We start from the raw sequence: 60,948 nt of genomic DNA on the forward strand, positions 1-60,948 counted from the left end.
GCCTAGCCTGGGAGAAGATCCCTTTTCCATGAAATCCTCCTGGAGGGAGACTTTCCCCCTGGGGTGGGGGATGAAGGGGGTAGTGGTACCCTTTCCCTTGAGTCTAGCAGCCTAGATGGAGCCCCACAGTTGCCCTGGGGTTCTGGACTCTTTTGGGGCTTGTCTGTTGCTTGGTCTTCCCACCTAGACTGGGCACTGCCTGGGGCAGGGAAGAACCTTTCCCTCCTGATTCCTGTGCCTCCCCCTCGGGATGAGTGGACACTGACCTGGGCTAGGGCCCTGCAGAGCTCCAGGCCGCCCTGAGCAGGGATCTGCCAGGGCCTAAGCCCCAAGGACTCAGCTCAGCCCTCACTTGCTTCTGCCCACCCCCCCCCCCCCCAGCCGCCTCCCACAGCCTCTGGGGAGCAGGTCTGGAGATGGGGAACTGCTCACGCAGCAGATTCCGCTCCTGTTCCCTTCCCGGCCTCGCTCGGATCTCTCCCAGGGGGAAATGCCGGGGGGGAAAAACCCGTTAACTTGTGCCTTCTATTTGGTTTTCCTCTGGTTATTGTTTAAAATGCAGAGATTATGAGGTCAAACTCTCCCAGCCAATATTTTTCTAATGAAAAATGTAGTAAGGCACGACTGAGTAATCTAATCTATAAGTTAAGCGTTCCACACAGCAGCGATTTTCACCGACAGAACTTCAATAAATCTTGTTTTGAGAAAAATGATATGAGGCTGATGTTCTATTTTTGTCAATTTGAATGGACTCCCCTGCCCCCCACCCCAGTCCCCAGAAACACTGCATTGCACCCAGCCAATCTCCTTCCCTCCCCCAGCACCGGCTGGATGAAAGGGGGGACAAGAATGATAGGATGGGAGGCTTGAGTTCCGGTCTAGCCCGGCATCGGAGGTCTGGGGCCAGAGACATCTATGTCTGCCCAGCTGGCCTCTGTGGCTCTCCTCCCGGGAAGGGGAGTCAGTGAAGGAGATAGGGGACCTGAAGGAAAAGGCAGCCAGCGGTCTAGGGGAATATGCCTTCCCCTAGCCAGAGGATCAGGGTTACCCAGGCAAGCCTGTCCCCCCGGTTGTCCCAAGGCTGAGCAAAGAATGAGCGGCAGGCCTCACACTTTCCCTTAACCCCCAGCAAGCCATTGATAGATCTGGCAGGAAAGACCTCACCTCAGGCAGAATTCTTTAGATTCATCCTTGAAGCTGCTGTTCTCCCTCAGTCTGACTTGTGCAGAGTGGACAAAGCAGAATGTGGTGAACAACCCCTGCCCCCACCCGAGAGCACGCACGCGCGCGTGTGTGTGTGTGTGTGTGTACCTGTGTGCACCTGTGTGGGGGGCTCTGGGAGGCTGAGCTCTCCTGACCGACATGTGGGTCACAAGCCTGTCATGGATGATGGCATCCAGGAAAAAAAATCAAGAAAGATATTTCGAGCCCAGGGAAGATGTGGGAGGCTGGGAGACAGGGTATGGAGAGGCTGTTGGAAGAAACTGGAGACTCAGGAAGGGCAGCCAGAAGGGATTATGGCACCTCATCAGAGAGAAGTCAATTAGGACAGGTTTCAAAATGAGGAGCTCCTCCCCACCCCTCCCAACACAATCCACGAAGGGGAATGAACCAAGACAAACAAATGCCTGGACAGAGAAGGGTTTTTCTCGATGGACACCGGGCAGCATTTAAGCTTGGACGAGCCAGGGGCTGCCTCCGTCTGAAATCTGCAGGCCAGAAAAGCCAAGACGGAGGGAACTTCATTTCTCAGCGTTCAGAGAAGCCGAGTGTAGAGGAAGGAGGGCTGCATTGGGGTGTGCAGATCAGGGGACTTAAATTCTGACATTACCAATGGCCACCTCGGGCCTCAGGTTTTTCACCTGTAAATGAGGAAAATAAGACCAGGTCTACTTGTCGGATAGCAATGTTAGCAGATCAAACGAGAAGACACAGGTGGACATACGCTGCTTAAAGTACTGCACAAAATGAGCTATTTTTTTTTAAAGTTTATTTCTTTTAGTAATCTCTACACCCAACGTGGGGCTTGAACTTACAACCCCAAAAATCAACAGTCACGTGCGCTTCTGACTGAGCCAGCCGGGTGCCTCCGAATGCACTATTTTTTTTTTTTAATATGAAATTTATTGTCAGATTGGTTTCCATACAACACCCAGTGCTCATCCCAACAGGTGCCCTCCTCAATTGATAGAATTGTTACCGCATGGGGCTTGGGGAGGAGCGCTGGGAGCAACCCTTGAAGTCTTGTTATTCTCTAGGTCAGTTTAAACTGAGTGATGATGCTTGGCACCTGTCCCTGGCCTGCCTCTAGAGTCTGGGCCCAGAGGTTTCCTCGTGGGGCAGGAGGGGAGTTTCCACGCTGCCCGAGTGCGCCGAGGGTCGCCAGTGTAGAGGTGGTCCTGCGCGAGGCATCTGACAGGTGGGCAGGCACCGTTAGGGCAGGGACCTGGGGGGCTGGGAAGAAGGCCTGGGACAAAGGATTTGCTGAGGCAGAGAGGAGGGGCAGCAGAGAGGAGGGGACAGTGCCCCTCTGTCCCCAGGGCCTCACCAATCCTTCCTCCCCCCGGGCGCCACTGCTCGGCCATTCTGAGGCTCCTGGAAGCTTTGCAGGTGAGGAGGGGGTGGAGATTTCTAACCCGGATGTCTGACCTTGGCTCCTGGTCTTCTTTTGCCTTCGGACTCCCCACCCACTATTCCCTCCCATTCATTCAGCTTCCGCACTGACTGTTCCCAAGAAAAGGCAACTCCGGCCCAGGGCTGCCTGAAGCAAGGAGAAGTGGGGAAGTGGTCCGGGATGGTTGAGGCTGGTCAGAGTGTTGAACAGCTGCCTAAGCAACCACAGAGATGCTGGAAACCCACTTCCTGGGGCAAACGCGGGTTGAGGAAAGACAGAGCACTGACGGCGTGGGTGACTAGGGTGGGGGATGAACAAAAAGCAAAGATTCCCCTTCACTCTCTCAGGGGCAGGGGGAGGCGTGCAGCAGCTTCCAGAACTGGAGTAATCTGCCTGCAGGATGAGTTTGAGAGTTCCTCTGGCTTTGCCTAGCCCTCCCCTCGCCCCCAGAGAGGACTTACAGCTCTGTAGACCTTGTACCGGGAACCCTTGGAAACTGGGTGTGGAAGGGAGAGCATTGTGGCTTGTGGGTTTTATGCTAACTCACGTCCCCTAAAATTCAGATATTCAAGGAATTTTAATCACACAAAGAACGGTTTGGGGACATCATCAGAAAAAAAAAAAATTGGATACAAGGCATTAAGTATAAAATGGTCCCATTATGAAACATAAATAAATCGATAGCTTAAACAAAAAGACTCGAATAAAGCCAGCAATATATAGACAGTGGTGACTTCTGAATGTAAGACTGCATGATTTAATTTTTTACACTTTTCTATAGTTCGCAGACTTCTCCTGTCGACATCTATAATTCAGAAATGATGACAAAGATTCAGAAGATAATCCTGGGGTCAGGCTGACACTCCGAAGGCAGACCTAGAACTTTTGCAGACCCCAGGCCCACCGTCTACTCCCCAGGTCTGTTTTGGTGATCCTGGGTGGGCCCCCCGCTTCTGGCAGCCTATGGGGGAGGGGCAGAGGTTCAGCAGCTGGGAGTCAGCTGTGCCTGAAGACAATCCCGTGTCCAATGGGAGGCAGGGGGCTCATTTCCGAGCTGGACGGGGGCCAGGTCTTCAGGACTGAGCTGGCCAAACAGCTACCTGAGTCACCAGTGTTCACAGAGCCTCCCCAAACCCAGTCCTCAAAAAGAGGATAGAGGGGACCTCAGCGTCAGCCTCTGACCGGGGGTCTCTACCCCCTCCCCCAGTAAGCGGTTCTGGCTTTCAGATCCACGCAAGGGGGTGAAGGCAGCTTCGTCCCTAGTTCTGAGATTCAAGGAGGACCTGGATTTGTGGAGATACCTTCAGGCCTATATTCCTCCCTTTCCCTCCTTCCGTCCATTCCTGCTCTGGAACTCCCAAGGCCATGGACTCTGTCAGGAGAAGAGAGTGGCTGGTCAGAGCTGGGAGGGGGCCCCACAGGGTCTGGTCAAGGAGTTTTGGACCAAGAAGTCTCAGTTAATCCCAGCCTGGGGATTAGTAAAAATATGGCTAAGAAATTCTAGCCCACTTGCAAGTATTCAGGTTGTGTTAAAGAAACACACATCCACAACACACATAAAAAAGGCTGTTTAGAACATTTATTTATGAGCATGTGTCAAAGTTTTATTTCAGTCTCACTGCAAGTGAAGAGACCTGTAAGAGACCCCGCTTAAAGGATTACCTCCTGGTTGATGCATTTAGAGGAAAGACCAGTGGTCAGAATACCTGTTAAATTGGACGTGCAAAAATGCCGTCTGGAGAAGATGCATCACATTCGCACTGACCATTGGCGAGGTAGATGGGAAACTGATGGCCGAGACGAAAAGGCCCCGACCCACACACGTTTGGGATCCTTTTGTCTGACAGAAACACCAGCTCGGCTCCTGCTTTGGGGCTGGAGGCTCACACATGAAGCGACTGGTGTGCAAATCCTGGGTTCCTGTGTGCCCAAGCCCGTGCCAGGCACCCAGGTGAGAGCAAGACAGTGGGCAGAAGTTGCGGGGAAGCCGAATGGTGTCCGTGCAAAGGAAAATTTCCTAACAAAAGGCTCCGTCCAAGTAAGTGCCTCTAGAAGTCCCGAGCTCCCTCACGTTGGAGGTAAACAAGACACGGGCGGAGGCAGGCAGCCTCATGGTGGAGATATTTTAGAGCTGTTTACCCGAGTGCGGAACCCACACCTCTGGCAGGATGCCAGATGATTTTCGATGGTGCATTGACAACACATTAAATCACACTGAATCCCATAGTGAGAAAGTTATTTTCTTGGCCATTTCTTTTTTTTTTTCTATTGAACCTTGGGTTCACAGAACTGGATTCATCATATTTCTCAGTTCATGACCTAGCGTCATCGTGGTCCTTGCATGACTACTTTATTATATAGTTAGTATTTTTATTAGTTGTTTGAAAAGAATATTATAAGCCCCCATGAATTTATCACCCAACACAAAATCTCGGAGCTTGACAATAACTAACAACTCAGCAAATGGTCCTCCGATCCCATTCCCTGCCTCTGACCCAAGGCAACTGACATCCTGAATCCCATTTTCATCATTCCTTTGCTTTCCTTTTAAAATACTTAATATCGTTTAATATAGTTGCAACGTTTTGTAATCTTTTTTTTTTTCGTTTTGTAATCTTAAGAAGTGTATTTTAGACTTTCACTGTTGTTTTTTTTAACTTTAACTGCTTTTAATTTTATTCAAAAGTGGTATCAGGCTGAATATAAATATTTTGGACTTACTATTTCACATAATATTATACTGCTGAGTCATCTATACCCTCGCGTGCCAGTTGGCTTCCTCTTTTTGACTACGGTTTCATAGTCCACCGTGGGAGGATACCGCAGGCTAGTGCAAAGGCATCGCTTTCCTTACCCCATGTCCTTAGCAGCATTCTTCTCAAGAACCAAAGCTGGAAGCAACCCAGGTGTCCACTGGCAGATGAATAAACACAATGTAGTACATGCATACAGCGGAATATTATTCAGCCTTCGTAGGGAATTCTGGGGCGCCTGGCTGGCTCAGTCAGAAGGGCACGCGGTTGGGTTGAGCTCAGGGTTGGGTTGTAGGTTCCAGCCCCATGTTGGGCGTAGAGATTACTTAAAAAGATCTTGAAAAAAAATTGAAGATTACAAGTAAAGAGTCTGACACATGCTATGACATGGATGAACCTTGAAGGCATTATGCAAAGTAAGATAAGCCAGGCATAAATGAGCGTGTGATTCCACTTATATGCGGTACCCTAGAGGAGTTCACTGCACAGCGATGACGGGAAGTAGAGTGGTAGTGGAATGGCTGGGGCGCGAGGGGAGTGGGGAGTTAGTGTTTAATAGAGACAGAGTTTCAGTTTGGGAAGATGAGGCGCGTGGTGGTGGGTGACTGTGATTGGTTCCAGAACGATGGGAATGTCATTAATGCCACCGAACCGTGCACTTAAAAATGGTTAAAGTGGCGACATTACATGTTCCGTATATTTTACCGATTAGAAACAATCTCCAGGGGCGCCTGGGTGGCTCAGTCGGTTGAGCGTCCGACTTCGGCTCAGGTCATGATCTCACATGGTTTGTGAGTTTGAGCCCCAAATTGGGGCTCTGTGCCTGAGCCTGGAGCCCGCTTCGGATTCTGTGTCTCCCTCTCTCTCTCTCTCTGTCCCTTCCTTGCTCACTCTCTGTCTCTCAAAAACAAATAAAAACATTTTTAAAAATTACATAAATAAAAAATATACACATTTTCCATTGATGGGCATTTTGGGTTGTTTGATTCTTCCAGTTGTATCAAAGAGAAAGTGTCCGTTTGGTGGTAGTGTAACACCTCTCTAACATATATTTCTCTTCCTTCCCTTTTTAACAAAGAAAGGAGCTCAGCATAAGCTCAGGAGCTCTCAGCAGACAGTGGTATCCAGCTGGAACTGAATATCCTAGCTTGTTTTAAATTTTACTTATTTTTATATTAACTTTCCTTTTTTGGCAAGTGATGGTTGGTTTTCCAGTTACTGTGGTGCTATAAAGTTTGTGTTTTTTAAATAATAAGTTTAAAAGAGGAAGTTCTTTGGGGGCACCTGGGTGGCTTAGTTAGGTGTCTGACTCTTGGTTTTGGCTCGGGTCATGATCTCAAGGTTCATTGGTTCAAGCCCCACCTTGGGTGCAGAGCCTGCTTGGGATTTTCTCTCTTCCTCTCTCTCTGCCCCTCCCCTGCTCATGCCCTCTCTCTCTCTCTCTCTCTCTCTCAAAATAAATAAATAAAACTTTAAAAAAAAAAAAAAGGAAGGGACACCTGGGTGGCTCAGTCAGTTAAGCATCCGACTTCAGCTCAGGTCATCATCTCACGGTTCATGAGCTGGAGCCCCACATCAGGGTCTATGCTGACAGCTCAGAGCCCGCTTCGAGTCCTCTCTCCCTCTCTCTCTCTCTCTGCCCCTCTCCCACTGGTTCTCTGTCTCCCTCTCCCTCTCTCTCTCAAATTAAATACATAAACTTTAAAATATTTTTAAAAAGGAATTTCTCTTAAACGTATTAAGTAAATAGCATTATCGGTGATATACAGCTACAGCATGAATCATGAAGCTGGTACATGGAGTCCCCATTTTTCACAAGTTCGCCTTCCCCCACTTCATTTGCAAAAGACCTACATTAGTACCTGTTTTCACTAACTGCAAGACATCCGAAGAGGATTTTCACCTTTCCAAAAAGGGGAGAAAAGCAAAAACCGCATTCAGAATTTGTTTCGCGGCCAAGAGCCACGGTGCACCCCGAGCAGCAAGGGCGGCCCCTCCACACCGCCTCCCCGGGATTACACTCAGCGTCTCAGCATCAAGCCTCCAATGCTTTGAATGGTGTCTGGGAACATCTGTGCTTTATCTCGATTTATTTTGTGCTTCCGTTAGCAAGATGTGTCCTGAGGTATCTGAAAAGCCTAAGAGAGGTTTTCTCAGGGAACACTCAAACATTTCCCGTATAAATTAATGGCAATTGCTTCTTTGCTTCATGCCATTTCAGCTTATGAAAGATTTCACAGGGACACTCTCCTTTGGGATAGCAGGGGAAACCTCTACTTGACTGCTGAAGCTTGGAAAACATGACTTTAGAGGTTGAACAGACGCCGCTTGAACCGGTGACCTCTGTGGCCCTTCCAAGGTTGATGGTCCCTGATATTCTGGATGTATAGAGAGTGCAGGCCATGGGAGGTCAGTGAGTGTTAGGATGGTCAGAGAAGGCTTTGTGTAAGAACTGGACATGATCTTGGCCTTAAAGAATGAGTAAGATTTAGATGAAAAAGAGGACATGAGTTCTCCCAGGCAGACAGAAAGGCATGAACAAAAACATGAAGGTGAGACGGATCAAGGTGTGTTTATGGGCTACTGAGTTTGCTTGGTGGAAGCAAAATATAGTGATAAAAAAATAAAAAATAAAGAAAATAGGGGCAACTGGGAGGTTCAGTCAGTTAAGCATCTGACTTCAGCTCAGGTCACGATCTCACGGTTCATGGGATCGGGCTCCGCATCAGGCTCTGTGCTGACCGTGCAGAGCCTGCTTGGGATTCTCTCTCTCTCTCTCTCTCTCTCTCTGCCCCTCCACTGCTCGCTCTCTCTCTCTCTCTTTCTCTCTCTCTCTCTCTCTCAAAATAAATAAGTAAACTTAAAAAAAAATAAAATAAATTTGGATGGGCAGATTTGGAGGCTAGATTGTCAAAGCCTGAAAGATCCAGGGAGAGGATTTCAGACTTAGTTTGTGAGATAATAGGGAACCACAGAAAATTCTTGAGCAGGTAAGTGACATGATGAAGGGAGTCCGATCTTGAGCAGGTACCATCTGGTTTTTGCTAAAAGTTTTCTCTTTTTGCTCAGCCTGAGACTGCTGATTAATTCATTCATTCCTCAAATATTTATCAAAGGCCTCTCATGTACAGACACTGCCCGGTAGATTCAGTGATGCACAAAAACGTATTCCTCATTGTCCAGAGCTCTAATGGATGAGCCAAACATGAATGAAATAATCACACTAGTGAGTGTGAAATTGTAAATGTAATAAGTCTAACTGAGCAGGTGTTCCTGATGCCACGAGTGCCTGTAGCAGGAGGGAGGCTCACCTGGCTTAGGAGTCGAGGCAAGGCTGTTCTCAGGAAGGCATGTCTGAGCTGATATTGGAAGGATTAGAAGGCGTTAAGTAGGTGAAGGGAAAAGTATTTCCCACAGAGAAAGCAACATGCGCCACCCCCGGCCCCCACCTGCCGAAGGACCACAAAGAAGTTCGCTGTGGCTGAGTCTCAGGGCACGAAGGGGAAGGTGGTGAGGAATGAGGCTCAGAGGTCAGCTGAGGCCCCCCTAAGCCAGAGCCCAACAGGCTTTACGGGAGTGTTGGGCCTTTATCCTTGAGGAATGGGGAGCCCTTGAAGAACGGGGAGCCGATTACACGATCACATCAGTGTCCTAAAAAACAAAGAAGCAAACAGAACCCCCTGCCCCCTAAACGGGCTGAGTGTGAGTGGCTCTCTCTGAGGCAGCCCCATAACCCTCCAGGTCCCAGGTGATTTCTGGGAAGCTTGTCTAAGGAGAGCTGAGGCAGGCCTCGGATGGTGGGGGACGTAGCAAGGGCAGGGGGGTGACTAAGGATCCAACAGAAGGTAAGTCCAGGAGGAGGGCCAAAGGGGATTTGCATGATTCGGGGACGGGGACATGGAGAGGACCCTGGAGCCGGTCCCGCAGGCAGCGGAGGAGGGAGGCGGGATTTTGGAGAGACTTGGGCTGAAGTCACCAGCAAAGCTGCAGCAGTGACTAAGTTTGCCCAGGAGAGGGCTCCACCCTGGGAAAATGGCTAAGTCTGCATGACTCCGATGCTCTCTGAGGTCCCCTGGAGAAAAGACTACCAAGAGCCGGGCTTTCGGGGAACCATGGCTTGGTTGGAGGAAAGGGGACAAAGCCAGGGGCAGTGGTTGGGGGCGGGCCAGATGGTGATGGTTGAGCAAAGATATCAGGTGAGAAGCAAGAAGGAGACCAGGAAGAACATGGAGCCACAGGGGCCAAGGTTTATGAGTGGGAACAGAGAGGGAGCCATAGGCAGTGAGGGTGACCAGCAAGCCTGGGAGGCTCTGGAGGCTCAGCCTTGTCAGTCCTGGGGGCTGGGGGGGCGACGCCACGTATTTTTGGTTTTACTTTCTCCTAGATGTGAAAAGGGGTTGGAAGTGTTAGTGGAGGGGGGAGGGAAGCAGAGGATGTTGATCAGCATGATGGGAATCGAACTCCTTACTTTCCTCCCATGTCTTCCCCCTTTTTCTTTCTAAATCTCCCTAGGCCACAGAAAAATAGGGAAACTGAGAAGAAAATTCTCTCCTAAAGGAGCCAGACAAGGGGTGGAGGAAGAAGAGGAAATCTGAATAAGAACCTATGATTCTTGTCAATATTTTAAAAAATATTTTTAGTGCTTATTTATTTTTGAGAGAGACACAGAGCATGAGCAGGGGGAGGAGCAGAGAGAGAGAGAGAGAGAGAGAGAGAGAGAGAGACAGAATCCGAAGCAGGCTCCAGGCTCTAAACTGTCAGCACAGAGCCTGACACGGGGCTCGAACTCACAAACCATGAGATCATAACCTGAGCTGAAATCGGATGCTTAACCGACTGAGCCACCCAGGTGCCCCTCTTGTCAATATTTTTTAGAATGTTTATTCATTTATTTTGTGAAGGGGGGGAAGGGTGGAGGGAGAGGGAAAGAGAATCCCTAGCTGGGATCCCCTTCCATGTTGTCAGCAGGAAGCCTGACATGGGGCTCAATCCCAAGCACCATGAGATCACGACCTGAGCCGAAATCAAGAGTCAGACACCCGACTCAGCGAGCCACCCAGGCGCCCCCTCTTGCCAACATTTTTAAGAAGATGGGGAGCAAGGTAAGTTTGGAGACCCCAAGATTTGTGTGCACATGCATGCACACACACATATACTCACTCAGGCACCCACCCACCCTCACCCGTGCACCCTTTCACATACACTCACACTCACACATACCCAGCCTACCCCCCTCCCCCCCCACACACACACGGGAGAACCTCAGACAACTGTTCCAAACAGTCTCTGATTCCTGGGTGGCGGGGGTGTGACGAGCACCCACTAGCAGAAGTGCGTGGCTCCATAGCTTGTGGGGTGTGTGTTGTATGTAAAAGATCTGATTCACAGGGCAGCTGTGTAGGTGGGCAGCTGTGTAGGTAGGGTAGTTGGGATATCCCAAGACGTCATCTGTGTTTCTGAGGGGGTGAATGTAGTGGTCTGTGCCATCATTCATTTCTTTATTCATTCAGGCATTCGCTCAACAAGGTTGGGGGGGGGGCATCACGTTCCCCAAGCACTGTGTGTGATTAACAGTGAACCACGCAGACGCTACTCCTGCTCACAATCTAATGGGCGCCAGAGAAGACAGGCCTTAGGGACACAGCTGGTAAATTCCAGCTGGTGGGGAGTGCCGTGTGCTATGGAAGCCGGGAAGAGGGGAGAATTTCCAGTGAATGGGGTGTGTACCTTCGTCGATGAGTATAGTCACCGGGTTGGGGGGGCATCTCCAGGATGTGAGCTGCACGTCGTCGGCAGATCCGAATGTGTTTGGGCGGGCATGTGGACTGGGAGGTGCCGGGTGTGATGCGTGCTCATGGAGGTGGCAGCCTGTGTGCATGGGAAGGTGTGAGGTGTGTATCACTGTCAGAGTTATCAGAGCAAACCAGCTCTTTGTTACATGTATAATTTCCCTGCGTCCCATCGGGTCCCTCTGTGCAGGGGGAGCTGGAGTGGAACTAAACCAAATAGGGGATTTATCTTAGCAACTTTGAGGAGCTGCAGCAGAGCTTCGGGTGCTGCTGATGGATGGTGCTGGCAGGCAGGGCAGGGGAGGGGAGGGTGTCCGCCAGCAACGAAGAGAGAACGGAGGAGGGAATGGAGGGGGTCATGGGAAGGGGAGTGGGGTGTCAGCCGTCCGGGAGGGCGGGGGACGGGGTTGGGGGGGAAGCAATACTGACTGGGCTGGGGGCAGGGACCCATGCCTGGTGCCCACCCTCAGGGATGGAGACTGGGGGACAAGTCCGGGCACTGGCAGTTCCCTGAAATAACCTGGGGGAAGAGAAGAAAGGGGAGTTGGGATGCCCAACCCAGCCCAGTCCTGTTTGGAGGAGGGGTTCAGGCGTGAGAGTCTGGCTGCACAGCTTCCCCTCGCTTGGAGGCATTTTCTGCATCTTATAGGTGGAAATTGACCTGGAGGTTTAGTGGAAACAAGTCATCTCAATGCTGAGTTCCAGTCTTAGCTTTGCAGTCGGACCTTGGGCAAGTGACTTCTCAGAGTGGTGTAATAATTGGGGCAATAATACTTACCTTGTAAGGTTGTGACGATGATCGCAGTAATGTATAAGCACTCTGACACCTACTAAGCACTCAATGAATGATGGCTTTTTATTAACGATGTCGGATCTGTCCATAGAGTGGCATCATCTACACGCGAATCCGTCTACACCTCGCCCACGGTTTAGATTCAAACCCTGCCCCCTTCCTATCCAGGCCTCTGAGCTGAGCCAGGCCCCTGGGGGCAACCCCTTCTCCCTGCTTGGGGCTGGAGAAATGTTTCTGAATAAGAGTATCTGTTCCCCTGGCCGCCCCTTCAAGCATGTTTCTATCACCAGTTTCTTTTTTCTTCCCTGTTTGACTTAATTTTTCCCTGCTTAGCCAGGTAATCCACGCTCATTGCAGAAAGTAAGTGTAAAGAAGCAGGAAAAAAGAAACCTTAAATCCTACCATGAGAAGCAATTATACAAACCGCTTACGTTTCTCAAATGCTGCTACATATCAGGCATTATTCCAGTTGCTTTGGATGCTTTCTTTCATGTCATCCTCCAGATAACTCTGGGAAACCGGTCCCACCATTGTCCCCACTTAACCAGAAGGAGCCAAGGCACTGAAAGGTAACTCGCCCCGGATCGTACAGCTAGTAAGTGGTATAGGAAGGATGCAAACTCGGGCAAACTACACGTGCCTCCCAGTCTTCTCCCTCTCCTGCTTTCTGAGGACTTTTCACTGGCTTCTGGTAGCCACTGCTGTCTTAGTTAAGCTAGCCCTCTAGCTTCCCCTTTACAAATATTTATTACTCATCTTCCCCATCCTTAGCAGAGTGCTGGGCTCTCCTGGAAGGCAGGAGGCAAGTACAGGCGAGCATGTCCAGGCCCAGCTTCCAGCAGCCCTGCAGAACTGGGACCAGAGCATAGCGCTCTGGGCCCAGTGATGAAGGAATGCAGAGGAGGCGGCAACAGATGCTTCCAGCGGGGCTCGGGCAGGAACCTGTCTCCTCGAGGACTCGACGCTCAGCTGAGCCACCTCCTAATGCCCACTTCTCATCATGATACTCTGGCTCTCTCTGGGACTTGGCCCGACCACCCAAAGGGCCTGAGGCCCAGGATCCCACAGCCCTGGGGGCTACAGAAAACAGCCTCTTTCCCCTCCATCCAGCCAATCCACTTGCCATCGGATGAAACATCACAGGACACTCCATCATGTCCCCAACCCGCTTCAGACCCACAAAGCCCTTGGCTGGCATTCAGGGTCGGTCTCATTGATCTAATCTCCAGCTGCCTTTATGGGCTCCTTTCTCCTGTGTACCCATCACACACGAACACCCCAACTGGAAAAGGCCTCCTTCTCAACAGCTCTCTCCTCTACTATCAGGGCCCCAGCTTTTTCTCAAGTCTTGGAATAAATGGCTCTTCTTACAAAACCTTTCCTGATCACCCTCCCTAAGCACAATGACTAGCAAATGTACCTCTACCTTTGCATTCTGTAGTTCTCCTTACTCTCAAGACATTCATCTGAGGCTGCCTGACAGTGTAATTAAAAAAATATATATATCTTTAATGTTTATTCTTTGAGAGAGAGAGACAGACAGACAGAGTGTGAGCGGGGGAGGGCAGAGAGAGAGGGAGACACAGAATCCGAAGCAGGCTCCAGGCTCTGAGCTGTCAGCACAGAGCCCGACGCGGGGCTCGAACTCACAGACTGGGAGATCATGACCTGAGCTGAAGTCGGACACTTAACCGACTGAAGCCCCCAGGCGCCCCAATTTTTTAATTGAAGTATAACATACTCGAGTGTGGTGATCTTTTTTTGAAGCTTATTTATTTATTTTGAGAGAGAGGGAGAGGGAGGGAGACCGTGTGCCTGCCCAGGTGAGCAAGGGGAGGGGCAGAGAAAGAGGAGAGAGAGAATCCTAAGCAGGCTGGGCACGGTCAGCGCGAAGCCTGATGCGGGGCTCCATCCTACAAACCGTGAGATCATGACCTGAGCCGAAACTGAGAGTCGGATGCTTAACTGCCTGAGCCACCCAGGCACCCTGTATCGTACATACTCTTTTTTGTCCAACTTACTTCCTGCAACATGATACCTGTGAGCCTTACTTATGTTCTTGCGTAGTTCAGTATCGCGCTCTTTTTCCTGGCTCTGTGGTATTCCTTTGTGCGGCTGTACCAAAATGTGTTTGCCTGTTCTATTGTGGGTGGACCTGCGTGGTGTCCCAGTTTTGGACCATCACAAAATCGGCTGCTGAACTCTTTTGTACATGACTTTTGCTGAGCATAATTGTTCATTTTTCATGGGCAGAGACCCAGGAGGAGATTTGCTGAGTTACAGGATACACATAGTTTTAGCAGCTACTTCTAAACATTAGCCTAAAGTGATCCTACCAACGTAAACTCCCAGAAATCCATGTGAGATCTAGTTACTCCAGAATTTCCAGTCCTTTCAATGCGAGCCATTCTGACTGGTGTGAGTTATTTCTCTATAATTCAAAATGAGAATAATAGTTATTACTGTCCCATACTGATCAGCTGTGGCTCTAGGAACAATTCTACACGAGGTAGGTATTATTATCTCCATTTTACAGGTAAGGCTCTCAGCAGCTTATAAGTTGAATAAGTGACGTGGAAAAGAAGGAGTAGGACCAGAATACAAATGTAGAGCAGTGACACGAGGCCCTGTTTGTCCAGATCCATCGTGTTGCCTCTCTTATCTTATTCCTCTCGAGATGTTATGCAGTACCAAAGTAAGAGCTTAATAAAGGGTTATTGAATGAAAGGAATTGGTGTCCACAAAGCAGACATCACAAAGGAGGGAGCTTCTGCATCAGAGAAAACCCATCTAGATGTTCTAAATTATAATAACTGACTAGATTTAGTTGGAATTTGAGAGGCTGATCCTAGAATCAGGGAAATTGGTTCCTTGAGAGAGGAAAGAAGGACGGGAGGGAGGGAGGGAGGGGGAAAGGAAAAGAACAGAAAGTAGGTTAACCTATTACTTTTAATCAGCCTGGGCCTCAGTTTCCTCATCTGTAAAATGGAGATAATAATACTGCCTTGGCCAATGAGAGATGAGAGGGAGTTCTTTGTTATTTGTAAATTGTAATTTTTTTTTTAACTATAGCATTTTTTAACCATAGCCTTCATCTATGGAGCTCTATCAAATCTATGGATTGCAGGGGCCCAACCCTGAAGATACAGATTTGCGTGATTCAGGGTAGGGCACAGGCATGTACATTTTTCTTTCTTTTTTAATTTTTTTTAACGTTTATTTATTTTTGAGACAGAGAGAGACAGAGCATGAACGGGGGAGGGTCAGAGAGAGAGGGAGACACAGAATCTGAAACAGGCTCCAGGCTCTGAGCCGTCAGCACAGAGCCCGACGCGGGGCTCGAACTCACGGACCACGAGATCATGACCTGAGCCGAAGTCGGATGCTTAACCGACTGAGCCACCCAGGCGCCCCTACATTTTTCTTTTTAAGGTTTTATTTTTATTTTTTTTAATGTTTATTTATTTTTGAGAGAAAGAGAGCACATTGGGGGAGGGGCAGAGAGAGAGAGGGAGACAGAGAATCCCAAGCAGGTTCCGCACTGTCAGTGCAAAACCCAACCTGCGGTTCGAACCCACCAACCATGAGGTCACAACCTGGGCCAAAATTGGATATTCAACCACTGAGCCACCCAGGCACCCCTGTGTGTATTCTTTAAAGAGCATTTTTTTAAAGTTTATTTATTTTTGAGAGAGACAGAGACAGAGTGAATGAGGGAGGGGCAGAGAGAGAGGGAGAGAGAGAGAAAATCCCAAACAGGCTCTGTGCATCCAAGCCGACGCGGGGCTTGAGCCCACCAAGCTGTGAGATCACGACCTGAGCTGAAACCAAGAGTCAGACGCTTAACCCGTTAACTGACTGAGCCACCCAGGCGCCCCTAAAGAGTACTTTAAGGTGACTTCAAAGCTCAGCTAAGGATGAGAACTGTCAGAGTAGAGATATGTATGGATATCATTATTGTTAAAGTATTATCATCACTGTTGTTATCTTTTGGGGTGGGATAGAATGGGGAGACACTGCTCGGAGAAGTCTTCTGTAAAGCGTGGAAATCCACCATAAACACTTAGAGAAGGACCGCCACCAACATCTTCATACCCTGGCCATCTTTGGCCTAGAGTCTCAGAGGCAGGTTAGTGAGTGGGTGAGTGCACGTGTTGTGTGTATATATGTGTGTGCGAATTTGTGCCCGGAAAGGGCAGGGAGTTAAAATTAAATCGTGCAGTTTCCATATTGAGAGGAGGGGACCAGGGCAAGAACAAGCAGTCTAATTCCTGGGCTTAAGCCTATGGATGTTTATCCTCAAGAAACAAGCAAAAGTGACCCCAGGCTTGGCTCCTAGAGGAGCATAGCTGTTTCTGTCACCCTGATTTGGCCACAGCTGGGGTCTGAGTGCACAGCATCAGGCTGCTGATCTGGGGAGACCCTATGAGCTAGCCTGAGAATCCAGCAGCCAACCCTCTTCTTCCTGTTAGCCCCCCTAATATATGGGGCACCCCAGGATATTATCCATCCCTGAGTGGTCAGAGAGGGACAGAGCAGAGCAAAGACCACCTCACTTCCCTCCAGCCCCACTGGGCTGCTCTGCCCACAGCCTGGAGGCCAAGGTCTGGGTCTCTTCCACTGTTTATACTCAAGAGGAGGACCCTGGGGACCCTTTGGGCTAAGCTAGTGCCCCTGCATGTCCCGGGGTGGGAGGGAGGAGAGGTCCTGCTGGGGCTCAGGAAAGGATGTAGGAGGGAAAAGAGGAAATAAAATAGAGGGCAGGATTAATGGAGTGGCTTCAGGAGCTAATAGTGCATTTACCAACATCTCCTCCTCTGACTCCCATCCAGGGGGAACGTGGCCACAGCTCGGAGGCGGACTGTCCCAGCTCCCAGGCCACCTCTTTGGGATCCCAGGGCTTTAAAGAGGCAGGAAGTCTCCCAGGGGAGGGAGAAAACCCCTCTTCTCTTACACCCCAACCTCTGGAGATGAAACCTCAGATCTTGGCCCCTCCTGTGAAGCCCAGAACCTTCCCCAGAGCTACCCAGCTTCCATGTAGCCAGCAGGAAGTGCATTACTAGATGGTGTTTGGGGGGATTCCTTTCTACCCCGGCCCCGGGCCACGCAGGCCACAGCCCTGGCCACCTCCGACAGTTTCTTTCAGGCTGTCCCCATCCCTTGCCCTCCTTTCTCCCAGGCCTGCTTCCTCGAAGCTGACCTGGAGCTGGATTTCCAAATAAACAGTAACTAATTGGATTAGAAGCTGATAATATTGTTGACCTTTCTTAATGTCTGCTGGCTGTCTTTCCACCACACTGAGGCTTAATTGTATGGGGTGGGGGGGGGAGGGTGGGGGACTTCCAGGAGTGAAGTGTGACCCCTGTTAACCTCAGATAAAATGGGCTCAGCGTCTTCCCAACTGCCTGTCATCCCCCACGGAGCAGGAACACACACGTGCTCCCACTGTCATCAAATAATTACACAGATGATACACACATGCATAGGCACGCAGAGAGGCAAATACACCCAGAGGCCCATATGGCGCACGCATGACTCTGAACACAGATCATGTATGTACACCAGTCACACTGGATGTTACGCATGCAGTACTTCCTAGATGACAGGCAAGTGTATGCACACACCCAGAGATGCACGCTTGCAAAATGCAAGCGTCAAAATACATACAGACAAATGTAATTACATACAGGATGCTAATGCATCGTAGGTAGGCTCGTGAAAGCCTGCAGATACATGCACGTAAAGATACCCTGATGCGCACATATGTGCTCACACCCACGGTGCTTAAGTAAATGAGCACGCACAGTCCATGGCACCTCCATGCACGCATGTGCACAGCGCGCACATACCTCTCCACACCAGTGGACAGGGGAGCCCCCGCCCCCTCCTCACACAGGCAGTCTGGCCCCATCTTTTCACAATCTCTGATGCTTCCACTTTCTATTTGTTCCCAGGTTCCCCGGCCATACTTCTGCGATCCTGAGTTTTGGGGTGTCCTGGAACTCTGGCTTGGCCTCTCTGAGTGTCTCCATCTCTCAGTGCCTCTGAGGCCCTGTCTCTACGTGGATGTCTCTCATCCCGGGATGCTGAAGTTTGAAAAGGTTTGGCAGGCAGTGTGGTGCGGAGGGCATGAACAGATATGAAGGGGAGAGAAGGTGGGGGGGGGGGGCAGAGAGGATGAAGAGGAGGGTCGGGGGAGAGGACAGGGAAAGAGGGGGCGGCGAGGGAAGGGGAGCGAGGGGCGGGGGAGGGGCGCCTGCCTGCGCACAGCAGATGTTGCCGCGCCTCGGATGGAGCTGTTAATGTAAGTGGAGTTTCTGCAATGGTAATTAGGAGGGCCCTCATTACCCCGGCGGAGCCGGCTGAGAGCCGATAAAGCCGAGGGGGAGAAGGGCCGACATCAGGGTAATGGGGGAGCAGGGCCATTGAGGAGCTGGAGCCGAGCCGGGACCGCTCCGCGCGCAGCTGGAGCCCGGCGAGAGGGCCGGGGAAGGGGGGCGCGGCCCGGGCCTGCAGCCCCGGGAGGAGCCGCGGTGAGAGCGGCGAGCGGGGCGGAGCCGCCCGGGCTTCGTAGGCCCACGAGGGAGAGGCCGTCCCGAAGGACGCGGCGCGACGGCTGCCTCCGGCTCTCTGCAAGAGGACGGTGTCCAGGAGGATTCCAGGCCGGAGTGCCCCGGCGTGTCCCCGTGGGAGGGGACATCCACAGAGGCCTCTGCGTCTCAATTCAGAGACCCCTGGTGGCTGCACGGAGGTGGGGCTGGAGGGTGGGGATATGGAAAGGACACTCCGTTCTCCTCTGGTGTCCCCCCCTCCCCTGCACCTGGGGATCTAGGACACTCAGAGTGACCAAGACATGGACTCTAGAACAGAATAGCTAGGAGGAAAGTTAATGTCCAGATGGAAGGCTCCAGGATGTCAGGTCACAGACTCCGGAGGAGACCAACATTCAGGGAATGGAAGTAAACGTCCCCGTGCCCCATTCTCCCCTCACAGGTTGTCTTTCCCTGCCTTCCTTCCTCCCTCACGTCCTCCCCTGCACCACCACCCTGAACCCTAGGGAGGGCCCCAGAGCACGAGGATGCTGGAAGCTGGGTCCAGTAACTCTGAGCACCTGGCTTCCCTTCAGTGCTCTGCAGGAAGGGGAAAGGGGGCAGGGGGGAGGACAGTGATGGCGGGAGACACCTGCCGCTCTGCTCCCCAGCCAGGAAACTAGGAGCCATCTCCAGCATGGGGGTCCAGGGCGGGGAGCCCACTTTGCTATTTATTCTCCCCGTCCCTGAATATTCGGTGATGAGCCGCCCAGCCCGCGTGCTTTATGGACTAAAGAGCCTGAAAGCCCAGCCTTCTCAGCTGACTGACAGCCATCTCTATGGGACGTATTAGTCCCCTTCTCCTGCTGCTCCCCCCTGCCCCAGGCCGGATGACCCTGGGAAGACTTTCAAGAAGCAAGGAAATCTGCCGCCAGGGCATGGAGAGGGGAATTATGGGGACCTTTGCAGCCCATCTCCTTCAGCGGAGGGCCCGTCATTGAAACCCCTCTATACACGGCCCCACCCCCACCCCACCACCTGCAGCTGCTTTCAGAAGCCCAAGGTCATTGACTCCTGAAACTCCGGTTTGCCAACTTCCCAAGAACCACAGAAGCCCCTCCATTATAGAAAGGGTGGAACAGAGCGCCGGACTTCTTTTCCTTTCGGGCTTTGAGGAAGGGACAGGAAATCCTGGCCCCAGAGGTACCAACATCACCCAGATTACTGAGGAGATGTGGGGTCTCTGAACGGCGCCGGGCTGGGAGAGATCCCAGATGCCCCTCCCCTCTTCGGCTGCGGCGGCAGAGCAGGGGTTAACGGGGAGAGGCTGCGAGGCTGGAGCAGGCGGTGCCTCCCGCCTCCTCCTCCTCCCGCCCCCCCCCCCCCCAGAGTTGCTGACTCTTCCTTTTTGTTCGGGCTGACAGCGAGCACCTGGTGTGCTCGTGCTACAATATTGTTCCTGCCTCCCTCCCCCCAGGCCCCAGGCTCCCCTCTCTCCCCCTCCCCACCCCCGGCAGCCTTCCCCTCTGCCTCCTCTTCCCCTAGCCCCCTCCTGCCTATGGCCTCCTAGGCACCCCCCCCCCCCCACCCACACCCCACAAGCACCGACCCTGCGGTGTCAATAAACACAACATATGCTGCCATTAATGTGAAAATCGTGCCCTCTACTCCATTCATCCCCTCAGCCTGACTGCCCCGCTGGGGTGGGATAGGGGGGTACTGAAAGAAAGGTCAAGTGGGAAACATTAACTACCCTTTTTTTTTTTTTTATCTGCTCAGCCTCCACCCCCACCTCCAGCCTTGAGAGAGGGAAGGAATTGGAAGGGCGTGGATGGGATAAGGACTCGGTGTTCGGAGACCCAAGCGCTCCACCGTGCCCACTAAGCCTTCCCATTGGAAACAGGTGAGCACCCTCATCCAAACACTACACCTCTTCAATTCCAGGGGGGATCGGAGGGAGGCCCTGGTAGCCCTCCCACAGAGAGCCATGTTGTTGACATGTTTCTCCAGGGGACAGAGGTGGTCATAAGGGTCCCATCCTCTTGCAAGGCCAGCAATCATCTCGGTTCCTGGGGACTTTCTGTCGAACCACCTGGACCATAAAAGACAAACCAGAGGCTTCTCCAAGTGGGGCCGGGCTTCAGAAAGCCCTTCTGCAAGGAGCCAAATATTTCAGATGGCTAAGGGAGTGGCCTGGCCTCAGTCTGCTCAACTAAATCACCAGTTCCAAGACAGCAGGGAATAATAAAGATAAAAATAATATAATAACAACAGCCAACATGTATTGAAGGCTTATTTATGTACCAGGCATTGTGCTAAGCACTTTACAGGCTTTATCTAATTTGTTCCCCGTAAGACCCCTACGGGGAAGTTACAGCTGATATCCCCATTTTACAGCTGAGGAAAACAGGCTTAATAAGGATAGCTAGCATGGAGTGAGGGCTCACTGCATGCCAGGCCCTGTGCTGACTTCTCTCCATACAGTGTCAATGACCCTATAAGGTTAGTACGAGTATTAGTGCCATTTAACAGAAGAGGAAACAGAGGCTCAGAGAGGTCCAGTAACTTGTTCAAAGTCACACAGCCAGTAAGCAGAACTTGGCCAGGAATTCAAGTCTGCCTGACAGCAAAGCTTTTGATCCTAATCCCTAGGATTAGGGATTTTCTTGACTCCTTTCTCTGTGTTTCTCCAACTCCGGTAGCCCCACAGCACATAACCACCGCCCCCCCCCCCAAGCCTACCCCAGTGTTATTGGACATATAGTAGGGTCCGGGGGACAGAAAAGCCAGGGAGAGTGGCCAGATCATGCGACATAGTTCAACTTTCCTTCTCTGCCCAGCTCTTTGCTTTTTCCTCTGTCACTTCCTGCCGCTGCTGAGCTGTACCCTTGCAGCCAGTGCGCTCACTTCACTGTCCCCCAACCCCCATGCCCAGCCCCGTTCTGAGGTTTCATTGTGGACAGGCAAAACGCCCCTTTAGGCTCCCAGAGCACAAAGACATTGTGCTTGGCTCTGCAGCTCCTCACTTCTGAGACTCCAGTTGCTTTATTGATATTAACTTAACACCCCCCCCCCCCCCACTTCCCCACTCGCCCTGGCCCAGTCTGACGGGCAGAAATCTGCTGCCTGGGCACCACCCTGACCTCTCTTTTCCTCTTTCATTATCTGCTCCAGGCACCAGGGAGCCAGCACCAAAATTAAAACAATAACTAAGCCCGAAGTGGACCCAGCAGCCCCCACTCCCACCCCAAGGGAGGGAAAAAAGCTACAAAAACACCTGGAGAGGAGAATAATCAATGGAAGGGGAGGGGGGTGACCCACTCCCATGCCAGCCCCCCCTTAACCCTTTATCCCCTGCACGGTACCAGGACTCCCCCATTCCATCCTTCCCACCCCATCCTGTAATGAAGCAGCAGTTTTTGGCAGCTGCCCAGCCATTTGGTGCTTTGGGACTTGAACAAACAAACCTGGGTTGGTAAAGTCCCCCAAAGCCCATAGTCAAAGGCGAAGACCCATGGAGGATGCCAGTGCTATCACCGCAGGAAGTTCCTCCTTAGGCAAATTCCTGGAGAACTGATGGATCACTTGGTGATCTGTGCTACTTGATGAAGGGCACAACCTTATTTGACCCCCGCAGCAGCCCCACAAAGTAGGTGGTGTTGTTGTTCATATTTTTCAGATGATAAAACTGAGGCTAAACAAGTTAAGTGACTTGCCTAAATTCATATTCGTTAATAAGTGGCAGGATCAGGTTTCAAACTCAAACTCAGGACTGTTCTCACAGCCTACGGTTAACCATCTTGCTCAACTGTCTGCACAGATCTCTCCTACGTGTTATTGGCGTCTGATTAAACAAGTAGGCCCAGTTCAGGGATCTTCTGGCTCTCAGTCTCCCAGTCTAGAGAATGGACCTGCGGTGACCTCTTCTCTCACCTCAGAACTGTCTGAAAGAAAGGGAGATGGGCAGAAGCTGGGCCCAATTCTAGTCCTGCTGAGGCCAGCAGAGGGGGCTGCTGTAGCTGAGGTCAAGCGGTGGGAGAAGGAAGCCGAGGGATGGGCCTAGCCCAGAAAAGCAAAGGTGTTGGTTATCCAGTGGTAGTCAGCAGGTCTCCCCATGCAGGCCCCCTGGAAGGCTATGGGCAAGCAGCTCCAGCAGGGGGTGCCCTTCCAGGGAGTAGGGCAGAGTTAGCCCTGTCTGCTACCCCATCGGCAGGATTCCCATATCCTCCAGCAGGGCCTGTCCTTGCTCCCACCCCAACCCACTCTCCAGCCTCTCAGGTCTTCTAATCACCCCATTAGCTTGTCCTTTTTTTACTCTAATTCTGCTGACACAAGAGAGGGACTTTTCCAAAACTAGAAAACCGAAGGAAAACCTAGAAAAGTCAACACTTAGGTTCTTGAGTCCAGGCATTGTTCTAAGGGCTTTGCCTAAAATTTGCACAACAATCCTAAGAGGCAAGTACCCCTATTCTACAGATGGAGAGGAGAACCTGAGCACTCATAAACTGTAGCCGGTAAATGGCACAGCTGGGATCTGAATCCAGGCAGTCTGCCCTTAGGCAGCACTGTTTTTTCCAAAATGAAAGAAGAAAGAAAAGAAAAGAGAGAGAGAAAGGAAGAAAATGAAAGTCTTCAAACTCTTTCAAATTCTTTATTCTGCTTTAAACTGTAAGCTCCCTAAGGGTATTCTCACCCATCATTTCATTCCTATAGGGGAAGACAGTAGGACATCCATAAATGTGCACCAAAGGAATTCTAAGATATCTAAAGGCCACAGAGGACTGACTGTCACATCCTAAGGGCACAGACAACACGACACTTCCCCTTGCCTCAACCTTGGCTGGTTAGGGTGCTAGACCCAGCCATACTGACTCCTGGACCAAGGTAGGCTCAGCTGACATAGGAGCCAGACTTGATGAGGTCCTCAGGCCTTTCCAGAACTCTTCCCATCTTCTCATTGGTCTCCCTCAACCCTATAGTTCCTGACCCAGGCTTGGCTTCTCAGCCAGTCCATATAGCACCCCTAAGTTCCTGCCTCTTCGTCCCTCCAAAGACTAGTCACCCTTCAAGTGGGCCCCTCATGACCCTGCCCTTCAGAGGTCCCGGCCTCCCCAGCTCAATTCTCTGCTCTGCTTGTTATCCTAGAGCATATATGTGGTTAAGACTGCCCTTCCCTTCAGAGGCTCAGCTCCCTCACCCCACAGCCTGGTTTCAAGTTGTCCTGAGGCCAGATGCTCTGGACCCAGGAGCCCCTCAGCTGCCCACCTGCCCCCTGCCCACAGCTGACCAAAGACTTTCCTTGGCCACTCCTCCAACACGATCCGTCTATCGCTCTGTTCCTGACAGGAGAGTTTCCTCCAAATCCCCACACTGCCTCCTGTGACCCACTTAGAATCCTCACTCTCCAGACTTAAAATAGAAAACACTCAACACAAGCTTTTACACTTCCCGCTACCAGCTGAATAAAGGTTGCATCTTTAGCAAAAACAAAATAACCGCCTACTACTAATAATAGTTGCCCACCAATTCAGAGTGGGTGGCTGGCCATTCATTTGCTCAGCTCTTCCCAGCCCACTTCCTCCTTGTCCCCAGGCTGTGTAAGCGCATGCGGGTCTCTCCTGGTGTTGGTCAGGACTGTGGCAGTTGGCTGTGAACGGGGTGCACTGTGTGTTTTCCCCTCCTTGGGAAAAACTCCAAAGTGACTGCTTGCCCTGGGCTCATCTGTAATCTGGGGCATTGATCTGGGCCCATTGATAGCTGATTGTTTTCACACGTGACTCGGTCGCATTCCTGTAATCTCCAGCCTTCTGCTCAGTTTGCATGACAAGAAGCGGCCTCAGTGGGGAGAGGTCGCTCACCTCTGACCAGGATATAATTGGAAAAAGAAGGTCATTGCTGCCTTTGCTTCTGGGGCAGATCAGCTTCGTTCCATTTGTGTCATGAGCTCTCGCCAGCACGCACTCTCAGTGACATGGAGACAATGGCTGTGCCCCAACAATGGGGCCCACAGAGAGGTGCCCAACACGACACAAACACACCATGGGGACCCACACTCGCTCTCATCAGGACAGGCATGTACAACAGCGTGCACACAATGGGTGCTCTCAATAAATGCTGATAACACCAAAGACACATACAGAGGACGCACAAAGAGATACACAAAACAATGCTTGCCCAAAGACACAGGTTCCCAATGACATGGACCTAGTAATACACGCACGGACATTTCCACAAGGGCAAAACGCGCGCGCACACACACACACACACACACACACACACACACACACAAAACAACCCCAGGCTGAGCTACCACACCCAGCATGAAAAAATATGCAATAGTAATGCCTTTCTTCAAGCTGTGCCCACGTAGGAATATATCAGAATTACCTGAGGTGCTTTGACAAAACGCGTGTTTCCAGCAATCCCTGCCAGTCCACACACACTTCTTACAATATGAGTGCATGTGAGTAGATACGTTTATGTTGAAAAGCTCCCTCAAGTAATTCTGATATGCCCCCAGGTTGAGAACCATTGAACTGCCACCACCAATCTCCCCTTTACTTGGTGGCAGAATTTGCCGGCAGGGTTGTGGGGCTGCTTTTTATTTTCGCATTCAGTTTGGGAAAGGACAGACAGGAGCTGAGAAAAGGGTCTGTCTGGGTCCAAGAGATTAGGGGTCAGACAAGGGCCAGGAATCGAAAGAGTTAAAACTGGGCATTGATCCCGCGGCGACCTTGGCTGGCCTCGTTAGCGGCCAGCAGCGGCACAGCACGCGAAGAAGGACCCCTCTTGCTAGGACTGTCCCGGGGACTCGCCTGCGCTCCGCCACCAGGATGCAAAGGCCCAAACCCCACACCGCCTCCGAAGCCGCATCTGCCGCAGACTTGGGTATCTTTGGGGGGACACTGGCCAGCCCCAGGCCCGGTGATCCAGGCCCTGGGGCACTTCCCCGTCCAGGGTCCCCGGGTGCCACAGTCAACACTATGAAAGCCAGAAGGTTGCTTCTATTCGGGTTGGGGGCAGGGGGCGAGAGGCCCTACCCCCACCCCTGTCACGCGGAGAGGTCTTGGGAGAGGGCAGAGGGCACCGCGCAGAGGGACCAGGCGTCGGTCACTTGAGCCCTAGCTTGGAGGCACGTAGGTCCGCCGGGACAGCACGGGGTCGCGCCGCCCCCTGGCGGTTCGATAGCAGAGTTGAGGCAATAGGGGCGGGCGGCTGCGCGCGGTCTGGTCGCTCCGGGACAGGTTCCTCCTTCCCAGCGTTGGGGAGAGGGGGAACGGGGGAAGGGAAGGGTGTTGAAGAGAGGGCCCTTGAAAGACTGTCCTGTCCTGTCCCTTCCCATCCGTTCTCCCTCTGTCCCTTTCTCCGTTCTTTCTCTCTTCCTCCTCCCCGCATCTCTCCCACTCTTTCTGCCCTCCCCCCTCCCCCGTCCTCACTCCCTCTCCTACCCCCCCTTCCTTTCTCTCGTCCTCAGCCCACCCCCTCTGGCCCCCGCGGGGCAGCGCCTCGGTGCGCCCGCTTGGCAGTTAGCCCATTAGATCTCGTACTATTGATCCGCTTCTGAGCCGAAGCTGACAGCCCCCCTTCCCGGTTTCCCCATGCCCCCATTCCCGGCGGCACCCCCCCCATCTCATCTCCTGGCAGTCCCAGCCTGCGCCTCCCCCCACCCCCCACGCGGGCCGCGCCGAAGTCTCGCCCTCACGAAGGACAAGAACAAATGTAATTAAAGCGACCGGCAAGGGAGGGGGTGCGCCCCTACCAGCACCAGCGCGAGCCGGGGTCCCAGCGGCCCGCCCTCCGCCGCCACCTCCCTCCCCGCCCCCACCCCCCCACCCCCCGCCGGAGCGGGAGCATTTGGGTTGAGCTGCGCCTGTCCTATAAATCCACATATAATTCTCGCCTTTCCTGTTCAGCTAAGGAAAATAAACGTGTAAGGCTGTTTCTGGGAGCCCAGCTCAGGGACCGCTCTAAATTCTCCTCTTATTGAGTCCGGGCTGGAAATCATTCAGCTCGGCGGCGCGCCACCCTCCCCCCAACCCTGCCCGCGCCCGCCGCGCACACGCACGCGCGCACACGCAGGGCAGGAGCCGGGTATATAAATATCTCCAGCTCTCCCCATAGCCGGGCAGATTTATTCCGCTGCCAAGCCTGCAGAAAATTGACTTGTTCATGGAGGCGGCTATTGACACATCACCGGGGGGAGGGTTAGGGGAGAAAGCAGTGGAGCCGGCGCCCCTCCATTATACGTTAATGTAATCAGCAGTGTGCGAAATGACTGCGCGGAAAATAGCATCACTGACATTTATATTAGAGGATATTGATGGCAGGAGCTGTGACCGCATCACTCTGCCTCCCGTTTCCACGGATTGACACAGGAGCCTCTTGTTGGCTCCATCCACGCTCGCCTCCCCTCCCCCTCTCCCCCTCCCGCCCTCTCTCCCTCTCTCCACCCACTCTGTGTCTCTCCAGCTCTCCCCCTCTGCTCGCCTCACCCCCACCCTCCCTATTTACTCTTCCAGTCCATTCTTTTTACAAATAATTCTGAGCACCTACTGGGTGCCCCGTGCAAGGGTCTCTCCTGCATGCCTCTCTCCGGGTTTCTCCCTCTCCTTCTCCCCCACCGTGCCCTTGCCCTCTTGCTCCCTCCTCCCCGGCTCTGCTTCCCCCTCCCCCTTTCCTTGGCTGGGTGGCTGGACCGCTGCTGTCACAGCAGATAGATAATTGAAAAATGGGCCTCACCTTTGCAGCCAGCAGGAGTGGTTCAGGCAGTTACTGCCAGGGTTACCTACTCCATCTCAGGCCCAGGCTCCAAAAGAGATTCTGAGGAAATTGGATTTTACATGGATGTTTTATTCGGGCAGAGGCTTTAGTGTATATAAATACAGGCGAGGAGGCCTTGGAGGCAAGGATGAGTGAGGCGAGACAATCCCGCCTGGGGCCTGCAGGCTCAGGGGAGGCAGGCGGGCCATGTGCTCAGCTCTGGGTCCCAGACCTGGACATCAGTGCGTTCCCGCCTTCCCCCCCCCCACCCCCACCCCATCATCTGGGACTAAAAGAGGTTAATGCCTCTGTACCGTTCCTCAAAAGCTGCCTTGGGAATTAAAAAAGTGTGTGATTGTTGGGGATTGTGGGCAGGACTGTATACTGAGAAAAGAACGAAATATATTGGAGAAGTTTGAGGACTGATGCAGTAAATATTTATTGAACCTGAACTTGTGAAGGTTTGTGTTTGGGGGACAGGAGTAAGTGAGACATGACTGCTGCTTTCAAGGACAGTTGGGAGAATGACAACCTCGGCTTTCAGGTTAGGGGCAGAGAACAGGAAAGGTGAGAGAGTGGGTGCTGAGATCATTTTTCTAGGGCCTGATCATCCGGGGAGGTTGGAGGAAGAAGCAGAAGGGAAATTGTTCAGGTTGGAGGGATGAGGGTCCTACCAACCCTTCAGTCTCTCCCTCCTGGGCCTGGTTAGCAGAGAGCATCCAGGAACAGTGTGATAATCATGGCCTCCAAATCTATAGGCAAGTTCCCATCCAAGGTGTTGCAGTGAATCCTGGTGAAAGTCTCTGAGGGCTAGAATGATGGGTCATTAATGATCGAGATAAGGCCTTCCAGAGAGACAAGGTGTGAAGAGGGCCTCAATGAGGAACCCTTTGGGGGAGGCCTGAACTGAAGGTACATGGGCAAGTGAAGGGCCTCAGAAGACCAGGGAGGTGGGATTTGGGTGTGGGAAGGAGGGAGTAGGTGCTCGGGGGGCCTCGGATAAAGAATCGTCCTGTGTTTGAATGCCCCCATCCTCATAGAAAGGGCTTTGTTTTAGTCCCAGGCAGGGTCTTTTCTGTGCCTTGTCTGGTATCTAATTAGAGTCTATGTAGCTGACAGCTTTATTTTCTTGGAAGAAGAGCTCCTCATGAGCCATCCCATGACTGAAGAGCTGGTATTAATGTGGGTAACCAGACTCAGAGTGCTCACGGAAAGGGCAGGGGCTCCTTCTGAACTCTGAGCAGAGACAACAGCTGCCTCATTCTAGCCACATCATTGAAAGCTGGACCAGTCCTCCCCCAGATTCCAAAGCCCTCTTGTCCTCTGCCACATTGTTCTACTGTTACATCATCAGCCTGCGGGGGCAGGACAGGTGCTGGATAGATCATGGCCATCCCTCCAGCTGCCCCGTACACATCTCAGGCCCTCCCAGATGGCATCTGGGAGCTCTAATCCAGCTGTAGGATATGAGTATTCTGAGGTAACTGGACTCCCTGCCTGACCCCCGCCAGCATCTTCCCTCTCTCAATTACATTCACCCTGACAGCCCACTGAGGAGGGAGACCCTTCCCGGCTATCAGGGAGCCGGGCCACTCCCACTTACCTCAGTTAGCTTTGCCTCCTCCTCACCTCTGCCCTCAGTGAGCCACAGGAACCTGCGTCCTCACTTTCTGCCCCCCAGAAATCTGTTCCTGGAATTGTCTTCCCTTGCTTGTGGCTCATTTTACCTATGGACCCCGAGGTTCTGGTCTCACTCCTAGTCTGGAAACCCTCGAATAGGTTGTCAACAAGAACATGAGTGTGTGGGTATGTGTGTGTGCACCTGTGCTCACTTGGGCACTGCATGCCCGGGGCACAGGAGACATTATTCATGAAGCAGGACTTGGTCCCACCCTGCCTTCTAAATTAGGAAATTGAAAAAAAAAAAAAAATTGGGAAATTGACATCAGAAAAAAAAAAAAAAGAGCAGCCAGGGAAGTGATTTCCCATAATGGGAGGGATGCCTCTCACTCTTCCAGCTCTCACTTCAAGGTGGGATCCTGGAAAATCATTCTTCCAGGATCATCTGCCCAGTAAGCCATCAGAGAGGACCCAGGGAAATGGAGGAGTTGAAAGCACTAGAAAGAGCTATGTAAGGCTCAATCATTTGTTATGATTCAGAGCCTGTTCTTTCCTCTCCCTGCATGAGAAGCCAGCTGGAGGCAGGCTCCAAAGAGAATGGACCTTTTAAAGATAGAAAGCTGGCTGGCTCATTCTGTAGAGCATGCAATTCTTGATCTCTGGGTCATGAGTTCAAGCCCCACAGTGGGCATAGAGGGGCTTAAAAGAAAAAAAACGCCTTAAAGAAAGAAAGAAAGAAAGAAAGAAAGAAAGAAAGAAAGAAAGAAAGAAAGAAAGAAAGAAAGCCTGTTTCTGGGGAGCAAAGGAAGCCATTAGGAACTGGAAGTTGGAAGCCTGGCTGGAGAAGCCAGCCTTTGCAAAGGAGCATTTCCAGCCTTAGCAACAAAGCCAATGTTAGCTGTGTGGCTGTGGTGAGAGTCACCTGACCTCTCCAAGATTCAGATCCCTCATCTGTAAAATGAAAAAATGAAGGTATCTTTCAACTCTAATTTCTGTGATTCTTTTTTTAATTAAGTTTTCATTTTAATTCCAGTATAGTTAACATACAGTGTTATATTAGATTCAGGTGTATAATATAGTGATTCAACACTTCCATACATCACCCAGTGCTCATCACAGCAAGTGCACGCCTTAATCCCCATCACCTGTTTCACCACCCCCCCCCCCACGCCTCCCCTCTGGTAACCATCAGATTGTTCTCTATAGTAATGTGTCTGTTTCTCGATTTGTCTCTCTCTGTCTCTTTTTTAAAATCCCTTTGCTCATTTATTTTGTTTCTTAAATTCCACATATGAGTGAAATCCTATGGTATTTGTCTTTCTCTGACTGACTTACCTCACTTAGCATTACACTCTCTAGCTCCATCCATGTTGTTGCAAATCGGACATTTCATTCTTTTCTATGGCTTATTTCTGTGATTCTAAAGTGGCGAGTGCCTATGTTCAGAGAGCCCAGCTTGGGATGAAAGAAGGAATTCCAGGGTTGAAGATCCAGAGTCTTCCAAGAAAGACGAAGAGAGATAATTGTGGGGCCAGTGGGGCCTCTGAGGACTCTTGGAGGCTGGGAACCTGCTGGGCCCAGGAAGAGTACAGGGCAGGAAAGCAGCCCAGCCCTGGGGCCGAGAGAAGGGAGGGGTAGATCCAGAAAGCAGTGCCCCCGAAATTGTCTCAAGCCCAGAGTCTGCTCAGAATTTAGCTTGCATGGCCCAGAGATCGCGGGGAGAAAATCCAAGTGGCCAAGAAGCTGTTGGTCAGTTGAAATGACAGGATGTCTGTGCGCTTTTATGTTCTGGGATGGGTGTTTAGTGAGGGCCTTTGCCTGCTGTCTCCAGAGCTCCTTAGCGAAGTTTTCTAATTAAGAAATGTTAGCATCACCTTGGCTATGAGGATGGAGAAGGATCAAGGCGCCCCTAGTGACCAGCAGCAGCAGCAGCAGGACCTCCTTAAGTCTTGCTGCAGGACACTGTGAGAAGCCGCTGGGGGAAGGCGGTGAGGGTCCTGTTCTAATGGAGACCCCACTCCCCTTCCTGTCTTGACTCTGAAGAAACAAGGCAGGTGACCAGGGAAGCCTTGCAGCAGAAAGCTGTCTGGGAAGATAAACCTCAGAGGGAAAAGGCTAGAAGCCCAGAGCACAGGCAGCTGGAAGCCAACGGGCAAGGGAGGAGAGGGGAGGAGAAGGGAGGGAAGATATCCCTTTCCACGGATGTGCCTTGGCCCCTGCCCAGGCAAGAGGGGCAGATGTTCTGTCTTGTCGCAAGCCCCTGCATTTGCCACCTTGTTTACCTCGTGCCTATTTATAGTTGCAGGCTCCAAGCCTGGCATGGGACTGTGCGATTTATACGACTATAAACCTCCAAAGGGCACTGAGAGCTGGCAGGGCATGGATAAAGACAGGGGCAGGCCTCTCAAGGTCAAAATGGCCATCTTCCCACCCCTGTTGACCTTACACCCCACTAAAGAGCAAGAGGTCATAAGGCCAGGCTCAGGCAAAGAAGAGATGAGTGGCAAGCCACAATGACCTCTTTGACTCTTCCTACCCTGAGCTTGTCCAGTTTAGGATTTGGAACAAATTAGAGAGGACCTGTTTTGTTCTGATTTCCCTTTCGGATGGGGTAGGGAAGCTCCATGTGGGAGGGTGGATCTCTTCAGAGAGTGTTTGAATTTGGAGAGAGTGGGTGAATCTAGAAAGGGGATCTGCAGCCCAGCTCCCACCTGCCCATCCGCTTAGCAGAAGGGGAAAAAGAATCATACGTAGAGCACTCCTGGACTCTGCTTGCCTTCTGGGGTGCCTTTGGCAGCCTGAGCTGGCCCACCTCTCACTAAGGACAGGGTATGCTGGCATACCCAGTGCCTGAGCCACCAGTCACCAGCTAGAGCGGCACATTGCCCACACCCTTCCCTTTGGGGACATCCTCCTCTGCCCCTGGCCAACCCCCTACTTCGTGGCCCCCTCTCCATTGCCTCTTGTCCTCCAGCCCCCCATGTGTTCCCATCCCACTTCTCCCCCAAAAGTGCCCTTCACTGTGCCTGCTACCCCTGCTCATTCTGCTGACTCTACCAAGCCTCCTGCAGTGAGTTTACCCCCAAACCCGCTGTACTGGTTCCAACCCCAGGATTTATCATCTGAGCATTAAGGCTAGACAGAACTCCGTTCTATGTGTGCACACACGTGTGTGTGTGTGTGTGTGTGTGTGTGTAAGAATGTGCTGGGTAGGTGGACAGAGTCACAAGTCACAGGCCAAATGTGTGTGAACGTGAAGCAGAATACAAATGCAGAATGACCTTCTCCTTGACTGCTTTGTTATTTCTCATCAATCTCTAGTCTGCTGGACTAAACCCAAGGGCTAGCGGAGGGGAAGTATCTTAGAGCTAGTGTGACCCATTGGCCGTTTCTGGACCTCCTTTGACCCTCCCTTACCTATCACCATCATGGGCCTTAGCCCCCTCAGGAGCAGACTAAATGTGGTGGGGGAAAGGCAGAGCTGGGGGTCGGGGGTTGCCCAGCTGGGGCCAGTCCTCTGGTGGGGGAAGGGCACTGGAGGACATTGAGCTGTCGTACTCCTGCCTGGGCTTGGGTTTAGTTTTGGCCTTAGAGATGGATTAGGCTCGGGGTAATACTCCAGGGAGACTGGGAGCTCCCAGGGGGATGAGCCTATTCTCAGGTCTACTCCTCCCTTCCCCTTTCCCAGCCCAGCACACAGGAGTGGGAAAGCAAATGAGTGAGTCAAATCAAAGCCTTTTCCTTCTCTGAGGAGGAGAGACAGGAAATGGAGAAGATTCCAGAGTCCAGAGAGTCCCTTTCAGTCACTTACTAGTCTACTTTTTACCTAGTGCCTTCTACAGGATGAGGGTTGGGGATCTGGCAGACATAGGTCAGGTGTGAGGACAGGGTCTGAGGACCTGGGGAGAAATCAGGGACCTGGGGAAGGGTGGGTGCAGTGGAGAGGAACCCAGAGGACTTGCACGGGGCTGGGAGGAGGACAGAGCTTGCCCTCTTGCCCTCCCCCAGAGGGAGGCAGCAGAGGACCATAGGAATTGCCCCATCCCGTTTCCTTTGTGCCCACTGTCCGCCATGGAGCCCATATCAAGGGACTCACCTGGTTTGAAGATTTCACACATCCAGCCCCTGCCCCTCTGTTGGAGAGAGAGGGGGGAAGTCAGCCTGTTCTTGACCCCCACAAGCCCTTCTATTCATTCCTAAGCAGAGGCTCCTCTCCTTCGTGTTTGATGCTTAGAAACATACTTTTGTTCATTCCCCTGGCTCCTTACATTCCTCGCCGTCACTCTCCCCAATTCCCTATCTCCCACTTCCCCACGGGGGGCCATGATCCAGCCCTGAGTCACCACCCTGAAGAGGCCCATTCTATCTGGGGGAGATACTCTGTGCCCGCTGGGCCATGACCATGACAGCTAGACATTGTTTGCATCTGATTCCCAATCTTCCCCAGGGAGTTTTGAATGAGGGTCACGCCCACATACTCCTGATGTCTCTTTTCTCCTACCCCCATCTAGGCACTCACCAGGCCTACTTATGTGGGTATGAGGACCAGATCTGGATGTGGAGGGGCACGGGAAGACGGTCCTCATGCTGTGGGTCAGGCTGGCATGGGGGCAGTGGCTAGGTGGGGGAGCTCTAAGATGTGGCCTTGAGTGAGATTTAAAAAAAAAACGCCAGTACAGCTACAGAGAGGCAGAGCGGGAGAGTGGCAGGATGGCGCTTCTCTCCCTTACCCAGTCTCCTGCTGTTGGTGTCAAGAAGCCTGGTGCTCAGAGCATCCAAGACGTAAGGCAGCGGGCACCTTATAAGCCATCTAGCCTAGCACCCATTTTACAGATAGGAAAAGAGAGGCTTCGAGGGGGAAGGGTGGCCCTCGGTCCCAGACCGTACCACCGCTTGGCCATCCATCCACGAGCCTAGTTCTCAGATCCCACATTACGCCTGCCCCAAAGATTTGTTCCCAGATTAAGTTCTCCCTCCTCCATCTGCCCTATTGATGCTCTGTGTTTACAGCCCTCCAGATCCGCCTGCCTGAGGAGCCCTGGTTGGAAAACCTCCCTTTCCTTTCCTAGTCCAGACTGGGGCTTCTTAGAGGCTCCCTTTGCAACCTGAGATGTCACTGTCTTTCTGTTAAAATGTCTCTCCCACTCTGCCTCTGCCTCTCCCTCTTTCTCTCTTCTCCAACCCTCCTCCCTCCCTCCTCCCACCAACCCCTCCTCTAGATAGAGCCCCTGAACTGCTGAGATGAATCTCTGAAGCTTATGGTTCTGGCCTGTTCCTGGTAATTGAGCTGTGCTCTCTAGTAGTGATGGGGGGAGGGAGGCAATGGTGGCCTGGGGTCTGGTCCTCCTTCCCCTGGCCTAGCGCCCCCACCCCCACCACTGTGATCCAGCAGAGCGGGTGAGGAGGGGAGAGGTGGTGATGCCTCCTCTTCTCAGCCCGCCTTCTCCAACTCTCTGTCTCCCCGGCTTCCCCTCCCTGCTTCATCTCCGGCACAAATCACATGGTGACAGCCCCATCCAACCTTTGGGGAAGGGTTTGTAAATGTGTCTTCCTTAGCTCTGATCTCCAAATTGTTCCTTTTATTGCATTTGTCACGGTGAAGATTAAAGTCCCTGGGTGGCCCGCACCACAAATCACAGTGTGCTCTCAGGAAGCGGCTGCAGGTTGGGCACTGATGGAGGGGTCCGGGCCCTGCACACACTCCCAAGCACACACTGCCATCCGTGGTGTGGACTTGTACCCGGGAACAGGAAGATGGGCCCCTGCTGTTGTCATTCTGAGCTGTTGGCCCTCTTTATAGCACAGTTTGTGACCTCTTCCTCTAGACTGTCTTCCAGGCTTACTCTGCCCGTTCCAGAGCGGGTATCACTACTTCTGTGGGTCTGTCTCTTCCATTAGATGAGAGGGAAAGCTGTGTTCGCATCACAGATATTCCAAAATATGCCTCCGTATCTCTGGCCATATCGATCTCTAGGTCTTCTCCTGGAAACACTCCAAATGGGTCAAGGGCAACTCGAGCCCAAAGCCCACCAGGAACCCACGTCCGGGATCCAGGAAAATAGCTCATCCTACCTTGCCCGGCACCTCCAGACCCTGACTTTCATTCTCATCCCGCCACACAACTGGGTGCAGAAGGGGCACAGCTGAGAGAGAGGAGACACAGCAGAGGGACCAAGAGGACAAAAGCCCCCTTGTACACATGCACAGAAAAACTGTTCCTTTCCTACCCCCTTATGAGGTAGGTTTCCTGCCTGTCCCTCATGCACATTCATAACATTCAAATTTATGCCGTAATCTCCGCCGCTCCATATGTATGAGCCTTTGATGGGTGTTTGGGTTTATGGGATGCACCCAGCCCTCCGCTCCCTCGCCCGCCCACCGCCTCCAACCACTGCAAAGACGCTCGTACATAATTGACATCGGCAGATTCTTTCATTATACAAGATTTAGCATCTGCTCGGGGATTGCTCGCTCCTCACTCACTATAGATGACTTTTCCCCGAGTTTCCTATTATCAATTCAAATTAGCCCCATTTCCCCACCCGACCAGTGCAGCGTTTACACTTGACAGTGAGGAAACAGCAAGGCTGTAATGGGCTCCTCAATTATTTAGGCCCAGTTAGGCCAGGACCCAGAAGGCCTCAACAAGGGGGTGCGTGTGCGGAGGTGGGGTCATCACAGAGGGGAGGGTAAGGTCTCCACTATTTGGTCTGTTTGGCCTTCTCACAGCCCTGCACCCTCACTCTCCTTCCTGGGGAGTCCTCCCTCTCCCATCCGGGCCTCTAAGGGGTAGGACAGTCCCTTGCTGCCTCCATCCCCAGCAGCTCCTCTCTCCCTCCTCCCCGCACCCCCCATCTTGTCTTTGCTCTGTGTGAATTCCGATGGGCTACCAGCAGAAACCAGAGAGGTCATAGGCACCAGCCAGCAGCCAGGCTGGCCCCCTCCCCTTAAGATGTCTCTCTATCTTAAAGTGCATCTCTGTGAAGATTCAAGGTAGTAGGCTAGGATTTAGAGAAGGTGGCAGTAGAAAGACTGAGACGGACACCAGTGAAAGAGATTAGATTCATGCTATGGAGCCCTCGGAAGAGAGAGAAACTCAGACCCAGAAACAGAGATACGTGAGAGCCTGAGGGAGCCGGGAGAGATGCTACTGGGGTTCGGGAGAAGTCACAGGGAAGAAAAAGGCTTGGGCAAGGCCCTTGCTCAGACCACACCGGCTGTGCAGAACTGTAATTAGGTCAGTGCTGCCCACCTGCTGGTCTGACTAGTCCAGGCCCAGCCTCCTGTAATAACTCTTGGGCCCGGTGGCTATTCAGGAGTCATGGGCTCCCCCGAGCCCACTAAATGGCCCAAGTACAGGACTCCAAGTCAGCATGGAGGGCCCAGGCCCTCATTGGAGTCAACCCACTGCCATTGCAAGCAGGGCTCCTCCCACGCCCCTCCTGTGCTGGAAGTGGGGGGGGCGTCACCCCTCCCTTCTGGTCTCTAGCCCCCAGCCCCTCCCTCTCTCTAGCCCAGATCAATTTGCAAAGGCAGTGATGGGGGAGGCAACAGGCAGGGATCTGAGAGGCTCTGGGATTAGAGGTGTCTTTCCCATGCTTTGCTTCTCCAGAATCAAAGAACTCCTCTGTCTGATTGGATTTACCCTAAGTCACAGGCATATGGGACCTTCTTTCCCTCAGCAACAGCTGGAAACAGCCCTAAATATGATTAATTAACGCTGTAAAAAGCCCTGGACACAATTAAGATTTATGTGTGTGTGTGAATATGCGCGCACATGCGTGTGTGTGTGTGTGTGTGTGTGTGTGTGTGTGTGTGTGTGTGTTGGTAGGGGACAGGAGTGGGGGGTGGGGGGAGACGGGTAGATTACCAACTACCTATGGGCCCTCCCGGGGAGTGGAGTGATATGTCCTCAGAGACATTCCTCCGTTATCCATCCCAGGCAGGGGTCATGTTTTCCCGCCTTCAGCTTTTGAGCAGATTAGCTCCTTCTTCTGTCGCAGGGGCACGGGGTGATTTTCTGCTCTGTCTTCCCTGATAAAGCAAGGGGGGGGGCAGTGTTCTGGGCCAGGTGCCTTATCTCTTTTCCCTCCACCATAAGAAGACTGTTCTCTCCCAAACCTCAATTCCTCTTGCTGGGTCATTCTAGGGATCAGAGACATATGCACAATCCCCGAACACAGCTGCATAGACACAAACCCAAAGGGACGTAGAATAGGCATCTCAGAGGAATCCGAATAAACAAGCCGCCGGCCAAGCTTCCTGCCCTTGGAAGATGTCTCACTTTCATCTTCAAAGACTCATGTCTCTAAGACAGGACAGAAATCATCTCTTTGGATCCCCCCTGCATCTCTAAGATGACAAAACCTCATTCAAGTGGCCCTCTCCTGACGCCTGTGTGATTTGGGCAGTCATTCCCCAAGGTGTGGACATCCTACCTTTGATAAGATGCTTGTGATGATCAATGTTATATACAATTCTGAAGTGGAGGAGACAGGAACACAATTCCAAACGGCAAGTTATCTGGAAAATCAGTTCTCAGGAATCTTTGAAAGAACACTGGATTTTAATTTCTTTTATGTATTGCAACTGATTGATCAACTTCTGTTTTCCTGAAATGAGTAAGCCCAAGAAGAGTTACTTAGATTCTAGCACTGATGGCCAAAGATGGAATGGACCAGAAGGAGCATGGAAAAGCTCCAGACTCTGCATCCTCTCTCAGGATCATTCTAGGGTCAGTGGCCTGAGTGCCTAAGGGTGCTTCTGCTTTATGGCTCAGTCCCCAGCAAGGCTGAGGACTGCCTGGGGGATCCTTGGGAGAGGGCCATCATATATCCTGATGGCGTCCATAACAAACATGGCCTTAAACCACTAGGATTGGAGTTCGACTTCTGATATCAAGGCTAGGGAGTGTGGGAACTTCTTGTCAGTTTCCTGCCTTCACAGTAGAAGCTTGTTGTGAGGATCAAAATGGGGGGGGGGGGGCATTCCAGAGGTCCCAGATGCATGTGTGTTGGCTCTACCATATGGATTAACTGTGCAGAGAGCACCCCCCCTCCCCCGCTTTCCAATCACACCCTTTGGGATCTACAGAGTACCGTACCTGGGAGAAGGGACAGTATGACTTTACCAAGTCAGTTCTGAGCTGTGGCTGAGAGATAAGAGAGACAGAGGGAGAACAGAGAGACCCTGAGGGAGTTACTAATTTCCAGTTGGTGTGTCCAGGATACAGGCTTCTGCCAGAGGATGGAGAGGGGTTTGGCCTGATGGGCTGGCTGTCGGGCAGACTGGTGGCTCAAACAGCCCATTCTGTGGCCTCACAGATAGGCAGACTCTCCTTCCTGTCCAGCATCTTATCACCCTGCCCCACCCTCCAACTTCCTGGGAGAAAGGGAGACTTAGGAGTCCTACGGCACGTTCTTGAATTCGGAGAAAGTAGCTGGGAATGTGTGGGGCTTGATGTGGGGCTGGGGATACTGCTTGCTCTTAGTCCCTGCTTCACCCTTGCTATCAGCTTTCCAGAACTCTCAGTGGACATGATAGGGTCAGGCAGCTGAGGGCGACCATACTATGATTAGGTCTGTTCCTGGAACTTCCCCCATTCAGGCAGCAGTTTCCAGAGTAGAGATCCTAATTATAAGCCTTGTATTTGGCTTCCAAGAAGCCTAGAATAGAGATGGGAAGGGAATAAAGGGTGCCTTAGAGGGAATATAAGAGTGGTAGTATTTTACAGTCATCATTTATTGAGTGTTTATTTTGTGCGAGGTAGTGCACTGAGTATTTTACATACGATGTTTCATTAATGGCTGCAACCATCCTGTGAGAAACCTTCTGCTCAGACAAAGAGATTGAAGGTCCGGGGTAAAAACAGGTCCAAAGCCACACAGCTATTAAGTGGTGGATCCTGCTCTTTCCATTCAGGGGCGGCACTGCCTCCTTCAGATTTAAAATCAATATAAAACCTGAGGTCAATAGGGAAGGTGGGGGCAAGGCTACCAGGTTAACAGATTCAGCAAATAAAAACACAGGATGCCGAGTTAAATTGGAATCTCAGATAAACAACAAATTTGGTTTAATTATATCCTATGCAATATTTGGGACATGCTTATACCAAAAAGCTATTTGTTGTTTACCTGAAATTCAAATTTAACTGGGTATCCTGCATTTTATCTGGCAGCTCTAGGGTGGGGCTCAGGCCTGCCCCATTTCATCCAGAAAGCCCTGAGGGAAATAGGCCTGAAGTCAAAGGTGGTCTGGGGGCACTTGGGTGGCTCAGTCCGCTAAGGGTCAGACTTCAGCTCTGGTCATGATCTCACGGTTTGTGAGTTTGGTCCCCCCCCCATCGGGCTGTGTGCTGACGGCTCAGAGCCTGGAGCCTGCTTCAGATTCTGTGTCTCCCTCTCTCTCTGCTCCTCCCCTGCTCATGCTCTGTCTCTCTCTCCCTCTCTCTCTCTCTCAAAAAAAAAAAAAAAAAAAAAAAAAAAAAGCGGTCTGAGTTTCCCCGGACTGCTCAGGCGGCACCGACAACTCTCTTCTCTCTCCCTGACTGTGGCTGATGCCTCGGACAGTGGGGCAGGGCTCCGTGTAGGGCGTCTGGGCGACCTGCCTGCCCCCAGCTCCGGGGGAGTCGGAGATCACACCCATTCACCAATCAGTAGGGATGGGCCCTTTTTCATCCCCGCAATGGGCTGCTCCACAGGCAGTGGCGGTCGACACCACTGGTGGGTGGGGGGAGCAGGGGGCACGGGGGGTGGGGAGCAGGGGGCACGAGCACAGCAGAGGTCCCCGAAAAAAAAAATTAAAAATTACAGGAGGAAAAAAAAAGGATATTTGAGATGTCAAAAAAAGCATCAAAGCAGTTATCGTGGGGAAAATAAAAACTTGCTGACATTTATTGTAGGGTGTAGCGCTGACTTATATAACGGGGGTAGGGGTGGGGTGCAGGGGTCAGCTGTATAATCCGTTCAAGTTCTCTGACCTCTGGTGGGTGAGGCTAACTCGGGGCCGGCCCGGGAGGGGAGGGGGGGGGGGTGGCGCTGCTCCTACTTCCCCGCCCCTACCTAGTCCCTAGGCGCTCGAGAGCCCCGCTGTCTCCCCACCTCGCGTCAGGCTCGGGCCCGGGCCCAGGTCCTGGTCCTGGCCGAGCGCCCACGCGGGTTCGCGTTCCCGCCGCTCGGCACGCGGAGCCCCGCGCGGCTCCGGCCCCGGCTCCAGCGCCTGCTCCAGCGCGCGCTCAGGCGTCCTCGCGTTCGGGCTCCCGTTTGCCACTCCCGGCTCGGCTGGCTCAGCTCGCTCGGGGCGTCTCCCTACTGAAGAATTATGTGGCATAAAGCAGCCGCCACCATCTTGAACTGGCAGTGAACTTTGCTTTCTACATATAAATACAGATAGCAATCACACCCCAATCAGCGCCGAGGCTTCAGGGCATCATCTCAGCAACTCTAACTTTCCCATTACGATAATGTGATTTTCACTCAGTCTATAATATCACCAGCCATGAATAAAGCAACTGGCTCTTTCTGTCTCTCTCTTCCCTCCCCCCCTTTCCCTGACTCTCTGCCACCCTCCTCAGTCTCCTTTCTTCTCCTCCCTCACTCCCTCCTCTTCTGTCTCTCTCTGCAACCTCTCCGGATATCTGTCTTCATCTACATCTCTGCATCTCTGAGCATCTTGGCCTTCCTCTCCCTGCCTCCGCCGCCCCCCTTCTCCCGCCACCCCCCCCCCCCCCCCCCCGCCAGGGACTCACATTCCCTAAATACTAATGACTGGGATTTGCAGTGCCCTGGGCTCAGTTAAATTCTGCTCCCCAGCTCTGCCATCATCTGCCTTTGCCTGAAGGTGAGAAACTGCGGGCTTGGAGGTGGTGGGGGCCACCTGCAGGGTTTTGGGGGAAGGGAAGGAGAGGGGGAGGAGAATCTGGGAATTGGCTCCTCCCCTCCCCTCTCCCTCTTTCCTCGGGTGCCTGGATGGCTCTGGAAGGATCCCTACCAGGAGCCAAAGCTGGAGGCTCAGGAACGGAAGGATCCAGCAGGGAGAGTTGAAAACTGCCTGCTTAGGGGAGGGTCTTGGAGGCTCTGTTTTTCTGGATAGTGGGGTCCCCAAACCCAACCAGATTCCAAGGGCCAGACTATTGTGAATGGATAGAGTTGGCGAGAGAGTGCTCTGGAGAGGCCTGGGGGGGAAAGGAGGAGCTAGCCTTCTAGGGTCACTTCTGTGTGCACTGGGCCCCAAACTCGGTAAAGCTATCTGGACTGGCGCTGCCTTTGCCAGGACATGGGATAAAAGCCCACAGACAGCCTTCATCAAGGTGTCAGCCACCTTATCAGGGCTCTTGGAAAGGCCTTCATGGACACTCTCCAGGATGACGGTGGTGCCGGTCAGGGGATTGTCTGTGCCTCGGTCATTAATTGATTCATGGCTCTGGGTTTGTATTCCAATTCTTTCACCTACGAGTTTTGGGACCGTGGACAATGCTCTTAACGTCTCGAAGCCTCAGTGTCCTCATCTGTAAAATGGAAGTATAAGAGTGCCTGTCTAGTGAATAAGATAATGCATTAACACAGTGCTTGGCACATGTTAAATGTTCAATAAATGTTAGCTGTTATTACTATTAGCAAATACTAAATAATCACTCGCTGAATGGGTTAGGCAGTATACCACAGAGTTTAAGAGCCTATGGTTTTGCAGTCAGACTGTCCGAATTTGAATCCTAGCTTAGCCACCTACCAGCTTTGTGACCTTGGAAAAGCCACTTAGCCTCCCTCACAGTTTCCTCATCTGTAACAGGAATAACGATAGTCCCTACACTTCATAGGGTTGTTGCGAAAGTGGTGCAGGCTAATCTAGTGTTTGGCGTAGTGCTGACATGTGGCGAGGGTTCTAGGAATATTAGCGAGTGGGGGTCTGGCACGGCAAATCCAGCCACGAGTGAGGCACACACTGCTGAGTGTCCCAGAGACCACATTCCGTCTGCGGGCCATTCTTTGGGCCCTTGGCTTTTTCTGTGGCTCTGGACCATTGCTGGCCTTGACCTTTCACTTCTGTGGAGGATGAGGGCTTGCTTCAGTTTCGCTGACTGTAAGAGTTACCGCTTTCTAGCTGCCCGCCCGCCTGGGAGGGGACTAGGATTCCTGCCTAGGCCCTTCCTTGGGCACTGGTGGAGGGAGAAGGTGGCTTTTGAATACACTGTCTTAGGCAAGGGTTACAAGGTCTAGAAGGCAACTCTTGAATTTGCTCCTGTGGGCACAGGTGACAAATTAGAATCAGACATCTGCATTCTGTCCATTTCTACATTTCTAAGTATTTATAGGTTTGTTTGCTTGTTTGCTTGCTTGCTTTTTAGTTTTTCTTGGTTTCTCTCTGAAGGATCCTTTGGAGGCATTCCAGCCTGATCTCAGATGAAAGAGAGGAAAGGGGACTCTACTCACTTTCATCGGGCCCCGAAGGGACACCAGGTGTTACCGTGGTCAGGGCTCCCAGGTCTGGGGCTTCAAGAGGTAGACCCAGGGGAGGAACTTAGGGGCACAGTGTTGGGCAGGTTGCTTATTTGGGTCTCTTTGCTCATACCTAGCCTCCCTGCTTGGCTCCAGGAGGGAAGAAGCTACCCTTCAAGATCCAGAGCATAACCCAAAACATTCTTCACCAAGTGCTTTAGCCAAGGGAACCAAACTCCCCAGTTGGACTTGGAGTCTGGTCTTTACCCTACTCACTGTCCTCCTCAAAGACAAGACAGGCCCATGCCTTCCAGATGATCACAGTCCAGTACGAGAGACAGGCATGAAAACAAAGAAGCGGAAGACACAGTGAGAGCCAACATAATAGACATACTACAGGGTACAGAGGGGACCAAAAGGGAGCGTGTACTCAGGTAGCACTTGCTAGAGGAGCAGGAGCTTCGCTAACAGTGGGCAAAATGGGAGGGGGAAGAGAAGAACATTTAAGGCAGGGGGAATGGCATTTGCAAAAGCCTTGAGGTGTTACACAGCCTGGCACGCTTGGAGAACTCAAGTATAGAGGGTAGGGTCACTTTGATGGAGGCCAGCGGAAAGGGACAGATAGTAAAGGGCCGTGCAAACTTGACTTCTAGCCTGAAGGGCTTGAGCAGTGGAGTGATTTGCACTTCCAAAAACTAGCTCTGAGGATGATGAAGAAAATGGGGGAAGGGTGCAGCCAAAAAAGCTGGAGGTGGGAGGGTGGTGAAGAGGCTCTTCAAACTCTACAGGTAAGAGACAAAGAGGACCAGCGTCTGGTGTACGTGGGGATACCAAGGAGTGAGGCTGGAGAGAGCCTTTCACGGAACTGACAGAATTTTCTCTCTGAGCGGGTGTGGAGATGATGAGGGAGAGGATCCCTGGATGTCTGTCGGGTCTTGCCTGGGCGAATGGTTGGAAGTGACAGAGATGGAGAATAGAAGACGTGGAATAGGTTTGGGGAAAGGAAAACTACTGAGTTCTGATCGGGACATGCATATGGTGTGGTTGTCTAGAGTACATCTCAGCGCAGGTATGCGGGAGGCCCAGAGACCGTTAAGAACTTTATCTCCACACTTTGGAAATCAAGATGTCTGACAGGGAGCTGGAGATAGTGTGTGGAGTTCAAGAAAGAAGTCTTGTCAGGGTACATGGATTGGAGAGTCACCAGCTTCTGGATAGTAATCAAGGCCATGGGAAGGAAGTCTGTTACTTGGGAAGGACAAATGAGGGGAGAAGGGGGTAAGAGCAGAGTCTTAGGGAGTATCAGCACTTAAAGGGGTGGTTTTTGGGGTGGCTGGGTGGCTCAGTCCACTGGGTGTCCAACTCTTGATTTTGGCTCAGGTCATGATCCCAAGGTCATGGGATCGAGCCCTGCATCAGGCTCCACACTGGGCATGAAACCTGCTTAAGATTCTCTCTCTCTCCCTCTGCCCCTCTCCCCACCTCATGCTCCCTCTCTCTAAAATTAAAAAAAAAATGCATTAAAACAAAATAGAGGAGTGGTTTTCAACCTTGGCAACCATTTGGATCAGACAGGGGACTTGAAAAACACTCAGTCGGTTAAGCCTCTGACTCTTGGCTTCTGCTCAGGTCAGGATCTCACGGTTTGTGAGTTCGAGCCCTGTTCAGCACAGAGCCCACTTGGGATTCTCTCTCTCCCTCTCTTTCTGCTCCTCCCCTGTGCTCGCTCTCTCTCTCTCAAAACAAATACATAAACTTAAAAAAATTAAAAAAGGAAAGAAAAACACCCATGTCTAGGCCCCACCCCAGACCAACTAAATCGGAATCTCTGAGAGGAAGCTGTACAAGTTCCTCAGGTTGAGAACCAATGACTTAGAGGGAGGGCAGAGGAACGGGGCTAGCAAAGGAGACTGAGAAGGAATGTTCAGGAAGATAGGGAGAGCTTCAAGAAGGGAGAGTTCTAAAGCGTCCAATTGTGCAGAATAATAATGGTTAACTCCTACCCAGTACGTGTGCTATGTCAGAGACTTTACGTGAACTCCCTGAATCCTCCTGGAGACCCTACAAGGCAGGTACTGTTATTATAATTGCCATTTGGATGATAAAGAAACTGAGACACAGGGAGGTTAAGTACTCGCCCAAAGTCACACAACTAGCAAGCAGAAACCAGGATCCAAGCCCAGGCAGGCTGCCACCAAATCTGTGCTGCTAACCAGTGTGCTAGGGCCACCTCTCTTGCCGTGGCAAGAGTGAGAAGAACGTTGTTCCTGGCTTTCACACTGAGCTGATCAGAACAACCTCCCAAGGGGTCAGCTCTCCTCCTGTTCTCCTTCATCTTTCTGTCTCTTTCCTTTTTTCCGTTCACAGCAGGTCTGTGAGGGCTGCTCCTCACCCTTCTGGCCTTCTGGCTGATGGGGCTAGGTGGGGCTGGTTCTCTTGCTGAGACAACACAGTCTGCCCCTTATCAGGTGGCCACAACTATGGGCCACGTGGCCAATAGCCTCTTCATTCACCAGGCGGAGTTGATCATTTTTCTAAGCCTCCACAGTCTAGGAGGCGGGTGGGGAATCAGGGTGATGCAGAAGGAATAGAGGATTCGACCCTCCTGGGAAGTGAGTCTTCTGGTAAGTAGATGCAGAGATAGACCTTGAGGAGGAAGGAGACTGGAATCCACATTCACATAGAGGGAATGTGAGCATAATCAGACACCTGGGATATCCCCTGTTAGAATTTCCAGGGGTCTGGGAGCCTGGGCAGCTCAGTCAGTTAAGCGTCTGACTCTTGATTATAGCTCAGGTCATGATCTCATGGTTCGTGAGTTCAACCCCCACATCGGGCTCCTTGCTGACAGTGTGAAGCCCCCTTGGGGATTCTCTCTCTCTCTCTCTCTCTCTCTCCCTCTCTGTCTGTTCCTTCTGCACTCTCTCTCTCGCTCTCTCCCTCGCCCTCAAAATAAACAAACTTAAAAAAAATATCTGCCTGCCTAGGCTGTTACAAAGATCAAAGACAATGCTATGTGTAAAGCTTCCCACTCAGAGTTAAGTGTAGAATTCCCAGGGGTCTTCAAAAAACATACTGCAAGGGCCACCTCTGGAACAATTGGATCAGAATCTCTGGGGCATGGTGGGTTTTAAAAGCTCTGCAGGTGATTCTAAAGTGTAGCCAGGGTTGAGAACCACCACCTCAAGAAGAGCTCTGGATAAGTACGAAACGGCCCTGCTTCTAACCTTACTTTTGTTACTTCCAAGCTGGGATGTCTTAGGAAACCTACTGGACCTCTTTGAGCCTCAATTTTTTTTTTTTTTTCTGTAAAGAAGGGGTAGTAATTCCATCCCTGCCTACTTTTTACAAGTAGTTATGATGCTCAGGTAGACTATCGGATATGATGTATTTTGTTCATTGTATAGGACGCTATACAAAAATGAGGTGGAATTAACTCATGCAGACATTAAAATGCAAATAAGCTACTCTGTCCACTTAACACAGGTAGGTGCACTTGAATACACACACACACACACACACACACACACACACACACGACAGCTGCTGGTTGTGTTCTGAAAGCAGAGCTGTGGTTTTCTAGACATGGCCTTTTATGTTTTTAGCCTTCAGAATGTGCCATTAAAATATGGAGAGATGATCTGGTGTGTGTGTGTGTGTGTGTGTGTGTGTGTGTGTGTGTGTGCATGGGTGCGCGCGTGCGTGCGTGTGTGTGTTTAAATGATTGCTAAAGTGCAGCATCATTTGAGTCTGCCTGTCAGCCTATCAGAAACGTCATCTATAACCTTCACTGTTTGCAGTTTAATCTCCCCTGCCTCCCCACGGGCCCTGTTCTGACATTTTAAACCCCATAAATGACAGTAGTGCTCTAAGCCATTTTGAAAAAAGCCAAGCATTTGGAAAAAACACACATAGAGACATACCCCTAAATTCCCCTTCCCCTGAACACCTGCTCACTCACGCTCATAAGTGGAATCACACACATGCTCACATCCCTGTGCTGGCCGATTTGGGAGAAGTCACAGATACAGCCAACGTGAGTGCACGTGCGTGACAGCAGGGCACAGATGGATGGAGGCATGGCCGCGTATCTGATGCCCGTGCACGCATTCCAGTGGACCCGCAGCAGACATACCTTTCTGCTGCCATCCTCAAGTCCCATCCATTCTCCTGCTCCTTGGCCTTGAAAGACAGTGGAAGAAACCAGGGTCTTTGAAAGCCTGGTTCTGAGAGCAATGGGGTGACAGGAAAGGCTGACAGGCCCCAAATCGTACAGTGTCAGGCTACGATGTATATTAGTAGGCTCAAGGTCCCCACTCTTGGAAAGCCCAGGGGTAGAAGGGGATAGCTAAGCAAAGTGCACTCCACCCTCTCGGCAACCAGATAGCTTACCACATTTGGGGACTAGAGTGAAAACAGGAGACCCAGAAATACTTACTAAAGGGATGTCATGTCTGAATGTAGAAGGTAGCAATGGTGAGCTCCACAGAGGCAGGTCTCTATCAGCTCCCGGCTGTATCCCTCGGGCCTGACACGGGGTCTGCGACACACCAGAGGCTCGTAAATACTTGTTGAATACATGACTAAAAGAATGTATAAGCTCTAGAGTGAGTGTGTGTGTGTGTGTGTGTGTGTGTGTGTGTGTGTGTGTGATCCTGATGGTGTTGGAGATGGGAGATAGGCCAGTTAAAGACAGTTTCTTAGAAAAGATGAAAAGTTCCAATCTGGGACTGGGACAGAGAGGCCCATGTCACATCTGGTATCCATTGCTTCCAGGATACGTGGCTGGCTTTTCCTGCTTTGGACTGTGACTTTACAGCAAGATGTCCCCACTCAAAGATAAGATGGACTTCCAAATGAGGTGGGAGATGGTATGAGTGGTGAATTAGGATTACCTTTGTGCAGTCCTGGGGCATTTTCCTGAGCCGGGGAACTTGTCTCCTTAATGTGCAAGGCATATGTACCTGCAGAGGTTAGGGACAGCCCTGCTGATGCTGAGGGGCTCTGTGGATCCTTTGTGGCACGGCTGGCTCCTGTGGCTCTCCCTCCCGCCACCTCAAGTGATCATGTACTGTAAGGAACTGGTTTCCATGGCAACCAATTAGTGTCAGAAAGCGAGGGCTGTGATGTCAGAATGGGGGGTAGGGTGAGAAATTTCCATCCCCCATATCCCTGGCTCCTGGCTCAGTGTCTGCTGCTTCGCAGGGAAAGCTCTAGAAGAGATGCAGGACATTGCACTCCTGAGAAGCACACGTTCTGGGTCAGGGCCCAGGAGTCGGGACAGAGTAGAAGATCTGATTCACCTGGCAGTGTCCCTACCTGCCACTCGACTCCAAAATGCTGACAAGGCAGTGGGCCCAGTAGAGAGACAGTGTGGGCGTACTCAGAAGGGTAACAATAATCTGAGACTGTTGCCTGCACTCCTCCCTCTTCCCTGGGAGAGGGATCCTAGGCTTGCTTTATTCATTGGGGGGGGGGGGGGGTGGCTGTGAACAAGGCCCAGAAGGAAGGAAGTCTTGGCTCAAAGAAGCTTTGTCATACAGCTAGTATAAAGGCAGGGCTACAGTATAGTTAAAGCATCCTAGACTTAGTCTTCACTTCAAGGAGAAAGGGTTTCAGCATAAAGCTTGTCCAGAGTGACTTCGCCCACAGGGACCCTGTTCTCAGGCCTCATTTGAGATTTGTTGTCACCCCCCCAAAGGCTGGATGTTTTGGTCTATGGGAGGAAAGTACATGCTTTAAATAAAAGGGTAGGGAGCCCAGCTGGGAATACATCCAACAGTGTAGGAGAGATATCTGGTAGGCACTTAGCTCCTGATTCTTAGGGCAAAGAATGAGATATGGGTAACAGAACTCCAGCAGTTTGAACCTCTAGGTCTTTGGGACCATGGTTTAGCTTCCCGAGGGATAGTCTGGCCAGTCTGGGGAGGTCATTCCAATAAGAAGACAAAAGGCAGGATGCAAAGAACCTTGTCTGTAGGGGAGAAAAGAAGGTTGGCCGTTCATTCACTGGACTTCATGGCCAAAGTATGTTCCCCCCATCACACTAGCCGGGCAGAGCCTGCCGTAACAATGACGAGGACGACGATGATGATGAGAGACAGCACTATATTTTCATAGCTATATTTTCATAGCCCGCCACAAAACACCCTCATCCTGCAGTAGCCCCATGGGTGGGTAGGTAGGCAGGACTCGTCTGCAGGTTGGTCTGGAGGCAGACTTTGGGATGGAGACCAAGGCGCTAGAACTTTCCTGGCGAGTGCCCTTGGGATTATCACCAGTGCAAGAGAAGGCATTTCTCCAGAGCGAGAAATTGGGCTGCGCTGTAGTCTCAGAAAAAGGCCTTCACCAACCTCAAGGGAACTCTGAGGCAGGGATGGCCCTTCTGAACGGTCCCGAGGTAGGGAGAGGTGGCTGGGCCTTCCTATGTCCATGGTGACAAGGCATTGGATGCAGGCTGCCCAGGGAAAGGCATGGCCTTAGGTGAGACAGCTCTCTTCGGCAGAGACAAATCCAAGGGAGCCTGACAGGGCAGGGCAACAGTTGGAGGCCCTCCCTCAGTACCCAGGAAGCACAGCATTGCACCCCAGCCTCTGCCATAGCAGTTATCTCTCTCCTTTCGAAGATGACGAAGCTGAAGTTCAGAGAGGTGTGATGAGCTGCTTGTCGCACAGCTAGCACAGAGGCAAGGCTACAGCATAGTTAGTCCCAGCATCCTGGACTTAGTCTTTGCTTCACGGAGAAGGGGTTTCAGTGGCAAACTAGTCCAGAGTGACTTTGTGAGTACATCGTCAAGCGATCACTCGCCCTGGGCTCCATGGAGGATAGACGGTAGGAGCTTGGGGGGTGTTGGGGGGCTGGAAGGGGAGCTCAGGGTACTACACCCCAGGGGCAGACAGAGTCAGGGTGCGGCGACCCTGTGCCAGGCCTCCGGAGGGCCCGCTCAGCTCTGCCGGGGTCCAGGGAGCCTCCTTTCCCTCTGGAAAGTGGAGACTGTGGCCTTCATCCCTCTCAGCGCAGGCCACAGAGCTGGCTGATCTGGGTTGCAAGAGAAAATTTCCTGGCAGATGTGTCGGATTGGCCAAAAGATGAGGGGCTTTGAGGAAATTATTCTGCCTGCTTGATGCCTGGCCCTTGGGCCTGCAAGAAATGAAGCCCTGTGGGTCTCCCTGGGGGCTTTTGGAAGGGGGCGTCACGGCAGTCAGCAGGGGTCCAGCAATGGTCAACCCCCTCCCCGGCCAGCCCCAGGGGCAACAGCCGCCTCCGGAAAGTCTGGCAGAAGATGTTTGCTGGGGGATTGACAGAGGGGAAGGAAGGAGCGGACAAGGCGACAGAGGTGAGAGATAGCAAGGTTCCCAGAGAACAGGGAAGGAGCTGGCTCTCTCAGAACTAGCCATTCCCGCAGAAAACTGAAGAACCGAAGTGCCCAGTCTGGGCTTGTTTGCAGGCTGCTGGACTGGGCCACTCAGGTGCTATTCGGGATTTTGGAGGTCATCGAAGAGGGTTGTATGTATATGTGGTAGGGTTGGGGCACGAGCCATGAGGGTGAGTGTGGGAGACAGAACGAAGGGAATCCACACCCCTCCCTCGCCTTCCACGCTGGAGTTGCCGAGTCCACAGCCTGGGAGGGACAATGGTTCATACTCTTGTTTTTCTCCACTCTTCCTGCCTAGGAGGTGGGAAAGAGCCTGAGCCACCACAGGGGGAAAGACCCAAAGGTGCAAGGGGCCGAGGGACAGGGACCCAGTGGCAGCTCCGGGGTCTCTGCTAGGGAGACTCACAAGGACTTGCTGGTCCCTCCCCAGTCCCTCCTTGGCCCTGAGAGTGATGGGCACGTGGCCCACCGTCCTTGTTGCCCTTTTCTGGGAGGCAGGAGTGAACAGCGATAGCTTCTGTCCAGGAGACCCTGATTGGAAAGGGATTGTTAGTTTTTTGGTTTTTGGTTTTTGGTTTTTCAACTCTGCCAACTTGCCCCTCCCCGCGTACAAATTCCCCTTCGTGACCTTGTGACTCTTCCACTAGGTCTCCTTTCTTCTTGCTTCAAGAAAAAGCCAGGCGGGGAGGGCTGGGGACCAGGGAGGGAGGCGAGGCGGCGGAGAGGCTGAGCCGATCGCGGGTCTGCAAGGTGCAAAGCAATCAGCGCAGCCGCTGGTGAGCGGGGTCACTCAGTAGTGTGCACATCAGGGTGAAATCCTTTCAGCTCTTCTCCAAACCCCTAGTGAAAGACAATCAGGCTCGCTGTCACCGAGCTAATTCTGTCTATATAAAAGCAGTAATGAAATTCACGGCAGGATTACCCTCTCCATCCAATGGGCCAGCGTCGTGGTGACATATCTCTCTTATTGCCCGAATGTAACACACCATCTAATTTACGTCGTGTAGCGAGCAGGAATGAAATGTTCATAAAGAATTGCTGCATCTCGTCACCTTAACTGCGGCCCGGGGCTCTGAGGCATCTGTCAGGGAGAGGAGCAGGAGGAGGGAGGGCGGGCGGGGCTCAGGGAGCAGCAGCCGGGGGCAGGCGTTCTGGGGGGTTGTTGTTTCTTAATAGGGTGAAGTGGAGACAGAGGGAGGTAGGGGCTGGGGGGTGGGCAGCTAGGGAGAAGAGCGGGGGAGGGGGCACGGAGGGCCTTGGGAGGCAAGGATCATAAGGGTAGGTTGAAGTGGTCTGTAGGGAGTGTTTGGAAGTCGATGTAAGTGTGGGGAGCCAGAGAATCTGAGAGTATGTTTGGGTTTGGGTGAGTCTGGGAGGACAAATGAGTGCCTCAGTGGGGGTTGGTTGGGAAAATGACCCTCTAAGGTGCCTCCCAGATGCTGCAGGCTATCTTGTAGTCTTTCTCATTCTCTGGAAATGGAGATGCATCCACCTCCAAAGGCTATCAGAACGAAACTCTTGGGTGGACGAGGTAGGAGACCTTTTCTAGAAGTGAACAAGGAGCAGACAGATGCTAGGAACAAGTTTTACAGAACTAGGAGTTCCCCATGGCTCCTCTGCTCCCTCATCTGTCACTGCACGACCCACCATCAGTGAGCCATTTCACTTACCTTCCCCCCTTTCTATTTCCACCCCCTCGGTCCAAGGCCACTGCCATCTGTTGCCCGACTGACTCAACCCTCTCTCGACTGTGGTCTCCACAGGTGCCTTCCTGCTCCCTCAACTTCTTGCCCCCTCAACTCGGCCAAGTGGTGGTCATGTCACTACTACGGTCCCTCCACTCAAAACCCTGCTATAGTGTCCCCTTGCTTTTAGGATGAAGACTGGAACCCATGACCCCAACGTCTTTGCCTCACACTCTCCGTTGCAGGCCATGCTCCAGCCATATTGGCCTTTTCCTGTTGTCTCTGAATGTGCCACATTCTAAACAGCCACTGGGGCTGTGCATGTGAGGTTGCCTCTTCTTGGAAGACTCCTCTCAGGGCAATAGACCACTCCAGCATGGCCTTCACTCCTCCCATTTCAGGTGTCAGCTGGCATGTTACATCCCGGAAGAAGCCTTCTGGGCCTACCCAGACTTGGCTAGTGTTCTCTTCCTTGATATGCTTTCTTAGCATCATTTACTTCCTTTTCAACGCAGATCATACATCGTAAGGATTCTGGGTTTTGTACAACTATTTGATGACAGTCTGTATTCTCCCACTGGGCTCCCATGATCTCGTGAGAGCAGGGGCCGTGTCTATTTTGCTCACCATTGTAGCTCCAACACCTGGTACAGTACTCAGGAACATTGTAGCCACTCATTGAGTGGCTTAAATGAAGAAATGAGGGGCCCGAACAACCACTACAGGGGTAGAAACCCTTCTCCTTCCTTCTTTCATTCATTCAGCAAACATCTACTGAATGTCTCCTAAGGGCCAGGCATTGTCACAGGCACTGTGGCCGCATGGTAAACGATTGAAGACATAGTCCCTTCCCCTGAGGAGCTCACAGTCCAGGGAGGGAGAGAGACAAACTCTGGTGCTAAACCTGTCCCGTGTGCTCACTCCAGAGAGAAGCTATGTCCTGGGCCCATTGTGAAAGTCACCTATGAGAAGTGGCTGATCTGGGGCCATATAAAATTCTCCTAAATTTCCCCCAGACATAGCTCAGTCACCACTGGGGGGAAGATACAGCAAAAGAAAGAGACTTTATTAAAGGGGCATAATTGGAATTCTTTTACTAGTGCTAATAAGAAGCATTTACTGAGAATCAACCATGTGCCAAGCTTCTCTTCTCATGTAACCCTCACAATAACTGTGACACCTAGATATTATTATCCCTGTGTTAAAGATGAGGAGACTGATGCCAAATGAGTTTTTTTAATGTTTGTTTATTTTTGAGAGAGAGAGAGAGAGAGCACAAGTAGGGGAGGGGCATAGAGAGAGGGAGACACAGATTCTGAGGCAGGTTCCAGGCTCTGAACTGTCAGTACAAAGCCTGACACGGGGCTCAAACCCATGAACTGGGAGATCATGACCTGAGCCGAAGTTGGACACGCAACTGACTTAGCCACCCAGGTGCCCGTGAAGCCAACTGAGTTTAAATAGCTTGCCCAAAAGAGGTCACACACTTGTCACACAATGGATGCTCAGTAAATATTTATTGAGTGAGTGAATGAATGAGACACTAATAAGTAAAAAAGACAGAAATCAAACCTAGGCTTTCTGGCTTCAAAGCCCTTGGTATTTCTACTGCTTATTTCAGGCAACTATTTTTGGACTCTCAGGGTCTGGTCTGTATTGGCGAAATAAACTGATGTTGGACTCTAGACCCATGCTTCCTCCTGACCCAGACCCTAGCCTCTCCACAGACACAGGATACCTTAGAAGACCAGACCTGAATCTCTGTGGGGAGATGCCCATAATGCAAACCCTTCCCAGTCCTGCCCTGTCCTTCCTCTAACACCCCAGGCTTGTGTTAGCTTAGTAAAAAGTCTGGGAAGGTCTTTGTGGGAGATGGAACATCATTCCTGTGTGTATAGAATCAACCACATCTTGTAACGTGTCCCTTCTGATTAAGCCATGTGGTCCTTTCTCATGAACTCAGAGATATTTACTCACCAGATGATATGTATCTGTGTGGACATGTTGTGTGTGGACACGTGTTCATGGATGCATACGCGTGCATCAGTGATCCTCTCCTTGCACCAGTTCTCTCATATCCCGTGATATGCACTTTCCAAGTATGCAGACCCCCGAGTCCGCACCCTGAAGTTCCCGCCTCACAGATGTCTCCAGATATATGCCTCTGTAGCTGACTTTTCCTCTTGCCTCTATCCTCTACCCAGGAAATTATGTGACCCTCCAGCTAATGTTGGCAAGCCGCAGAGTAGGATTGTGTGCCACGAGCTTCCTCTTATTTTGAGGAAGTTCTGTTCCCTGGCAGAGAGTAACTTTCTCTGTCAAAGAGCTAGTGCATAGATGCATCATCAAAGAGAAAATATATGCCTGGCACACAGTAATCTCTCAATTCATGTCAGATATTAACACTATTGTAGCTCATTTGTCCTCCCTGACCAGAGGGCATCCCTCCTTCTTCCCACAGCCCTCCTAGGACTGGAAGTTCAAATAGCCCCATCTCCTCCTGCCAGGGAGCTGAGTGAGGCTTGGTGTACTTACAAGGATCTCCTGGGTTTATAGGGCTCCAGGCCATTGCCATCTATATCTCTCAGTAGGACAAAAATCTCAACACACCCCTGGCAAGTAGGAGTCACTCATATTTTTTAAAGTCTCCATAAAATAAATCTCAAGAGTCTCTTTAGACACTGCATCCAAAACCTTAAACTCCTAAGACACAGATTGTTTCCTCAACCCATTCTTCTGTAGCTGACATCTTTTCTCCTGGGCCAGACCCGAGGCCAGACCCACTGGCCAATGCCCACCGGAGAAGCACAGTTTCAGTCATGATGCCTGATACTTCTAACCACTTCCCTCTGGCCCAGGTGGCCTACCCTCCCAGCTAGTGATCAGTTTTGTGGCTCTTCCAGGAGCTGACACCCTAAACCAGACCCACTTCTTCAGGTGAAGCAAGATATCATTGAAGTTGGATGGATACAAAGCAAGGGCAGGGCAGGGGGAGAACGAGAAGGGGAGATCACAGCAACCATCGCAAAGAATCAGGATCCTCCAGACAATATCTGTCCTTCAACTGGCATCAGGCTTTCCTCTCACCGTCTGTGGAAACCCAGGGGTCTGTGCCTAGGGGTGTATTAAGTTTTGTCTGACTGTCTTTGGACAGACAAGAGGAGGGAGGAAGATTCTGTGGAATAGATAAACTAGAAGAGGTTGGTGATGGATTAAAAATTGGAATCCGGGGCGCCTGGGTGGCGCAGTCGGTTAAGCGTCCGACTTCAACCAGGTCACGATCTCGCGGTCCCGGAGTTCGAGCCCCGCGTCAGGCTCTGGGCTGATGGCTCAGAGCCTGGAGCCTGTTTCCGATTCTGTGTCTCCCTCTCTCTGCCCCTCCCCCGTTCATGCTCTGTCTCTCTCTGTCCCAAAAATAAATAAACGTTGAAAAAAAAATTTTTTTTTTTAAAAATTGGAATCCAACCCTGTCAATGTGTTTATTTGATTTCCACATTCTCCTACCCCTTTTATTCCCACTCCTCTTTTCCCTTCCCCCAGACTGACATAAAATGATACCCTGATGGCTATTTCAGCTGCAACCCTATATACCCAGGGAAGCCTGAGCCCCCCAGCTGCTGGCCAGCTCTGATCCCCTAATCCCAGAGGGACCAGCTGGTCAGAGTTCTCAGGGACGGCAGACCTCAAGTGCAAATTTGGCTTCTGTTTCCAACAGACTCTGATCATGGCCAGATTACTGAGCTTCTCTGTGTGCTGGCTCTATTATCAGCATCCTGCTCCCCCGGTACACATACTACCCCAGATGATAGAAAGAAGCATCCTGAATTTCTTGAAACACTATTCTAGAAATGCACCTTTCCATTTCCCATCGTAATTACCACATCGGAATTTAGTCCCCATGCGGGTTAGCTTGATCTTGGGTGGGCCAGTCCCCTTCACTATTGGCCTGGACGGCTGTTTAGTCATCGGCCAGCAGGAGAGAGAGTGGGTCAGTGCAGCTCAGCCCTGCTGCAGAGTGCATGACCCATTATGAGAACAGAGAAGATAATTTTCCAGCCTCCTGGCATGTCTGAGGGCTTTGTGAGTACCTACCGATAACACATGGTTTAAAACCGTATCCGCGGAAAGCAACAAAGAGGATCCAACCTGCTTGGAGTTCAGTTGATAGCGAGGGGATGTCTGACACGTCGATAAAACTGAAAGGCCCTCGAAATGAAGAGTAATTGATGACTTGGACAAACAGGCATAAATTCCTGTTAAGTGTGGCTCAACACCCTTGCTCTCCAGGCCCCCCCCCCCCCCACCGGCCCCCCGCAACCAGGAACTTGGTTTTGGTGGTCATTACCTGCTCAGTGTCATTAAATTCTCTGGTAATCCGCAGGGATATGTAATTATGCTGTAGTTAGTGGTTGTTCACTAAGTAAACCCTTGGTGTACTTACCATGTAAGTCAACGGTATTTACAGGATATTTTTTCTGCCTGTAACTCAAAGCCTTACCGAAACAAATTGGAATTGCCTTCTGGAGGCCGTTGTTATAAATTACAGACCCAACATCTGTCCACATCTGCAGTGTCTAGACAGCCTGTCTCAGCTACAAGAGAGGAGAGAGATGAACGCGGGAAAGCCAGAGAGACGTGAGGAGTGGCAGAGGGAAATCTCAGATTTTTCACAATTTTTCTCGATTCTGAGGTTTACCCAGATGAATCCGTGCTGACTTCTGAAATGGACCTGAATCTTCAGCAGCCCAACACCAAGCTCTGGAGAGTTCGGGGCCCGGTCATCGCCCCTGGATGTATTGGTGATGCAGCTTCTTCCATTGGGCCCCTCTCTGCCCTGACAGGCTCTCAGAGGTCACAGCGGGGCCCAGGGCCCTGGGAGATGGAGTTACAAATACCAGGCTGACTGCGGCCAGATCAGGAGAGTCGGCCTGTTCTCCCAATTCCTTCCATCCCCTCTCCTGCTCCCTGACTCTTCCCCCACCTGGTTTTTCAGGGCAAGGCATTCATTTGCCTGCCTCTCCTGTGGTCCCTTTCTTGCACCCACGATAAGGAGCCTGCCCGTCAGCTGAGTGATTGTATTTTTTTACAGTTCCTAGCACAAACCTTCTCATTTATATGTAAAGCAGCCATTAGTCATAGCTCCGTTCCCACACACTGCCTGATGTACAATCACATTTTGCAGCGGATGAATCTTTCCACACAGCTGCTCTGCTATGAATAATCCGTCTCCAGGCCCATAAATCAGAAAAAAATCATGCACCTCGTTCGCCTGATCCTTACACAAAGTCATATATTTTACATGAGGACGAGCTAAATATTCATGAGTCTTAAAGGCTTTTTTCATAGGCACTTGTTGGGGTTGTTTTCTACTATTGGGGGGATACCAGGTTGTATTTAGTAGAACCAGGGATTTTGGAAAGGAGAGAGGAAAAGGAGGTGGGAGAGGGTGTGTGTGTGTGTGTGTGTGTGTGTGTGAGAGAGAGAGAGAGAGAGAGAGAGAGATTGATTGAGATTCCAAGCTTATCTCTTAGTCTAAGCGTCATGTGGGACAAAGGATGCTCATGTGAGGTCTTAAAAACATGATAAATACTTGTTTACTGAGCTTCCATTCTGCTCAGAGCCATGGATATTGCCTCTCTGACCTTCAAGGTCATTTCACGAACCTTTGCCTCCTCACCCGTGCAGCAGTGATTTGGGCCCTTCTCTGTGTAGGGAAGTGGCTGGGAGACCCACCTGGATCTGATGAAAGCAGAATTTGGGGGTGAAGGAAGGGAGACAGTGGGGAAAGAACAGATAGATGTAAAGGAAATCACTCTCATGCTAACAATTCCCTCTGACCTACACACAACTTCAGGCCTCTAGCAGCTTCCTAGTAATTTGTTTATAGCCCATTTTTTTTGTTCCAGAGAGCACTTAAGGTAGCTTTCCTCACCCTCCGGTTTATTTCCCTCCCCTGGGCTATCTCCTTCCCCTCACCCCCTTAACCTCAGACCCTGATCACTGTACTATCCTCTGGGTAAGTCTTCTGCTCAGCCGGCCCATACCGCATACTCTCCCCATACTGCTCCTCAAACTCTCTTTTCCCCTAAATGCAAAATTTGATCCCTCCAAGGAGCCACCTTCTGTTAAAAAAGGAGTTACTTGCCTTGCCCCCCCCTCCCCCCACCCCATCTTCCCTAGCCAACCCACTCATCATAGTAACCCCGCCGCTGGCAGGTGCTTCTTCATTTTTTTTCCGGGACTCGTGCAGCATATGTGTGTTCGGTGGCCTTGTCTGACTCATTAATGCCATGGTCTGCAGTGGTGACGATGATGTGCCCTCACTTCCCTTGGAAGGGTAGAAAATTCTTCCTGGATTTCACTGACAAGATTAAGAACACATTTCTAGGTAGAGGTTTCTTGGATTCAACTTTAGTTATGGAAACACACAAAAGCCCTCAGACCCTTTGAGCTTTCAGTAGATAGTGATAATGACTGGGTCCCAGTGGCTGTTCTCAGATGAAGAACTCTGTCAAAACTGTAGTGGCAACTCTGTGGGGAAAATCACTTCTCTATTTAACAGATGGGCAAACCGAGGCATGACCCTGGCACATTTCTTTCTCAAAGTCAAATCAAGAGGAGAGGACAGGAAGCTGCAATGATATCTGAGTTAACTTTTGTGAGTTTGACCCAAGGCACCCAGCTTTTCCCACCAACCCCCAGGGCCAGAGGCCAAGGATCAAAGCCTTTCCCCATTTCTCTAAGTTCTTTGGGCTTGCGTACTGCTCTGCTGCCTCTCGCTCCACCTGCCCTCAACCCTCTCTTGCTAACGCTCACAAAGAACCAAGTGAAAAACCCGCCAGAGAGGAGGAAAAAGTCCAAACAATCACAGATGGCAGACTCGCACATTTAATTTAAAATCATTCTTTATTATCCAAAATATTAAAATTAAAGCTATAATGCCCAAAGGAAAACACAGATTAAAACCCCCTATGTTTCACTGCCTCTTCCTCAGGGGGTCCCCAAAACACTGAGCAAGAATGCTTTGAAAAGAAAGCAGGAGTGCAGGCGCAAAGAGCCAGCTGTAGATCACTGAGCCAAACACTCGGTGACTGACCCAATCAGCTTCCCTTAAAGCCAAACACCAACTGTTTCATATGCAATTAATGATTGCCCTGGCAAGTGAAAGTGCATCAAGTCGTCACAGGTATCCTTGAACGAGAAGACACACAGCAGTCACAGGTAGCTCGTCCCTGGTATCTACATAATGATATTACCAGGCTAATCTAGGCTCAGAGATTTAATTCTGCAAAACACCATGCGCTAAATATTTATATTCATAAAAGGGCTAAGGGGAAAAATGCCCATGTGCTGCCTCTAGGCTCCCCATTTGTCTAAAATAGGTTGCTGGATCATTTACTGTACGGTTGGGGGTCAAGGGCATCAGTCAAGTGTCAGTAGAATCCCGGTGTTTCTGGCCTGCAACTTCACCTTTTGGAAGGGGCTCATTGCTAGACTGGGGATTTGGAGGTACCCAGGAGAATGCAAAGCTCCTTCCTTCTCTGGAGATGCCAAAGCCAAAGAGGAGACTTCCTCGTATGTCGGAGCTGAGAAGGGGCGGAAGAATGGCTGAGAATATCTGTTCCCCATTCTCTGGCGCAGAAAATCAAAGTCCAGAGGGGGACGAGAGACTGTTAGCATCGTCCTTTACGCATCTCAAATTCTCAGTTGTAGATACCATTCCAGTTATTGATGCTACTACCATGCTTGAACTATAAAATTGAAGAGGGACTCTTCAAATAATCATAAATAAATCAGTGCTGATGGCCTTTTGGATTTGTCTCTGTTTCCTCCTAATTCTGAGTCATAGTCCTTACTCGAATGTTCTCATTGCAGCACACTGCTGGGCCTGAGTGCCTCCAGCATATAAGGCACAGGACCTAACCCGGCTTGGCCTAGCCCCTCTCCTAATGGGATTGCCAGGATCACTTCTGTGTCTATCCTGGAGACTGCTCTCCTCTTCCCACTGACATCTCAAACCCAGTTCTTTCTTTTTTTAAATTTTTTTTTTCAACGTTTATTTATTTTTGGGACAGAGAGAGACAGAGCGTGAACGGGGGAGGGGCAGAGAGAGGGAGACACAGAATCGGAAACAGGCTCCAGGCTCTGAGCCATCAGCCCAGAGCCCGACGCGGGGCTCGAACTCACGGACCGCGAGATCGTGACCTGGCTGAAGTCGGATGCTTAACCGACTGCGCCACCCAGGCGCCCCTCAAACCCAGTTCTTTCAACCCAGACCCCTCTGCCCTTCCTCTCTCCTTGGCAGAAAATGCAGATGATGGAGCCTGTCTGGTTCCCCATGCACACCATGACTTGGAGCCTTCAGCAACTTTTCCAGCACTCTGCGTATTGTAGTCAAGATGGGATCAGCTAATAAAAATTACATTGGTTACAATCCAAAAAGATTAACCAGCCTTAAGGGTTTCATGGCTATGCGTTACACTTTTCAATTTTCCTACAATTAAGCTAGCAACAAATAATATTGACAAATAAACTGCCAGATCCGCTAGCTGAAGCCCTGCCGTGGGAAGGAGGGTGGTTAGCCCTTGCCTAATCGGAAGGTCCAGCCTGTGAGTTCTAGCATGCTGGGGCATTGGCACTTGAGCCGTATAGGTGGAGGGGTGATGAGGAATGGGTGCCGGCTGCTGTGCTCCTAAATGAGAATAAAAAAGATGACGATCCTGACTCTTGACCTGCTGTCACCTCTGGGGAGTTTTCCTGGTTTCACTGATTTCTCAATCTCCTGCTCGAGAAAATCCAGGAGGTCTATATTCTTATGAGGCAGAACGATATCAACTCATTAATTAATTTGGAGTCCCAGATCCAGGGCCTGAAATAAATTAGACCTAGGGCTAATAAAATTGGGGGGCAGGTTGAGATGAGAGTCTCCTCCGTAGGAAAGCTCTCCCACACAGATGCTGATAGAGGTCTGTGGAGGCCAGACTTTTCCCTGCTTGGCTGCCCCGGCGCTAGGGAGGGCAGGAGGCTGCAGGATATTCTGGAACCTGTCTGCACGATTTCTAGTGCTCAGTGTTGGAGAAGAAGACCATGGGAGCAAGGGCTGCGAAGGGAATCAGGATCATTGTTGTTATTTAATGAGAATTTACCATGTGCCGGCGCTGGGTTCAGTGCTCTCACTTGGCAATTTATTTAATCCTCATCATCTGTGAAGTAGATCCCATTCTCTATCCCCATCTTACAGTTAAACTTAGAGAAGTTAAATAGTAGCTCATGGATTGAACCCAGGTTTGGGTTCTAGAGCCTGTGCTGTTAACCACAAAACTGTTGAAAACTGCCAAGTGATTATAGGTACAAGACAACTGTCTTTCTACAGCAGGATCTAAATTCTGATCTAAGCTAGAAACAGGACATCTAGCCTCAAAGTTAGGTTCGTTTTGATGCTATGTTTGATCTTCATCAAAATCCACAAATATCTGTCAAGAACCCAGGATCCTGGGCCCAATGGGAGACTGAGGGACTGTCCTTTGTTCCTCAAATTATGACCTAAGGACAGTCTTTAACTAAATCATCTGGGAGGCTTGTTAAGATGCTGGTTC

General features: G+C 51.3%; 2 long non-coding RNA genes across 4 annotated transcripts; one reads left to right on the top strand and one right to left on the bottom strand.

Moving 5' to 3' along the window:
* Positions 1–17,907: 17,907 nt before the first annotated feature.
* LOC123576979 lies at positions 17,908–56,607 on the top strand. 2 transcript variants are annotated; one of them, XR_006701670.1, is made up of 3 exons: positions 17,908–18,050; positions 20,259–20,382; positions 56,043–56,607. It is a non-coding gene; the product is annotated as an uncharacterized LOC123576979 (long non-coding RNA). The 2 variants fall into 2 exon arrangements; XR_006701669.1 differs by lacking the exon at positions 56,043–56,607 and adding an exon at positions 20,490–21,190.
* On the bottom strand, positions 39,617–47,351 carry LOC123576978. 2 transcript variants are annotated; one of them, XR_006701667.1, is made up of 4 exons: positions 47,188–47,351; positions 46,731–46,832; positions 46,428–46,474; positions 39,617–40,168 (listed from the first exon to the last, which is right to left on the bottom strand). It is a non-coding gene; the product is annotated as an uncharacterized LOC123576978 (long non-coding RNA). The 2 variants fall into 2 exon arrangements; XR_006701668.1 differs by lacking the exon at positions 46,428–46,474.
* Positions 56,608–60,948: the final 4,341 nt, after the last annotated feature.

This window comes from Leopardus geoffroyi, chromosome D2, assembly GCF_018350155.1.
Source record: "Leopardus geoffroyi isolate Oge1 chromosome D2, O.geoffroyi_Oge1_pat1.0, whole genome shotgun sequence".
NCBI lineage: Eukaryota > Metazoa > Chordata > Mammalia > Carnivora > Felidae > Leopardus > Leopardus geoffroyi.